The 53,995-nt window shown below is 36.4% G+C and overlaps 1 protein-coding gene across 5 annotated transcripts; it reads left to right on the top strand.

The window, feature by feature from the left end:
• The first annotated feature begins 233 nt into the window (after positions 1-233).
• Positions 234-52,126, top strand: LOC114361761 (eukaryotic translation initiation factor 2B subunit gamma). 5 transcript variants are annotated; one of them, XM_028316937.1, is made up of 21 exons: positions 275-292; positions 421-600; positions 869-1,695; positions 2,253-2,482; positions 3,196-3,366; positions 4,245-4,343; positions 28,718-28,766; positions 45,287-45,446; positions 45,765-45,885; positions 46,434-46,581; positions 47,696-47,848; positions 48,544-48,633; positions 48,732-48,867; positions 49,170-49,382; positions 49,477-49,552; positions 49,636-49,772; positions 49,847-49,908; positions 49,992-50,068; positions 50,168-50,237; positions 51,084-51,208; positions 51,747-52,126. In XM_028316937.1, the coding sequence occupies exons 8-21, from the start codon at positions 45,299-45,301 to the stop codon at positions 51,850-51,852; spliced, it is 1,662 nt and encodes a 553-aa protein (XP_028172738.1). In that variant the 5' UTR covers positions 275-292; positions 421-600; positions 869-1,695; positions 2,253-2,482; positions 3,196-3,366; positions 4,245-4,343; positions 28,718-28,766; positions 45,287-45,298; the 3' UTR covers positions 51,853-52,126. The 5 variants fall into 5 exon arrangements, with proteins under 5 accessions (XP_028172754.1, XP_028172738.1, XP_028172720.1 ...); XM_028316919.1 differs by having other exon boundaries at positions 49,152-49,382; XM_028316926.1 differs by lacking the exons at positions 275-292; positions 421-600; positions 869-1,695; ... (1 more) ...; positions 3,196-3,366; positions 4,245-4,343 and adding an exon at positions 10,353-10,645 and having other exon boundaries at positions 49,152-49,382.
• The last annotated feature ends 1,869 nt before the right edge of the window (positions 52,127-53,995 follow it).

Genomic DNA, 53,995 nt, shown 5'->3' with positions numbered 1-53,995 from the left:
ATTACATTCAAAGTGCCTTCGTTTTGCCGAACTTGCAAATGATTGGACGGACACAATCTTAAGACGCAATGCAGTTGAGGAATCGATTCCAGTTGTGTAATGGCCAAGTTGTAGGCCAAGTCACGTTTCAGAACCGACCGAGTTTAGCAAGTTACGGAACATGTCTACTGTCAACAAACGTCAAAATCAAACAAATGTCAATTCTGACGTTAGCTGTCAATGGAAGGAACGGATGGATTGCAAAGGAAGTAATTTGGTGTGTGTAAATGAAAGTAAATATTGAGAAATAAAAGTATGTAACATCTTAATATTACTGAGCTTTCAAAGAAAACAATTCACTGTCTGAATTATTTGTTTTATGCACATTGTGTCTTATGTTCATAACTTACGAAAACTAACCTACACTGTACGTGTCCACAGGGCGATAAAGCAAAGTGAAAATGCACAAACTGCTCGAATTCCAAGCTGTGGTGCTTGCAGCTGGCAGAGGATCGCGAATGCCAGATGTAGGTGGAGAAGTATCGAAATGCCTCTTACCTGTGGGACCATATCCAGTCTTGTGGTATTCCCTGAATATGCTTGAGAGGATTGGCTTTCAGGGTAAGCTTAAAACCTTTCAATAACATTAATAGCACATTCCCTATGTTATAATTTAGCATTTGACCTTACAGGAACTTATTACACAACTTTTCTTTATATGACACGGCCCTCTCTATATTTTTGGAATACAAATCTTACCTTTCCCTAAACACCTATAAAAACTAATTATCAATCTGTAATAATAATTGTAATATACCCAATTGTAAACATCGTTAAGTACCTACTTAAAATTGTGATAAAATAAAATGTGTTAATTTCTAATTTTCAGAAACAATGGTGGTAGTGCTTGATGAAGATAAATCAAATATTTTGAATGCATTAGAAAGATGCCCTCTTAAAATCAAACATGATCTAATAGTCATTCCATCGGAAGAAGACTGGGGCACAGCCAATTCCCTCAAACACATCAGCAGCCGAGTCACTACTGATCTTCTGGTAGTCTCTGGAGATCTGATATCAAGTATCAACCTCAATGAAGTACTGAATTTGTACAGAAAACATGATGCAGCACTCACTACTTTGTTCTTCAATAACGGCCCTGAAGAATGGATAGAGTTGCCCGGACTCAAGTCAAAAACAAAACCTGACAAGGACCTGGTTTGCATAGATAAAGAAACTCAAAGACTTGTCTTCCTAGCTAGTGCCAGTGACTTCGAAGAAAATGTTACAGTACCAAGACTGCTTGTAAAGAAGTTTGACTCAATTAGTATGTACAGTAGACTCTTAGATGCCCATGTTTATGTCATGAAAAAGTGGGTGCTCAATTACCTTGTAGAAACAGATAAATTTACATCTGTCAAAGGAGAACTCGTGCCCCATATAATAAAGAAGCAGCTCTCAAAACCTAAAAACCCAGCAGAGAAGAAGGGCACTTCAGAGAAAAATGTAGATATCACTAAAGAAATCTTTGATTTTGCCACAGAAAGTGGGTACGAATCTAAGATCAGGGAAATGTCTTCGTACAATGATCATAAGCTTGGAACTAAAGGAGTTTACTATAATGATTTAATCAGATGCTATGCTCACATACCTGATAAAAATACTTTTGGCATGAGAGTGAACACTCTTTCTTCATTCTATTTGTGTAATAGCAAGGTAATTTTTGCAATTTTTTTGTTGTTGTTCAATAAGGTTGTAAATGTAAGCTCCCTTGATCTTTTTAACAACAATTAAATACTCCAGTATTTATAGAGGAAGACTATGTCTCATGTAAAATGTTTGCCCAGGTGTGAGTGAGCTAAGTTATTTCTTTATAATATACAGGTAAATGTGAATATGTAAGTGGTTCCTTCACCTTGCAGCATAGTTCACACATTTTTATAGAATATGTAAGACAGCAGTCCTATAAACTTAAACCAAGTTTTGGTAACACTTCAAAGTCAAAGTAAACATTTCTTTATTTTGTATAGACATAGTATTGACAAATTACAAATCGTAAAATATTTTGCTCATGAAGCCTCTACATGTCTCATAATCTTTTTACCCTACCAGTGCTTCTAGACCAACATTTGGCAAGTGCTGAGAAGAAGCGCTGCAACAAACTCAGTCCCAAATGAATTAAGTTATAATCATTTGTGTTTAGTTTAAGTTCTTAGTTCAAATGATAAAGAAGAAGCTATGTAAATAAAGCTATAATTGTGTCTTTCTTTCAGATATGGTCAAAATGGGAAGAAATAACTGGGGCACCCCTTGTCGATAGATTCCATCCGAATAGTGAAGTGAAAACTAAACAAATAGATGAAACAAGTACTGTAGGAGAGAAGAGTGTAGTTAGTGAGAAAACCTCCATCAAGAATACATTTATTGGTGCCAATTGCACCATCGAAAATAAAGTCAGACTGACTAACTGCATTCTAATGAATAATGTTACAATTAAAGAAGGGTAAGCCTGTTTATCTGTTGAAATAATAAAGAAAGAATTTATTCACCTTTCAACAAAACAATATAATCATTTCTTCTAGTAAATATAAATTATAGTAAATCTGTTTAGTATAACACAAAGAGGTTTCTTGTATGATGATTGTTACAAAACATAATTATTATTATAATAATTTACCTAGAAGTTTATTTGCTAATACAATCGGAAAGGCCTTGTCGCCAATAAAAGTCAACACCGCACCAACCGCACCGACATCTTCAAAGCGCCTAAACTGCGTCGACAAAAATCTACTTTCAAATGTTCTGTATAATTTTTGCTATGTCTAATACGGGACTATTCCCACCTCTCGTTCACACCACTGCAACTCCTGTGTAGCCAGAATCTACAGCTTTTACCGGTAGTTGCTAATTGCTCATAAGATAGGCCCCCTTAATTCAATTAATTGTCCGTGGTGCATAATCAATCAATCAATGGTATTAAACCTTTGTTTGTCACCTGTCATCCGCTTTGCAATGGAGGGAAGTCGAACCTTAATTTCGAACTCCTCCTATGTTCTTCTGATTAATTTCGTTGCGGGTCCAATGACAGTTTAACTTTCTCCCGGGACAAACTTGACCTTCATTGGTTGGGTTTTTGTGGCGGTCAAGCTATGTCTAATAGCCAACTTTTTAGGTTTTTACTTCTAGAACATTAAACACATTGTCTTTTTTTTTCAGCTGCGTCCTCCAAGATAGCGTGATATACACCGGCGCAACCGTAGACACCGGTTGCTCCCTACAGCACTGCCTCGTCGGTCCCCACCACATAGTCGCCGCCTCCACCACTAGCAACCATCAGCTCCACGCGGAGACCACGGAAAATATGATAACACTCGGATAGTCGGACATGTAAATACTTGATTTAAATAATATATTTTATTACTCATCAACAGCCCTTTACAGTCCACTGCTGGACTATGAGCCTCCTCCACTATAGTGGAGGGTTTTGCCATAATCTCCACGCTTGGCAGGCGGGTTGGAGATCGCAGTTTAAAAGATTGATGTTTTTCAGAGAGCGCTGCTGCCCATTCTCTGTTTGATGTGTAGTCTCTAAGTCGCCTCTTACGACACCCGCGGGAAGAGTAGGGGTTGGTGACAAATGTATTCTACTCTGCCGTCACCACACGGCTTATTTTATTACTGCAAGCTCTCTTTGTCTTTTAGAAACTCCTACAACGATGTCAGGTGTAATCAGAGGGCAAAAGCTAAGCGTCCACATGTCGGTATCGTACGCATCGGACGTATCGCACGCAACGGATCGCAGTATTATTTATATGGAAACTCATACAAGTGCGTCCACCTGTCCGCATCGTTCGCATCGCACATCCGATACGATGCATCCGTTGCGTACGATACCGACAAGTGGACGCTTAGCTTTAGTGTGAGTTTACATTAAACGTCGTCACTAGTGACGCGTTAAAAAAAATACAAAAAATATATGAAGATTTTAGTTCTTGAAAGTTTCCGCTAGGGGCGCTGTATAATCCTTCATACATTTAATGTCACTTTTTTATGCAGTCGACATCGAATGCGTTTGACGTAAACTCACACTCACGCCCCCAGTTGGTAAAGTGATAGTCTTTAAATTAATTCATTTCCCTTGTTTACAGAGTACACAAGTGTTTAAACTATTAATTAGGATGTTTGCATGTATAGTGTAGGACTATAGCATGAATATAGTTATATCTCAAACTGATTTAAAATTTGAAAAAAATGGACTTGTTCAGGTGGAAATTGAACCCACGAACGCTGGCTTGCGGTGACTGCTCTGACCACCCAACTACAGCGATCAGTTAACCTGTCGAATGGTCCTTGGGTCGTGAAAGGTGGGTGCAATTTCTTCAAGTTACTCAATATTATATGAATTCGAGATACAGAATTGGTTCAAATATTGAAACTTGATCTATCACAGGCCTAAATCTAAATCCAATGCGAATCTAGTTTTGAGCTTAATTTCATAACACTACTCGCTACGAAACAAACAAAATAACCGCAAGTATNTAACGCCGCCATCTCTAGTTTTCCGTAGACCTCTCACGTGCAATTTCATTTCTTCGGGCTTAATTATTTTTTGCACTAGGGACTTGGTTTCCTCGCTTGACTTCATTTTATCATTCGGGTAAATCGCTACAGAACTGAAGTTTTTGGGCTGAATAAAATTGACAGGACTCTTTTTAACCATGTCAGCAAAGGAAAACGCTCCCGAGATAGGTTTTGAGGTCACTTCTATGCNTTATATGAATTCGAGATACAGAATTGGTTCAAATATTGAAACTTGATCTATCACAGGCCTAAATCTAAATCCAATGCGAATCTAGTTTTGAGCTTAATTTCATAACACTACTCGCTACGAAACAAACAAAATAACCGCAAGTATAACCAGCGTTGCGTAAGCTATAAAAAATAAATCATTTCGGTCGTTTATATGCAACACTGATCTGAGTGTTACTGATAAGTGTTCAACTCAAAACTTTAAACTTTAGTCACGCACATTGGAAGTACTTATTCATCATAAGTAGTATAATATAACGTCTTGTTACATAAGACCTAAAAATTTTACCGCCATTCATTCAGCGCTCGCGTGAACAAAGTAAAAAATCCATTGTTTCCCCTTTTTCTTTACGGACCTTATCTATGTCGAATTTGTTTTAGAAGATACATGGTACCTATTCCTATTAAAATGAGAAATTCGTTTTTTCAAGTGACACAGATACACAAAAATATTTTAAACTGTTGCACTTTTCTATAAAATTATCATTTCACGTTAATATCTAATTTACCGTTATAAAAGTTGTAAAATCCCGTGAAGTGATAATTTTACAGTACTAAAAGTTGAGTTATAAGGAAAAATAAGATGTGATATTAGTTTAGAGCTAACTACAAATATTGCCGTGTATGCCGTGTGGTGACGGCAGAGTAGAATACATTTGTCACCAACCCCTACTCTTCCCGCGGGTGTCGTAAGAGGCGACTTAGGGACCACACATCAAACAGAGAATGGGCAGCAGCGCTCTCTGAAAAACATCAATCTTTTAAACTGCGATCTCCAACCCGCCTGCCTAGCGTGGAGATTATGGCAAAACCCTCCACTATAGTGGAGGAGGCTCATAGTCCAGCAGTGGACTGTAAAGGGCTGTTGATGATGATGATGACAAATATTGCAGACCTTGACACCGACTTTTTAAGCTAATATTTAAGTCACACATAATACATGGCCTGCTCACCTGCTCAATAATATTCCATACCTAAGTACAATATCTATAAGAATATTGTATAGAAGTGTCAAGATAATAATTTAAATACAGGTCATCATCCTCACGTTTGACTCAATTGTCATGAAAAATATTTTTATTATAATGACTCTTGGACCCTTCTTAGTGATCATGGCCTGCGACCTCAGCTTTGAGAATCATCGTCATTTCAACTACAGGACGTCCACTGCTGAACATTGATGATTGATTCCCCCAATGATCTCCTTTTATGGCGAATGAAAACAAAATGTTTTTTCCTATTAAACTTTTCGACATGACTGTAATCAAAATAATGGTTCACGTCGTTAATCCTTACTTCTAGCTAACAATATCTAGAGCATTTGAATAAAAAATAAACATAATAATGTATGCAAACATATGCACACCCAAGTGAAGCAGTTTCGATAGAGGATTGCCTAACAGCAGATTGCGTGCAATGACAAACGATAGTGTGTTAGTACCAAAACATTTCGTCTACCCGCATTCCAAATCAATATTTGTTTTGTCTGTGTGTCGCAAGTCCTAACCATAGGTAGGTAAGAGGAAAAAGTTTTTAGTAATAGAAGAGGTAGGTATCGTTCATTTCAACCATTTGGTTCACTGCTGGACAGGCAAATGACGTTCACTGCTGGACAAATGCCCATTGTAGTAGGTATCTAGGTAATTTTCCAGAGGGGTGACTGTGGTGGTAATTGGCCCCTGACTTGCCATTGCCATGACCGAAGAGAGGAGAGGGGTCCCCCAGGTTGTTGTTACTTAAAAGATAAGTTATCTTTTAAGACCAACATCCTAAGGTGGGCACTACTTAGACCATTTTGGGCTGAGCACGGCCGACCCCCTGCTAAATACGCGCATGCAAAGGGCCGCTACCAATCGATCAACGTGGAAAGCATTAGGGGAGGCCTATGTTCAGCAGTGGACGTCCTATGGCTGAAATGATGATGATGATGATGAAGGGCCTCCCCCTAAGCCTATTTCCATAACAACCATTCTTACGCTGCCCGTATCAAGGTAATATGTACTTCCCGCGGATGGATTAAGTAGGTGTAGGAACCTAAAACCTATTATTCATCAATGTTAATTCAAGAACATTTTTTCAGTAATGGAATAGGTAGATATAGAAAACTGTTGTTAATCAGTTAATTCAAAAGAAAATATTTTCAGTAATGAATATGAAAAGTTAAATTCGTGGGATCTGTGTAAGTAGACACAGTTTTACACAACATTAGTCGCCATCGCAAAAGCTGCGAAGTTATAATCCAAGTCTAATTCTGAGAGAGATATGAAGACATGAACACAACTTAAAAGTAAATTAAGTTTCGCAACTAGAAATTGTGATGAATACCTACTTATAGTTAATCTGCGCAAGAGTGCAATGAAGTAATCTTGGAGTGTTGCTATTTTCTCTAAACACTATGAAGACATCCAACACAGCTTACGTACCTACCTAATCCCAGTAAAGTGCCAGAACTTTCATCATACCAAATCATATACTCACCACTATTAATCCTACTATAATATTATTATAAAAGCGAAAGGCTGTGAGTATTAATGATTGTTAGTCTTTCACGCAAAAACTACTGAACGGATTTTAATTAAACATACAGTATTGTTGTTTATACATCAGAATAATAAAAACCAAGTACCTAAAAAAAGACCCGATTTATTTTCTTTTTATTTGTTTTTATACAGAATAAGGACCGCAATAGTGGAACGCCTCACACTATCCACTTGAGAACAAAATTACCAACCATGGTTGTTCGACCAACTGCCTTACAAGACATGACATCATATGGGAAGTGGAGGGTTTAGTCATGCGAACATGAACCTAATTACTTATTAATGAGGGAGACATTCTCCGGACATTTCTCAAGTGTCTGTCGCAAACGCTTTCAATGGTTTAGAATGCGCTGGGTGATCTAAGGGTACCTAGGCGTTGCAGAGATTCCTAGATTGATTAGGGGTTACGTAATACGTAAGCAAAACGGAATGCAACTTCCCTATTCTATGTATTCGCAAAGAATACGACCAGAACCTATTCTGATTTTCTTCATCTCAATCTCTTCAAAGAATAAATCACACCCATTTACCAATGATAGTTTTAGTGATGCACCCCAGTCGATGTCTGACGCGACGGTGCCGCAATGGTTCAAATTCGTTCGTTTCAGCCTATACGGTTCACCAAATGATTTATGAACATGAGCAAATAATTTAAAATAAGGCTAAACCTCATAAATAAAGCTTCATACTCACTGCCGCATTGGAACTATCACAATAAACATACATGGAGCACATATTACATGTCGTAACACATTCGTTGGTATAGTGATATAATGCAGTATTGCAGACGACCGATCGCATTACAGAAATAAGATACAAATAGAGAAAAACCTAAATAAACCTGGGCCAGTAACCTGAATATTATGCTTGGTTGTGCATTCATGCAATTCACAGATAACTGGAAACCAGCGAACGAAACTGAAGGAGAGTTGCATACATTTCTACAATTTCAATATAATGTACCTACCTGCAGGCGCCTAGGCGTTTCTACATAGCTGGCAATATTAATTAAGTTCATTTTAAGCGCTATTATCTTACAAGATGTTGATTAGTAACGATAACAATTATAGGTATGTTAAAATCGGACACACATGTCCAGGAGATTGTTTTCAACTCAACGTAAGATGTCTTACATAAATCCAATTTATTACTTCAAACTTTGGACTGTATGTCCGACCTCACCCACTAACAATCGATGAAAGTATAATTTTGGGCGATTATTGAACTGCTAACCAGACATACCAAGGTCTCGATAACTATTATCGAGTGGTTAGAAAAAGAATTTTTCATAATCGAATTTAGCAACCTCATGTTTTGGCGCCATTGTAAAATTATTGCAGCAAGACCTATTGGTTGGATATTGCGTGTAGATTGAGCTAGGTCAGCGAGCTGTAGTAACATACGCTGTTATATAACCCTAAGTACTTAAAACTACTATCGCCACAAATCTAAACCACATAGACTTCGCTGTAAGTCTGCTATGCAACTGAAATAGAGATTGCATCGTCTACTACCCAAGCACTTATAATTGCCACAAATAATGGTAATAATGATAGATTGTAGGTACATAGCACATTCTTCATTTTCAGTTTTATTACATTACCGACCATATGATAAAAAATCACATGGATGTCCGTAGTAAATAGGGACCTTAAAGGGTCCCAAGTACTTAAACAGCGAGACGACGCCGCGACGCCTGGAGACGCATGATACGTAGGGCCGACCCCAAATAAAATGGGCATGGGACAGGCAAAGAAGAAGACCGACCATTTATGATAACAAAAGAAAACCACGCACTAAGTACATCGAATTTTAATCTGACACATTAGATCCTGATAGGATATAAGGGATAAGAGACGAAACAGGCCCTTGCAGACCTACAAGTTAATGTTTTTTGGTTTAACTTAAGATCATTCAAAACTTGACAATCCCTTAGGGCTTTGTCCGTAACACATTTTACAATCATAATCACACATTTCTGTGTCAAGGTAGCGAGCATCAGTTTGGATGGTTCACGCTCTGTTAACGTTCCCTTGCAGTGGCAAAAGAAAACAATGTCTGCGGTCATAATAGCAGACATTAAGCTCATTTCACCATCGTCTTCCAAATTCAAAAGAAGAATTCTGATGCACTGGCCGTGTAATGCCATAAAAAAAGATACAATTTATGCATTTTTTTCAGATGTAAAGGCATATCAGGGTGATTGCAACATGCATTTTTTAAATGCAAAGGCATTTATCGGTGTATGTCTTTGAGTTCTACCAAGCTTTACCTCAACTCAAGCTATTAAATTTAATTTGTTCTCAGCCGCTTACTTCAGTCGGTATCTTATCCTCACTTTTAAAAAGTGAATGTTACTTACTCCATCCATCATTTACTTTTCCAAAATTGAACCGATTTGCTGAATTACGCAAAACATCCTTATTGAGTTATTTATACTTCGGTACCCAATGATAACGATTAGAAACTGTAGCAGGTTGCTCTACAAACGAAAACTTATCTAACGTTTCTATTTAAATTAATTCATATTATTGTTCATTTCCTGCTACTTTCGAGTTGTTCAATCACTTATAATCAATAAAACAATAAAAATCAAACATCGCATCGCCTGTATACTTAAGTACAAACATTAATTGCTTATGTAAGTAATCAATTGAACAATCTACCTACCGATGATATACGTAGAAATAACCTTATGACTATTTATTAACACGAATAAATCAGCTTTAATGCAATACCTTTAAAACTTTATGTACCTACTGAAAAGAACGTATTTCCACGCGCTAGCCCAGCCTCTATTAGTGATTACAGATAAAGCGTTGCTTCATCTCTACATCGCAGCAAGAGCTTTAATCTAACGTTACACACTATTATGTATGTTACAAAATACCTTGGCTAACACAACATTATGTACCTACAAATCGTCTGCGGCTGCGGCTCATTAAAAAAACAAACTAATAACTTTTTAAAGACCGATCAGTAGAATGCACCTAGAGTGATGAAAGTGGCGCGCGTCTGCGAGCGGTCTGCGGCTTATGCGCCGGCGCAGTCCGCGCAGCACTTTCCCGCGCATCGCACGCGTTCGCGCACCAGTTACAACACTCGCAAAGATACCGAAATTACGTGAGCCCATTTAAACCCATTCCCATTCAAAGTATACAGTATACAACGCTACTCCCGCCCATTTAAAACTTTTCAAACTTCGCGTGTTTGTTTATGTGCGTGCACCGCTGCATACGACATTTTCAGAGGTGATTTAGCGGTTGAAGAAAGCAGAAGCTTAGGGGTGGCGTAAACAGCTGATCGCAAGTTCCTGGGTAAGTTCCATAATATTTCGCACTGTTAAATCATGCTGAAGCTGTACTGCAACTTCTAGAACTTTGAACCAGTTTACATCGCATGCACTTGCACACAACGTTTTTACACACGCTGTATACGTAACTATATATATTCATTGTTATGTAGGTATTTGATGCGTTCTTAGCACATTAAGCATATGAACGTTTTGTTTCAAAATTTTTGACTTAAATACCTTCGTTAAAACGTAAATGACCATACCACCTCTGTAACATTATGGATGCAATACATTATTGAGTATTAAGTAAGAGTTCCTAAATAAACAGGAAAAAATCGTGTATCTATGATGAATAAGGTTAAAACAAATCCAATATCAGCATTTTTATTTAAATTTTACAAATTGTAACTGTTTTTTTTTTGTCTTCGGCACTTTTGCGTTTTTGGTAGTACCTAATAATAATGTGCTCACAGTTGATTGAACTTCGGAAGTCCTGAGCTCAAGTAACTGTTACAAAAACCATAAAATTGCAAATGTTACAAACTGTAACTGTAATAAAAACTAAGTACTAATAACAAAGCAAGGAAGCAGTCGGAAGTCCTGTGATAGCCTGCGCGCGCGCTTGCCCACGTAACCGATAACCGATCGTTACGTTACGTGCGATACCTCCTTCAATTCAGCAGTAAACAGTGAAATGCTGAAAATTATAACAACAAGGCATGATTTATTATGTAGACTCTGGAAAACAGTGGCGCTTTGAAACGCTTTAACCGCTGAATTAAGCGTTTCTGAAAGGCGACAAAACTCAGCAATTTATTAAAAGCTATAATGTGACTGACAAACATGACATGTACTCATTATGTTAAAATCTGTTCATCATCGTCATCATCATCATCATTTCAGCCATAGGACGTTCACTGCAGAACATAGGTGTTAATGATTTTCACAACGGCCGGTTGGTGGTGGTAAAATCTGTTACGGTTTATCAAGTAGGTAGCTCAGATTTTTACTTGTTTACACATTTATTTCTAAATTGATTTTTCTCTTTTCTAAACTTATTTTTTGTTTTGTTTTCAATATTACCTAGATAATATATCCGATGGATCATCATCACTAACAATCTTGCTTAAAATATAAGTATTTTGCAAATATTTCATTAAAAATAAGTTGTCTTGTTTGGTGCTGCTGAAAGAAAACAACTTTCTCTATGGGACAACATCGACATTTCAAAAACAATGGTAGGGATGCCTGTTCCATAGTTGTTGGTACTTGGACCGGCGACGAAGGCTTGTTATTCAATAATAACTACATTACGTGTACTAACATAATGTATGACAATAGACAATTTACTGCTTCTGAAAATTAACTCTACAACGTGTATGGAACGCGACCTCTTTCAAAGAAACTCTTGTCACTTCCTAATAAATGTTTTGTTATGGGATGATAATCATTTTACCTTAATATACAGGGTGTCCCAGAATGGGTGAATCAAACTGATAGGAGAGGTAGCTCTACTAATGTACTATCCCAAAAAAATATGAAAAAAAAAATTTGCCAGCCAAAATAGCCAGATACTTGGGCAAAGCTGATTTATTTTCACTTTTTCAAAAAAATCTTTTTTGTTTCCTTATGCGTTTTATTTTTTTCATATTTTTTAGGGATAGTACATTAGTAGAGCTACCTCCCCTATCAGTTTGATTCACCCATTCTGGGACACCCTGTATACATATAATTGTCTCGTTAAATTTATAATAACACTTTGACAGCAGATAAACAGAACTTAAAGTTATCGATAACTTACTCAGATATTAATGGTTCAACATTGTTAGTAAAAGCCCCTGAAAAGTCGAAAGCTACGCCATATCATGTCCTGTCTATCTTAAATGAAGTAAAAACAATTACAAATAATACATCATAGGAACTACGATGTGTGTGTACGGTGGCTCTAATTACTTGGTTTTTCTCAATGTTCTTGTTTGTTTTGGTTGCTTTGTTATTGTTGAGTAAACCTATTAAATGTGATGTCCCATCGATATGTTTTTCAAGTTTCAAGTTTTTACTAGAATCCTGTTATTTTTAATAACTTTGACATATTTTAAATGTAATCTATTCTAAACTTCTTGCTATCTAGTCCAAAGCTCAAATAATACGCTCTGCAGTTAACTCATGCAGCATTACCTACTTACTGTCAACATATTTTCAAGATATGGCTGCCAAAGGTGCAGCAATATTTGTAGTGCCGTCTTGGACTCTTAAGAAATAACATGTTTCTACCCGACAGACTTGAAAGAACAACTTTTAGTTTTAACAAATCGTCAAGGAGTTTTAACGCTAATTATTTTAAATAATATCAACAATGTTCATTTTGTTTACACTTTTACATATATTAATATATATATGCAAAATAAAACTTTTGGGTCGAAAACCTTGTATCTCTATTCTGAAATTATTAATGAGACCTTCTTTCGAGGCTGGCTTATAGCAAGATAAGTGCATACCGAAAATTCGTCAAGTGTCTGCTACACCTTATGTAAAGACTTACATACTTACTTCATTTAATAATTTCCCGTTCTTCCTCACAGATATTGGTAACATTAGATTTCAAATATTATTGCTACTTAAATGAAGGTTAACTACCTACCAAAAATCATTACGTAATTAGCTCCTGAGTACATCTGTTGAAACTATTGAAATAATAACTTTATACCTAGCTAATCGTGCAAATAATGTAATGTAATATAACAAAAACATGTTATTTTCATCATTTAATTAGATAGTTAATGTGTATAATAAAATTAATAACTTTGATTTTTCAATAAGACATGTCTTGGAGCAAAAGGCATACATTATTTTCGTCATAATAATCGAAATCGAGCAAAAGCTCACAAAATACTTTACCAAAGCTAGTAGGCTAGTAGGTAGGTAAAAAGTCTGAAAAGAGTTTTAAAAAATCCATCGAGATAGAGCACTTATTGGTATGGAAAATGATAATTATTTGTAATATTAAAAAAATATATATTTCTTACTGTAGGTGCAATGCAAACAAAGGCTTGTAAACGTCTAAGAATGACATAGGAAGACCATACAAGCTCCGAGAAATAAACCAGTCTACACCAGTTAGAACAAACATCACGTATTGAATATTAATTGAATCCGCATCGCGATTCGCGAAATGTATGACTCGTACGTTTACAACTATTTTAGACTTTATAATAAAATAAGAGAATATGAAAGAAAATTAACAAAATAAATTGGTAGTCAGCGTCAAATACTCGTAGTTCGTAACACCCAAAGCGGCCAAAAAGTTCACAACACAACTTCATTCCAATTGTAACAAAGACGCGTTGCGAAGTTTTGGACTACTTTGAGTATCACGAACTATTGACGCTGACTGAATTATCGCTTCGTCTCTACAATACACGCTACTAAGCTGTTTATCTCTTTTTTATCGGATAACAAGGTGCTGCTTATGGTATCAAGGCTGAGGCGGACATTACAACTAATTCAAATTATATCAACAGATTATTACATAAGATACAAGACAACTTTCGGAAGGACAGTAAGCTACTCTTGTCGTACAGCTTTCTCTGAAATAATATTTGAAGTAGATACTAAATACGTCACAGTAAATAAACTCAATACCAATTATATTAATTAAGGGAACTTTAATAAAGCCTTAAAATAATGTGTAACCTACTTTAAAATTTACCTTCAATCCGTATGCTTTACCAGATTAAAAGCATTGAATTACAACTTTACGAGGCGCTTGACCATCATCATCATCATCATCATCATTTCAGCCACAGGACGTCCACTGCTGAACATAGGCCTCCCCCAATGACTTCCACATCGCACGGTTGGTAGCGGCCTGCATCCAGCGCCTTCCCGCTACCTTTATCAGGTCATCGGTCCACCTTGTGGGTGGACGTCCCACGCTGCGTTTTCCGGTACGTGGCTTGACCATATCAAGATAATATTAATAATTTCGTACATAGCGCGAAATGTAGGAAGAGCCTTGAAATAATGCATTTATTACTAACATTACCGACTGTCTGAAATTACAATCGCTGCTACGAAATTTGTGACGTTACCAACATTACGGGTACGTCGCTCCGCGCACGGAATACTCATTCAAGCATTAAGGAAATATGAAAACGAATACCTAATTGGAACTTCGGTGTCCGATAGAGAATACACAATCTGTAACATCGCTTCTAATTATCCTTTTTTGTTGCAATGACGGACATTTATTACCTACATTATTCTTTTATATTTATACCACGTCTTGGATCGCTGCACGCCCTCCAGTTTTGTTGGCAACGTTTATAGAAGAAAAGCTGTGTTGACTGAACACTTTGCACAACACAGCAACGTGTAAATTCCTACCATTACCACCATTACAACTACCTTAACTACCACTGTGGGATATTAACCCATTTAGACCTACCGTACCCTATATGGTACAGTATCTTTTTGAAAATATTTTGAAATACCAAACTGTCGTTAAGTTTTAAAAATGATGGTGACAGTAAGCTTAAAATGATTATTTTACATAAAAATATTTAAAAATACGTTTCAACAAGTGGTTTTGGAAATATTTATGAAATCCCTCGACAGAAAATAAAAAAAATATTTACAATGTGTTCAAGAAGGTATATTTCTTATTATTTATGGTAAATTATATATTTATCAATTTTATTTCATAAATACAGTACAATAGATATCATGAATACTAATAAAATATTATTGAGATTATTTTTATACGGTTTATTCCAGTCTAAAATAGGTGTACCGTATAAGGTACAGGAGGTCTATGCATGAGCAAATCATGCGAGAAAATATAATTTATTTTTTAATATTATTATTTATTTTAGGCTATTGATGCTTCACTATTGCCACAACTCATGAAAAAATTGGCAATTTCAGCAAACATAAAGCAATTTTAGTATTTTTCTACTGCTGTCTTGTCAGATAACCGCTAATGATGATCAGACTGACGAAGATTCAGGCGATAAAGATAGTTTCAATTTAATTAATTACCCTCAGAGTTTTCTTCGATGGATTTGCTGAATTTCCATCGTCGTGTTGCTAAATGCGATTACAAATAGCACTAAACGTAACAAGTCAGAAGAAGCCAGGTCTTCTTCAGCTATCCTCACTAACTTCGGAGATAGTAGGAAAAAAGAACCAAACGTGGTTAGTATCACAGAAAACGTCTTACAAGATATGCCAAGTATGATACTGGTGATTATGTGATTTTATTTTTAATTTATTTCATACATAAATCAATAAAAACTTTGTTTGAACAACGAGTATGTTTTGCATGCTTATAGACCTACTGTACCCTATATGGTACGGGCCCCCCACGGCCCCCTATTTATGGATTATTTTTTTAAATATTTTTTTCATGATTTTTATGCTTCCCTTTGAAAGTTTTTGCTGAAAAATCAAATTTTATTTACAAAAATAATTATCGGTCTAAATGGGTTAAGGGAGGATTAGGAATAAGACCAGGACTAAAAATGATAAGATAATGATGCAGTAATAAATACCTTTACAGTAATGTGACTCCCATAGTAGTAGATCGAGTTGACATGGTGATCAAAGCTCTCTTGTGCATCACTCCAACTAACTTGGAGACTCGAAGAGCTTCACTAGACAAGAGAGGCTCTTAACATCTATATTAACTCATCCACAGTTCTCGACCTCCTTTTATTTTGAATAACCAATTCACACTTCTTCGTTTAAGTTCTATCACCACGTAACTCATTTTTAGCAACTTTTCAGGAGATTGGACGAAACGACGCGTCTTTCGATTCTCTAGTCTAGCGAATGGCATACAAATGTCAAAACTGCCAAAAATGACTTTCGTGGTGATAAAACTTTACCGACGAATTGAATCCAGAACAAAGAGACCGTTAGGACAGATCGTTATCAGGGGTATTGCGTAAGCGTCGTCCTGGAACCTTCGCCGTGCTAGCGAGGCGAGGCACGTGCGCGTTAGGCAAGGCGCCCCGAGCCTCTTGCAAAACGCATCGCTTTCTAATCAACTACATTCTTCAATATGGGAAAATTTTGCAGTACCTTGAGCAAAATGCAGTTTACACACAAATAAATGATTAGGAGTAAAGCAGGTACTTGTGTTTAAAGTACCTACTTATCCTAAAGAAGGCAAGTGGATTAACATAATTATCATCATGCTTTAAAAGTCCTCAAAAAGCCTAAAAACTATTTCTACTGTCACACTCCATGAAATTATGAAGAAAAACAAACAGCTGTAATTATCTTCTGAAAAAGCAGACGATTATTTCCTATTTTATTACCATTTTCAGTCATTGTCTTTTAAATAGACTACGAGTAGATACGAAACTCTACTTCACAATGTAGCAAATAATAAAGTAAATTAAAACACTTTTGTGATAATAAATAACAAGTAATTGTAAATACCGAGTAACCATTCAAAATTCATAACAAGAGTAGGCAAGATTACTTTAAGCAAAGCATAACTAATTATTCCTGTGTAAGTTCTTATTACATCAGAAAATTTTGCAATCTAGAATATACCATTGAGATAATCCGCTTTCCTAACCACAAAAACCTAAACATTTCTGTGCTCATACACTTATAGGTGGTTTTTAGTGCTGATATAATTGCACTCGCTTCACACGCATTTGTTACATAAAACTCAACCACTAGTTTAACTTCCATTTTTCTCATCGTCCATCCACTGAATGGCAGGAAGAACCGTAGTCCGTTATTAACTACTTCCACATGATGAATGTGGGAGACGTCGAGAAACGGAGAAAGTGTGCCTAAAATCATTAATGTCTCAATCAATATTTTTGTAATTTATCGAAATGCTGGTCATGTCATATTACCTAATTCGATTGGAAAAGAAAATTAGATTTGACAAATGGGTTCCATCCGCCATTTTGCATTAGTTATTTAAATGAAGATTGTTTCTAGATATTTCGAAAAATCTTCTATTAAGCGTTTTCTTTCGAAACCCTCTTACCACAAGATAAAAGCAATTATTTATTCTATTCACGCACTCATAGAGACGCGTCGCATTTCCAAAGGTTCATAAACTTTCAAGCGAGTTCATAGTCCTGCATTTTACGAAGCTGGGGTAATCATACACCACTAAGTAGTGAAATAATCCGCACTTTCAAATTTCTTGTTAACTAATCAGAATGAGTTAATATCATGATGTCTAGATCATTAATAGCCTTCAGCATCGCTAATATCATTACCAGTTTTTGGGCATTAATAGTCACGACGCGCGTGATATTGCTGACCCATGACTTCACAAATCATCAGTCAAGACCACGCCGGAAATATGCAAGTAATGGTAACATATAATACAAGTATAGTAATTTTTGTCATCAAACAGAGAATGGGCAGCAGCGCTCTCTGAAAAACATCAATCTTTTAAACTGCGATCTCCAACCCGCCTGCCAAGCGTGGAGATTATGGCAAAACCCTCCACTATAGTGGAGGAGGCTCATAGTCCAGCAGTGGACTGTAAAGGGCTGTTGATGATGATGATGATAGTAATTTTTGTATGTATATGAATTTTAATCCGGAACACAAACACGAGGCCAGACGAGCGGTATATCTATACTTGCTGAAAAAAACAGTAATTTATCTTGTAAAGTGTCTGATAGCTATCTGGCAAATTAAGGTTACTGCATGATTAGTGATTATCATATCTCTATGTACAGAAACGAAAAGTTTTAGTTTATTTTTTAGAAGCTCCAGGCCAATAAGACGTTAATAAATAATATCCTGTGTAGCCTGGATCTACAGCTTTAATAAATAAGTAACGGGATTATTCCCACTTCTCTTTCCCACCGCTGCAACTCCTGTGTAGCCAGGATCTACAGCTTGACCGCCAATAAAACCCAACCAGTGAAGGTCAAGTTTGTCCTGGGGGAAAGTTAAACTGTCATTGCACCTGCAACGAAATAATTCAGAAGAACATAGGAGGAGTTCAAAGTTAAGGTTCGACTTCCCTCCATTGCAAAGCGGATGACAGCTGACAAATCACTTAACACCAGGTGCGATTGCTGTCAAATACCTGCCTTGTCTTGCATAAAAAAGTAGTGAAACAGATCCTAAGAATAGTAAAGATTCGTTTAAAACTTAGTCCACACATGTCCGTCATAGCTAGATGAATAGGTACCAACACCGGCTGCTTCCTGTCACGTTTCGCACATTACTTACAATTAACTTTTCCTGGGATGAGGATATGTCATTTTCTAACTGAAATAAACTGTACCTGCGTCTACTAATAACGAGTTGAGATTCTTACGTTACGGTAATAAACAACATGTGGTTTTTATTTTATTTTTAGATCCATTTAGATGAAAACATCAAACTGAATAGGACGAGGTTCTCATGTTTTATGAGAGCTTTTTAGAATTTTGCTCGTCAATTTGGTCATACTTCGATTTGTCATGAAATACATACCTAAATATAATGATTCGTAAATCATTATTTACTTACCTATTAAATCAAAGTAAGGAAGTAATTAATTGACAATTCCTTAAAGTAGGTAAACAACGTGCGTGCACTTTCCGTGGACCTGATATCGAAGATATTCTTCGAACACGTAACATCATTTAAGTTCCAAATACGCAAGTACAATGGCTGATTGATGTATTGTCCGAATAGCATTATGAAGACTATTCGCAGCAGCAGAACAAGCTCTTACCAGCTACTGTATTTATGCCTACAAGTAACCTGTTAAAACAAGTGCACTGATCACTTGTCTAGCCTAGTAGCTGACGTTACCGTGAACATGCAACCTGTAAAATTGATCATAACTCTAAGAAGGTGACAAACTCACAACAATCACAATCCAAACTTGTAGCTCGCTAATAACTCTATCTGGCTAATAAATAGCCATACTTTTAAATCTAATTTCAGTTAGCAACTTATGGCCGTTTTGTATTTAGAAGACTGATTTAATACTGCTTATAAATCATGGCCATCATCGTTACCATTGTGATGACAAGCATTCATTTTGTGTTAATACATTGTTGAGAGAGAATTCACGTCATTCACGTCATTGTCATGCATGATCGAAGTTTTAAGAGGCATGAAAACAAACCTCAGTGCATTCGATACTTTCCGCGTGGTGTGACTAACAATCGCAGACCTGTCACACGGGTGGTCAATCACTGTGTCACTGGTGACACCGTGTCACCTAGGAAGAGGCGATGAGTCAAAAGTTCACCGCAGTTGCACAAGCAGCTTATCATTTGATACGGCACTACAGCCACCAACGGGCAAATGTATACCGTTGCACAAGCATTGCAGAATATTACGTCCCTGGGCTTACTGCTATTACAGCATAAAATCGACCCATCACTGGATTTCGTTTATTTCACCACTGTGAGTGAGTAATTAATCGAATGTAGCGCCAACGGAAGATTTAAACTTTATAACACGTCTCTGAAAGTTGACTGAAAAAGTAAAACTGCTTTTCACCATTTAAGTATCTACTGTATTGCGTTTCTGCCGTTTCTTTCTACATGTTAAGATAGACTTCATAATGAACACTAAGTAAAAATTGATTGGTACAATTTTTATTATCATTCAATAAAGTTCTATTAAGAACTCTTACAAGCCTAAACCCTGTAATACAGCAAGAAATAAGCGTTACAACTTGTCATAAATCTTGATTGCGCCATAAAACTACTTTCAGGTATTACAGAGAAATATGTAGATTTAAAACAAGTTAGAAATTTTCTAGTCATAACTTCAGCTAAAGATTATTAAGTTAATTGTGTTTTGAAAGAAAACTGGACACCTGTAACACTTTTACGTAGTTTAGTCACTTACCTATGCAAGCTATGTTATTATTGTAAAATAATTACATTAAGTAGTTGTAATAGTTACTCGTAAAAGAACCACAGTGTTTTCGTTCATTTAATGTTACAAGTACTTATTTAAAGGCTACAACTTTTAGATATAGACATACATAAATTATGCAAAAGGCTAACAACTACGTCAGTGTGCAGAAGAGTATGGTCTGCACCAATAAAAATGGGGCAAGAGCAACTAACATTGACATTGATTGTCTATGACGTTAGTGATGAGTAAACTAGCTAAAATTGCAAGGTAAATAAGAGATCACTGATACAAATCAACGTCTCTTGAGAAGATTATTAGAATTATTTACAACATTGTAAAAATTTGGTAGCGTGGTTTGTTCGAAAGACTGCACATCAAAGTAACCACTTGAGCATCTTATACAGTTGTGATAAGAGCGAATTTGTAACAAATGCGCGAAGTTTTTAATGTGCTGTTGACTGTACTTTATGACGTATGCTCGATTTCCACACAATGTCAAGCTGCAGCCGGCAACTAAGGCAAATGTAAACAAAAAACGTACGCACAATCAGTCGGCGGTAGTGACCGCTCTGCATTTTATATAACCTCACGTTACTCGTTTTCCTGGGTTCGAGTCATATCATATGCTAACTAATGGAGCACGTCATTGGCTGATAACAAAGAGAAGGAATTTACCTACATCATACGTTTTGTAGAGCGTCGCTGCTTCCACAGATTAAAGAGAATATTATCTCTTCTGGCCATAAACAAAATAAGAAAGAGCGGAAGAAACGCAAACAAAATAAGAAGAGAAGAGTATGGTCTCTGTCATGGCGCCTGTCATTTTCCCCGCCTTTTTTGGATACAAAATATTCACTCCACCAGATGTCGCTCACTTGATTCTTGCACTTTTTTATTTTGAGGAAAGACGAAGGAAATTAACTAATGCTGTCTAGTTTTCCAGAGATCTATTCAGTCAATGCAATGACCCAAAGACCTACCCTGGTAAAATAAGAAATACTAGACGCCCTCAACCTTCATTTACTTCAACCTTTAACACATCGTGTTATATCATATAATGCAATAACAATAAATCATTTAACTCGAAAAATTGCAAAGGCCACTCGCCTGTTCACCCCATATGTTTGCCTAAATAATTTCGTTTAAAGCAAGCAGGATAATCTTTTAACCAAATACTTAAATGCTCGAACCGGACTTTTATAACCCACTAGTTAACAACTTGAGCACATGTTTGCTAAACTCAAATGAATAATTAATAGAATCCCTTCTAAATTCTCAGATGGTGACCTTGATCATTAAATACACATGATAAAAGTTTCTCGCACTTTAAAGATAGGTAACTGATACGGCCTTCTATTAAACAGATATTTAATAGCCTATATAAAATTCGCAATAACTGTATAGCTATCGAAACCGCACAATGAAAACAATGAGACATTAGATTTTATTCATCGTACTATTGCTCTTTGGAGTTACTATAATTTGTTTATAAATAAAGAGTTACGACACATTGAGTATCGCAGTTCCGTTTAGATAACTTATTTTATTTCAGTATTTTATCTTACGTTTTATGATTCGGTGTTGGTTAAGTCCCAAATCCTACTAAAGGCTGAGTAAGCTGAGTTGCACCAACTTACTTTGACCGTAACTTTAACAATAACCGGCGCTTTTTGTATGGAGTTTGACAAATATTTGACGTTTGTTAAAGTCAAAATAAGATGGTGCAACTCAGCCTAAGTATGTATTTCCAATAATAGTAACTCAAATTTCTCTAGATTCTAGGAATTAGATAGAATTAGGGCATTGGGTTACGTTTTACATAAGCGTGTGTAGGTACATATCTGTGTAAAAATCTGCAACAATTTACCTGCTATTGGATAAATTCCTTCTAAAAGCAATATTATTTGAACTTCATATTAATTAAATAAGTTTATTTTGGTAACTTCTAATGTTTGCATGCACTTGCACATACGTAACAGTTAAATACGACCCCAATAAATATAAACTTGTTATTTATATCAATAAATTGCTTTACTAAAAATGGATTAACAAAAACACTTATTCAAACAATTCATCAACAACTTAAACAATTTAATATAATGGAGACCTCGAAAATTGCGGCCTAATGACCGGCGCATTACCGACTNATAGTCTAAGAACGCCAAGCATATAGGCAAGTTAGACTCTTCGGTCTTCTGTATAACCTGCCGTAGCGTATAGATGCGGTATATGGTAGTGTAAACGTTTCGATAACTGGCTTCCTCGAGAGACTATAAGTCATCGAACCTACGCGCGAGACTATTTGTGATGGCTCTCAAAAACAGCTTGTAGACATGACTCAGAGTCAGAACCCAGATGGGTCTGTAATTCTCCTTTCTCCTTAATAAGGCTTTTACCCCTTTCTTAAAGAAAAACACCACCAAGCATTTGTTCCGTGCCTCTGGCATTATTCCCTGGAGTAAGACGGAGTTACAGTCTATGAAGGATTTTCAGTATCGGCTTATCACCTGCCGCGTTCAGAAGCTCCGAGGTTATTCCGTCATCACCCGGTGCCTTTTTGTTCTTTAGCTGTTTGAGAGCCATCCTAATCACGTAAGGGCTGATGTCCGGCTAATCTTCGGTATAGTGTCGAGTTAGCTTAGCTGTTGGAACTGTCCTGTGGCTGAGCTATTAACAGGTTTTACTCTATCATCCGCTCTCTTGAGCTGGCTTCGCCCATTAGAGTTGTCTCTAGCGAACATTTTGGAGCTTTGGTTTCGCCCTATTGCCTCTTTAATATTATTACTAATAAAGTTGCGAATACATATCTCAAGGACTTCCTTATCTAAGAACCTAACCTTTTGATACTTAAACGTTTTGAAAACTTAAAATAATTTATGTAAAATTTCGATCTATCTCATAAGATCCATTCACTAGATCCATTATGGATCTATTTCAATATCGGAATACGATATTGGCTTCAGTTCCGGAATTGAAATATCGGAAAAATGCATCCGAAATTCCGGAGTTACGAAATTCCGGAATTCCGGTATTCAAGCCCTATTACCGACCTCAATCCGAGTACACATCGTGACATAACACTATAGCAGTTACGTTACTGAGTTCTAGTTCGATGCTCCCAAAGTATAGTGTCTCACAATGTAGCCAAACAAAGGATTTAGTTTCCGCACGTTGCAAAAGACATTTTTCATAAACGAAAATGCNGAATCGCCCTCGTGTTCAGCCAGGCTCAAAGACCTTCTCATAGTCTAAGAACACCAAGCATATAGGCAAGTTAGACTCTTCGGTCTTCTGTATAACCTGCCGTAGCGTATAGATGCGGTATATGGTAGTGTAAACGTTTCGATAACTGGCTTCCTCGAGAGACTATAAGTCATCGAACCTACGCGCGAGACTATTCGTGATGGCTCTCAAAAACAGCTTGTAGACATGACTCAGAGTCAGAACCCAGATGGGTCTGTAATTCTCCTTTCTCCTTAATAAGGCTTTTACCCCTTTCTTAAAGAAAAACACCACCAAGCATTTGTTCCGTGCCTCTGGCATTATTCCCTGGAGTAAGACGGAGTTACAGTCTATGAAGGATTTTCAGTATCGGCTTATCACCTGCCGCGTTCAGAAGCTCCGAGGTTATTCCGTCATCACCCGGTGCCTTTTTGTTCTTTAGCTGTTTGAGAGCCATCCTAATCACGTAAGGGCTGATGTCCGGCTAATCTTCGGTATAGTGTCGAGTTAGCTTAGCTGTTGGAACTGTCCTGTGGCTGAGCTATTAACAGGTTTTACTCTATCATCCGCTCTCTTGAGCTGGCTTCGCCCATTAGAGTTGTCTCTAGCGAACATTTTGGAGCTTTGGTTTCGCCCTATTGCCTCTTTAATATTATTACTAATAAAGTTGCGAATACATATCTCAAGGACTTCCTTATCTAAGAACCTAACCTTTTGATACTTAAACGTTTTGAAAACTTAAAATAATTTATGTAAAATTTCGATCTATCTCATAAGATCCATTCACTAGATCCATTATGGATCTATTTCAATATCGGAATACGATATTGGCTTCAGTTCCGGAATTGAAATATCGGAAAAATGCATCCGAAATTCCGGAGTTACGAAATTCCGGAATTCCGGTATTCAAGCCCTATTACCGACCTCAATCCGAGTACACATCGTGACATAACACTATAGCAGTTACGTTACTGAGTTCTAGTTCGATGCTCCCAAAGTATAGTGTCTCACAATGTAGCCAAACAAAGGATTTAGTTTCCGCACGTTGCAAAAGACATTTTTCATAAACGAAAATGCAACTGTAAGAACTGTAACCCATCTTCATGCAAGGCTTCCCTTTGTTGGTCGATTTGCAACAATCCATTACGGAGATGGATTGCAATGTTGCCAAAGTAATGTCTAATGCATTTGACGCATTGTTGAATAGTGTTCTTTTTTTGAACAGCTGTTTCGTCAGATCTTGATAATGAGTGTTTGGCGCCGGCGCCGTTTACTGTAAAGGTGCTGTCTACTTATAATATGTACGGTTCTTACGCCCGTATTCACAAACGATGCTTGCTTAATTAAAGCAGCAAATCGAACGCACAGCGTTGAATAGAGTTCTGTGATTGATTCGTGTGTCACCCTGTGCGTCCACGCGTACTGTGAGACCTCATAGTAATGTTTGTGAATACGGGCGTTATTCTTACATTTCAAGCATAGTCCTTTGACATTTAAGATATTGTAAGACCTATTTATTGTTGTGTGACATTATCTGACGCATTACGTAATGCACTTCATGCCCACTCATGTTTCCAATCATACCTGCATGTACGACCAATTCTCTACATTATCAACTTAAAACTTCGTAGCCCTATTAAATAAAGTCATGGGCATACTTTTCAGATTTTTTTGCAAATTACCCCAACAAACTTTTTACATTTCGTTTAAAATAATACATTATAGACATGAAATATTTTCAATAACAATCAATATTACAAAACCACGTCAAGATTAACAACACATTTATGCTTTACTTAATAAAAGCTTGTAATAAATAGTCCATATCTACATCAATCAATGGTTTCTTGATGGATGAATGATAGCGTATGAATCGTTAACTAATTTAGCTGTAATGTAGCATACCTAATGCAATTAAAAAACTAGCATGAGAATACTAGAGCGAATAAAGCAGGCAAAAGGTGGTTTATTTGTAGTTCAATTAATACGACACAATTTAGTATACAAGGGCAATTTACAAGTTAACAAAATGCTTAATTAATACATAAATTCTTCAAGTTACTAAAATTGGAGCATTAAGAAATACTTAGTACTTTATTGCAAATCGCAATTTGAATATGAAAATAAAATATCTAAGTCATACAGTAGTACTTACGAGTATAATAAAATATTAACTGTTCTTTAGCTTTGGAGGAAAGTTGTTTTTAAAGTTTATTTATTAATGTAAGTGGTCAAAGTACTTCTTAGCACCAACCGAAATGTTGTTCCGAAGTGGTGATAGGGTAAGCTATATTTGGGCCTACATGTGATAAAAATTTTGAATTTTAATCCTGATCAATTTCTTATTAATTCTCACATATTTTTCGACAGATGTTTGTTATAAAACACTCGACACCTTCAACCTGAAAGCAATCGATTTTCTACTTTCATCAAGCTACTGGAAAAAGAAATTCAATACGGTCCGAACCAGACCTCGTCTCTAGAGAAAACAAATACTTTCGCTGCGGCTGACCCACTGGACTGCAGCTTGATGCACTGTTTGTTATTTAAATCAACCACTACAGTTTTACTAACAAACTAGCGGCCGCCCGCGACTTCGTACGCGTGGATCCTGTTTTACCCCCTTTTCCCGAATTTTCTTTGCTATAAACCTCACGGAGCCCGAGACCTTTCCAACGAATGCAAAACCGTGGAAATCGGTTCGTGCGTTCTGGAGTTATAGCGTCAGGGAGGAAAACCCGACTTATTTTTATATAGTAGATGATCTAACTAACCGATTCTAGTTATAATTAAGGTTTTCAGCAATAAAAAAAATTACATGACTGAATTCAATTAGAGCCTCATAAAATATCGAGAGCACACGAAAACTAGGACTTTTAATAAAGCCAGGTTTTGGTTTTATTACAAATCATCACTTTTTGTATTAGAATATTATGTTTCTTCGAGAAATGAGGTACTTGACCTCGGTCTTGCACTTGCTTTCTATGCTGATGGATTAAAGGAGAAGAAAACCACATTGGAAAATATCATGATATTACACACTACACTGACAGTTATCGTATATTACAAAGAGGAAAAATTTAACTGTTTGTGTGTATTGAATAGGCTCCAAAACTACTGGTTACTAATTAAAAAAAACTCAAATAAATTACTACACATGCTGACACAAACTAAATAATGTTAAATTCTAACTCTCATGTATGTGCATAATTGTGTTTTTGTTATTTTTGAGAGTCGTTATTTTCAAACCATGTCTTCTCATTAGGATTATCATCTTGTGACTTGTCATTTTATTACGTAATCTGTAAAATCAGATCACGAGATGTCTTTGTTGCTACGTTTATTTTTTCATTTATTTTTTTAAGCTACTGTTAAAGCACTCAAGATATCAGTGGCTCTTTTTGATAGAATCATAAATCGAATCCGTTGAAACTCCACCAAAAAAAAATAGCTTTTCGACCATCTTTCGACATAAAAACTGTCACATTTGGCATTTTATTTTTGGGGCAGATCACAAGATGTCTTTGCATGCAGCGTTTTTTTTCATGTTTTTCTTTTTTTTTCAAGGACGTTGAAGTTTGTTTTCCGCGTTGCACTCCGCTGGTTCAGACTCGCGACACAGTTTCCATCATTGCCTAATCAATGAGCGCGTTCGGATTGCTTTTTAAAATTCCACCTTTTTGTGTCTTGCAACGGTATCCGTACACCGTGGACTCATTCTCAGCTTCGGAAAATACTGGCATGTTCTATGCAAGTGGATCAAACTAAAGTGCTAATTAAGATTTAAATATTAATTTTGCGAATACCATGTCGTGAGACAAAAGTAAAACGTAAGATACGTGCATAAAGAAATACTACTATGTTGGTAACTTGGTAGATGCTTATAGAAGAAATGCATTTCAGGCTAATTTGGCACATTTTTTTTCCAATTGTAGTAACATTTTGTTGCTACTTATTTTTGTTGTAAAAAAGAGACATGTTCTTATTATACACACACATAAGTTTCACATTGTTTCAAATTCATTATTTATTACCCAGTCCAATAGAAACACTTAAAATGTACTTAAACACCTTGATTTAGTTAGATAAGAATCTAGACCTCCCACGAGGATCGTTTATTGAATTTTAAGTACGATCACCATACATTTGTATTGACATTCAATTATAATGAAATACATTTAACAGAAAAGAAATGAAGCGAAGAGATTACGTAACTAAATTATATTGGCGTCTATTACGCAAAAGAGGGCGTTGAAAATTTCTGTTAACAGAAAATTAATTTTAAACGGACCGTATTATAAAAAGTAAATGACCTTTACGCATACAAGTAGGTAGAGCTGCTTTTTCTTTAGTACCTTGCCTTAGTATTTTGTTTTAAAAAATACTTTTACAAACACAATTTTAACTTTCGTGAGCCATTTGGAACAATAACAATGTTGTTTAATCGATGTAAACATCATTTACTGGATCGTATTTACAAAGCCGATGTGATATCAATATACGAGTAATCGAACGCAAATTGCACTTGCTGTGATGATCTTAATTAAATTATGCAGTTGTGACATAACAATTTCACTGCGTATGTTACACATACATTATTATATTTATAACACAACTTTCACCGATAGGTACCGGGCGACTTTTTATCGGCACCCGAAACCTGACGTCGCAATTGATTTATATAATTAAAATATATGTAGAGACTCGGAAATCATTAACGTTTCCATCCTTGGTCTTCTTATAAATTGATATTGATAATACGTAACATATTTTTGATTAAATTGTAATACAATTATGAACGGGCAGCTAAGCTCCGTTGCAAAAGAAAGTAGTAACATTGCTAATCAATTTTAATTAATTTGATCCAAGTGGGGTTGCTCTTGAAAAAATATGGTAGAGTTCTGCTAGTGGCAGATTGATCGCATAGATGATGTTAATCTAACCTGTGGGATATCATCGATGGGATTATTGAAAATTTTACTCAATTAATATTTTATATCTTTTTTTACAGATAAGAAAGAAATATTTCACCAGATCAGCGGCATAACAACGCGTGAAATGTAAGTACGCTCCTATTTTCATCGTAAATGGTGGTACACCACTACTTATTCAAACCTTTTAAAAGTTAATTGGAATAACATAATAACACACACCTGTTACATAACTAACCCTACGTTCCGAAGTAGGAACCGTTAACACGGAAGAGAACCTATAGAACCGATCGATGCATGTTCATAATAACTGCTTGCAGCAAACCCGCGGACAATTCTAGTCATTACGTGCAATTTGTCTAGTGGCATTTCGTATTAACTTTGACATTTCATTACCACATGACGTTTATAATAACTGGCCATTTTGCCATGACCAAAGCATAGGAAGGACCGCTAACTCTAGCTATATTTATCGTCATCCTGTGCCATATGCAGTGAAGACTAGCTGCGGTAAAATACCTGGATGAAGGAAGACGAATAGTGGTAACGGAATTGTACAAAATATCATCGCACATACCTGTGGTACTCACAATTTAATGTTCATCGCCTATGGTATCACCACTATCCATACACTATCCATATACTATCTATACAGTATTCCAACTCGGCCATATTTTTGAAATAAATGTCAATAGCCGCGCACACAATCACAGACTACGAAATAAAAGTCTTTATGGCTAAGTTTTTATCATCAATTATTCCAGTTGCTCATACTCGTAACTAGCCAGAAATCATAAAAAATACTTCCTTTAACGCAGTGAGTGTAGTTGGGAATATCACAAGTTGGCTGCACTGTGTTCTGTTGCACAAAAGACCTTTTTATTAACAACATTTCTCTAGTTACTACGAGACTACCGATATCTACACCTTTAATACAATTAATTTGTACGGAACGAAGACGTTACCGTTGTGCCTAAGCTGCCTGCTGCTGACATTACTTGGTGTTATTATACTTATTATTCAACAATCCCGTAACTCTTAGTCGGTAATCTGATCATAGCGTGAGCTTAGTCCAGTCCAGAGCACATGGCGATGGCTATCGGATTAAATATACACATCTATTATCTAATCCACTTTAGAAAGTATTAAATGTAGCTGTTAAACTGCTTGCATTACGTTGGAAACATTAATTACGGCCATTTACGTTTTATCGGGCAATCAAAAATTGCGACAACGCTATGATATATGCTTTGGCTGGCTCTAATAGTGCGAATACTCGGAAATATAAACATAGTATAATAATTATAACGCTCATACTACTGGATTATACTGATTCCAACAGGAAGAAATAGTAGGTACAAAGTATTAATAGTCCCATTAACCCCTCGTGGTTCATACTGGTCCAGCGGACGACGGAGTCCGAACCCGCGTACCTCAGATCTCTGTCGGCCAGTCCGATCCGATACCGACACTGATGTGCTATTGTCGCCTATTGTACTCGTATCTTACTGAGAAACAAGGAGCTTTCTCCTGTGACCCCATTACCAACAGGTCTCATGCGTGCCCCTGGCTCACCCGACCCAAATTTCACCCGAAAGGCATCTGATAAAGCGTGGGAACCCTCACTTTCTACGGGTAATTTATTGCCTCTTCGATTTTACACTTCGTCAAACGACATAGGTGCAAGAAAGTGACACTCTCAGATGCATGCACTAAAGGCACTAAAGCCATTTACCTGATGTCTAGCATTTTCCTTTGAGCGGCAAGCGCTTTGAATCAACATGTGTTTTCTATTGGCTGTAGGTATTTTCTCAAGGCATCATTTTATTACGTAGACTTAGATATCAGTTGTTTGAATTAGAGCAGCTAAAGATGGTAATAATTCAATAGTACAATTAAAATTAATTTTATTGTTTGATCCGACGAAACGCTCTCTTATGATAGTTACTTAATAAAATCACTTACGCTATAGTTTACAAGTATTATCTAATCATCCCGAGAAGTTAATTATAATTCTAATTCACCGGTTGAGTTAGCTAGATAATTATAGTTCACAGGTTTATTACCAAATCGTGCGGAGAAAGCCAACATGGATATTGGAATTTCATCAAACAAAGTACTTGTGCGTGGTATAAATTAAATACAATAAAATACTGCCTCTACAATTACCAGTACAAAATTTGAATTGCAATTCTAACAAATGAAATAACACGTCCGTTGCGCCTGCGCCTTCGACTAGAAAGCAGTTCTACGACTGTCGTTTATATTAACTACCTAATATATCTAGTTCGATAGATTGAAATTGAGCATTGGTCTTATTTTATTATGCCTTACGAGTGTAAATAGCAAACTGTGTTTACAATACAAAGTGACTTTTCTATTTTTAATCGTCTTGAAACTGTTTACGAAGCACATTCATACCGAAATTGGTTTGAAATTGCACAGTATAAACAAGGTGCAAAACTTTGCACCTCACAAAAGAGACTAAAATAGGAGATAAGTTTATGGAAAAGAGACGAAAATACAAAATCTTTGTTCGAAACTTTTGACAAAACCCTAAAGTCATACAGAACTTCTTTTATAAGAGCCCTTAAAAGTTCGTATAATTTGCCACAATTCATATTGTTTATGACCAAGTACGAGTTATGTAAATGTTTGGCCCGAGTACTTGTAGTTGAGAGTCTTGACACAGATCCCTCTCTATTCACTCCGACGACTACTTATTACTAATATTCCATAACGACAAAGTTATTTGTAATTTGTCAATACCGTAGCAATTCAAGGTTTCCTCGTGAAAATTCTATTGTTAAAATATTAGAAACACCTACGCGTGTTGAAAATGAAATTCTGTGTTACATACATTTCCGTTCATGTACTTAGTTCACAAGTATTGCACATCAATTCATCAACACAACATACGGGTAATAAAAGCTTTTCCTAAGGTATCTACTCACTTACTTTTCGTCAAACGTTCTCTTAGTTCAGATAAGTAGATAAATCAATGTAAATTAATTCTATCCACGAGTTAAACGTCTAACTTTAGATCGTTGATCCACATATTTGGGTGCAATTTACAAGGTAAATAAAAGTTGGCTATATCTGTCTGCATATTGGTTTATACTAAAAACACACTTTTGCTAGATTAGTAGGTACAGTCGACAGCTTAAAAGACTACACGGTTTTGTTGCAAAATAGCAGCTATTACAGCTACGTAAGATGCAGCAATATTTAGCTTGTCATGCTGTCGTCATCATTATAATTCTTTGCGAGCACTTAGGTCAAACTTAAGCTTACTCAAGTTGTTGATTCAGGTCACACATCGCGGAAACAAGAGTATCGTCTCCCAGTTCGAAAAACATCGCAATAGTAATGTGAGTCCAAATATGAGCTCGTTTGTATGCACTTACGAGTAGGAATATAAAAAAGTGGCCAACCAATGTTAAATATAGAGTGTCACTATGCAATTGACATAGGGTGCCGATAGCTGACCTATAGTTATGAAGTCTTGGCAAAAAAATACTGGAATCCTGCTGGGTTATAAATTTTAATTCTAGAGCGTTGTGAGCCCAATGCTCTATTTGGGGCAAGTCTGCAACAGCCCATAAGGCCAATAATACACGAACTTTAAATTTTTGCGCAAAACCACGCCGGCATCAGGGCCTTACTCGTGCTTGATGATATAATTGTTTGTCCTTACCTCATCAATACAATGACAATGTTTAATTACACTGAGACGAAAGGTGAAGGCCGCGAAGTATTGACAACTTACATAATATAGCTACTTGTACTTTAAACACCTTGAAATTAAATGTTATATAAATATACCTACAATATAAATATACCACTAATAATTACCAAAATATATAACTTAGTTTTTAAAACAAAACATATAATAGAGAACGAGATATTACCATCAACCGAACTTGTTTACCGCACAAGAAAAGTAGCGGTAAACATTTTCAAAAGAACGGTAATCATTTATGCATTTTTGTAGTTGCACTACTGTAAGTACAGCGACAAGCTCTTACCAGCTCACAGTATCGGCCCAGCGACCGGTCGAGTGTGCTATATTCGCGACAGTGACCGCGTTGACAGGTGCAAGGGAAAGCTGCGCTTGCACTGTACCATACATGTCTTTATGCACATATCGTGCACCATGTCACACATATTTACTATAAAATATTGCGATCATGAGTGAGATTATATGCTAATCCATTCAAGTCAAGACTTGTAATGATCACAACTTTTCCATGTTCCATATCTGATGATTTCAAGAGATAATTTTGACACAGAAGAATACCTGTATCTAATAATCATTTCATTTACGATTTTTCCTTAATTATACAGTTTACAGTGATAAAATAAAAAGTTATACATTTTAAATGAAATGTAGCTGGTCTGCTGAATGTATAACGGTAATTTATTTACGAGTAATACACAATTTTTCACTTGAAACAATCTACTTTCATAATAATTTGGGATACAAAGTTACAAACCTTCCTTTCACTTGCCCGGCGACTGCTTTAACCATTGGGCTACCAGAATTGGATATTGATTCAGCTTTCAGTGACTTTTATGTGCTTTTACGCTGTGTACTAGAGTAGATATAGGTTGGTAGTGATTGTAAAATTACGAGTAGGTACTAATTTTGATATAGTATTTGTTGTTTATTTTAATTGCCAGTGATTTTACGTGGCTAATTGTTATTTATTTGACAAGAATAATCGACAAAAACATGGTCTAACAATAGCCATTTAGTAGCCTGTGAACTTTAAAATATTTTCAATAGAAAACCACTATAGGTACCGATTGTGATAAAATACCAACATATTATTAGACCTCCGAAGACAATATCTTTTCAATGATGAACACATTGCCCCTCGATGCCCAAGATAACATAGAAATTATGTTATTTTTGGGTTGTTTTCCATCGTAGCCATCAATGTCTATATTGTCTATGCATAACAAAGTATAATGTAGTACCTAGTAATCATTATAATTCTTATAAATATACCTATTACTATTACATTAGCTCTACATTTTTATTGTAGTATTATTTGGCTTTGACAGAAAAATTAAGTGTGAAAGTGATAATTTGAATACGTTTAAATCGCCTTATTTACGTACGTATATCGTGAAAAATGAATTTGATTATAAAGTCATTACTTATTGAATATTAATTAGAATAACCATTAAAAACAATAATTTCGTAAACATTGAACCGTGCGTGCTACAAGTGAAAAAAAATGTGTGTAAAAGCATTATCTATGCTAAAAACTAGAAAATTAAGATAATCAAATACTCGTTACTGACACACGATGAAAAAGAAACATTGTATGTTCTATAATTTACATGTCAAACTTCTAGAACTAGAAAATTACCCGATAAAGCAAACGATGCGAAAAGTGACGCGTGCGCACCGTAGCAGCTACAGTTCAATGTATTCGAGAATAGGGAGGTTGAATTCACCAATACCTAATACATAAAATTAATTCCAATGTAAATTAAGAAATTGAAAGAAGTGAAATTATAATATGAAGTGAAATCATTAAAAAAGAATGATGTTACATAACTTCATTATCATACTTACGGGCTATCAAAAGTCCTATCTTGTAAATAAGAAGACCTCAAATTACCAATTATCACTTTACAATCAAAGTAAGATTTATTCGCATTAGATACAGATAGTTATCTGTCAATGTTATTCAGCATTATTTGTTTACAAAATTGCCAATTTGCCTCTAATAGCGCGAACTACGCTTTGCGCACGCGAGCGCTAGCGCGTTGATGTCTCTTGTACGGAGCTGCGCGCGCGCAATGTCAATGCAACAATCACGAATGATTTATTTGGAAGGCCGCGGTTTCGTAGTGCACGTAATGGTGTAATTCAATAACCGTTACGAATATTACGACCCAATCGGAGGGTCAACGTTTCGTGAGAATAACGATTTGTATTTTATTTTATCTTATTTCATGTCATAAACTCATTTGGAATACTTGATTTTCACAGTAATAATATGTTCATATAATGTTTCGTTCGTTCGTTCGTTTCAGCCGAAAGACATCTACTGCTGGACAAAGGCTTCCCCCAAGGATTTCCACATACACTCATAGAATGTTTATTACCATATTTTTTCTCCTATTATTGGAAGTTTAATAAAAAAATATATAAATTGAAAATAGGTACCTACTAATCTTATTGCGAATTTTGGTAACTAAACCAACTGAAGTTTTGCAATGAAAACAATTTTATTATGCACGTAATTTTGTTTGAATGACGCCGGCAATTTCATTTTTACACCCAACGGTGTTTCATCACACGGAGTTATGTACCTACCTCAAGGTTATTTCCAAATGTTCGTTTTGGAATGAAGGAACAATCACTTCGTTCTAGAACACTCTGCTATCATCATAGTGTGCACGCTTTACCGATCACATAATACAGGGAAGAACGGTAAACGATCTAGCAAACAGAAGTACACGCAATATGGTAGCTGCTTACAACACGCGATTGAAAATTACTAACACTACTTATGCCCGTATTCACAAACGATGCTTGCTTGAATAGAGCTCTGTGATTGGTTCGTGTGTGACCCTGTGCGTCCACGCGAGACCGGCACTGTGAGACCTCATAGTAATGTTTGTGAATACAGGCGTAACACTATTTATTATATAGGTATTTTGTGTACATTTGTACGTACTATAGAGTTCTTTTAAAACCTATTATTTTTAGGTTTAGTGTTCAGTTGTTTAGATATGCTCAAATACAGGAAACTCAAAAAAACGGTAAAATAAATAATCTAAATAAATAAAACGCATTATTAACATAAATAGTAGTTAAAATGTTTTTGTTATTTGAGAAAAAATGTTTTTTCACTAATTTATTATTGTTGTGAATAAAAGAAAAGCAATAAAAGGTTACAATTTAGCCCATAAGTTTACGTGCTATACAATTTGTAAAATCTTACTTAATTTTAATCTGTTTTGCGTCTTTAGTAAATAATTAAATAAATCATAAATGTAGATAAGAGCAATCAGTCTACAGTTGCATAAAAATAATTGAAGATAAATATTCCACAAACCTATTGAAGCGCTATTATTGTGCAAACTTAATGTCACAACACGCATGGCTGATTCACGATGTGAACTTCCCATCCATATACATAAGTGCAGACGTGCTCGCATTAGTAATCATGCCAAAACTTCCAACGTTGATATTACGAATAGACAGTCAATATTATGATTTACTAGAAGCGTCTTGTTTCGAAATAAAAATACACAAAAAATCAATTAAGACTATTAGTTTTATTAGAAAACTTTGGCTCAATATTGCTTAATTTATAAAAATAGGTATTGAATGTGGTCCTGGGATCAAAATGAAATCAAATTATACATTAAGGCTTGAGTTGCACCATCTTATTTTGACTTTAACAAACGTCAAAAATCTGTCAAACTCCATTCAAAAAGCACCAGATAACGTTAAAATTCGGTCAAAGTAAGTTGGTGCAACTCAGCCTAATTCTACCAATATAAGAGCAAAACAATCAAACTGTAATTGTAGAGATTATCCATACACATACAAGAACAAAATAATCTTCTCCTTTTTATACTTTTCATATTATATCTACATGAGTAATGTAATATTAATTAATATTAATATGCTCTGTAGAGATAGTTTCTTCGTTCGTGAACCTTAATCGACGTACGTTGCGGCCGACTGGCGGCCCCGTTACCTCGATCGCTGACCTGACGCAACGCCGTATAAATAAAAACAATCGGACATAAAACAAACTTACATAAAAACGAATAAGGGCCATAGCTGACTTATCGACTCGGAAAGGGATCAACACCGTATCGCCTTTCGCGAGCTGTCATCGCTCGCGATCAAATCAATCAAATCAATCATCAATCGCGAGGCGTTTAGGTTACGGTGCGGATAAGACTAAGGCTGAGTTGCAAACTTGCACCATCTAACTTTAACTGTAACTTTAACGATAACGATGTTTTTTGTATGGAGTTTGACAGATTTTCGACGTCTGTTAAAGTTAAAATAAGATGGTGCAATCCAGCCTAAGCGAGCGTTGCAGTATGGAGTTCCATACAAAGAATACTGACCGGCTCGAGTTGTTACGGTTACGAGCCCTTTCCGGGTTGATAAGTGTGCGACGCCCTTAAAACATTATGACCTGATTTATTTTTATGACACTTCCATTCGTTCGTTCGTTCGTTTCAGCCGAAAGACGTCCACTGCTGGACAAAGGCCTCCCCCAAGGATTTCCACAAAGACCGGTCCTGCGCCGCTTGCATCCAGGTACCTCCCGCGACCTTCACCAGATCGTCGGTCCACCTAGTGGGAGGCCTGCCCACGCTACGTCTTCCAGCTCGTGGTCGTCACTCAAGAACTTTCCTGCCCCAGCGGCCATCAGCTCTTCGAGCTATGTGCCCCGCCCACTGCCACTTGATTTTAGCGATTCTGCGGGCTAAGTATGTCAGTCACTCTGGTTCTCCTACGGATCTCCTCATTTCTGATTCGATCTCGCAGGGAAACTCCGAGCATAGCATGCTCCATCGCTCTTTGGGTGACACCTTGAGCCTTCTTATGAGGCCCATAGTAAGCGACCACGTCTCAGATCCGTACACCATCACTGGCAACACACACTGGTCAAATACTTCATCCATCACTACTTACGGGACTATTCCCACCTCTCGTTCCCACCACTGCAACTCCTGTGTAGCCAGGATCTACAGCTTGACCGCCACAAAAACCCAACCAATGAAGGTCAAGTTTGTCCCGGGGGAAAGTTAAACTGTCATTGGACCCGCAACGAAACTAATCAGAAGAACATAGGAGTTCGAAATTAAGGTTCGACTTCCCTCCATTGCAAAGCGGATGACAGGTGACAAACNCAAATTAAACATTAAGGCTTGAGTTGCACCATCTTATTTTGACTTTAACAAACGTCAAAAATCTGTCAAACTCCATTCAAAAAGCACCAGATAACGTTAAAATTCGGTCAAAGTAAGTTGGTGCAACTCAGCCTAATTCTACCAATATAAGAGCAAAACAATCAAACTGTAATTGTAGAGATTATCCATACACATACAAGAACAAAATAATCTTCTCCTTTTTATACTTTTCATATTATATCTACATGAGTAATGTAATATTAATTAATATTAATATGCTCTGTAGAGATAGTTTCTTCGTTCGTGAACCTTAATCGACGTACGTTGCGGCCGACTGGCGGCCCCGTTACCTCGATCGCTGACCTGACGCAACGCCGTATAAATAAAAACAATCGGACATAAAACAAACTTACATAAAAACGAATAAAGGCCATAGCAGACTTATCAACTCGGAAAGGGATCAACACCGTATCGCCTTTCGCGAGCTGTCATAGCCTTTCGCGCGCTGTCAATCGCGAGACGAGGCGTTTAGGTTACGGTGCGGATAAAACTAAGGCTGAGTTGCACCACCTAACTTTGACTGTAACTTTAACGATAACGATGTTTTTTGTATGGAGTTTGACAGATTTTCGACATCTGTTAAAGTTAAAATAAGATGGTGCAATCCAGCCTAAGCGAGCGTTGCAGTATGGAGTAGCCCTTTCCGGATTGATATGTGTGCGACGCCCTTAAAACATTATGACCTGATTTATTTTTATGACACTTCCAGCGATCGTTGACTCACTTTAAATTGTGTTTTTAAGTGAATGTCAATGATTATGGCAGCGGTTTGGATGAGTTAATGAAAACAAACAAGCGATTATTATATAACGCATTTGATATACCTTACTTATGTGCCTCCAAAAGCGTAATATTTGGTCAATTCTATGTGACATCGGTTGGAAAAAAAACTTCTTTACACTACCTACTACACTCCTGATTTTAATTTTGGCCAACGGAATATAAAAACTGAATGCGGTGAAAAAGATCAACAAATAATGACATATTTTCCAATTAATTTTCTAATTAATGTTGTTACTTGCAATAGGTACAGTTTGTTGTAACTTGTAAACTACTTATAAACTTTTTTATTTATTTATTTGACAGACATAAAAAGGCGCAACATCCTTACTCGCGCATTACCGAATTTTCGCGTACTTATTGCTAATTATTTACAAACCAGTATTATTATTTACTATTAATTAACAGTAGAATCTGTATTGGTTTAGTAAGGCCTATACTTATTATTATTCTGTGCCTATACGAAAAACATAAACAAAAAAGTAAAACAAACGAAGAAGGTCATTATTAAGGTCCACGATACTAAGGGAAACTATTTAATGAGACGTGAGATCATGTTTTTAATTATTTTGTCCCTTCCTTATTTGCCCTTATGTAATTAACAAAACGTTGCTCGCATATGTTTAACAAATTAAAATGTTTCGAAATGCGCTCCTGTTTTTATGAGTACTAAGTCTGTTCTCTTCATGCCGAAGCCCAAAGATGAACCCGAACCTCAATTCCAACCAAACTCTACTATAGTATAGCTACAGAATGTAATAATAATCCTAGTAAGTCATCACTTTTAGGATCATTCGAGATCAGTCATTATAAACCACCTTCAACCTTCCTTTTTCAATTCTTATGATTGAAACTACACGAGTTTGACCATTAAAAATATGGTGTTATTATCTGACTTAACAGATATAATTGGTAAAACGCTATATTATGGCAAACAACCTAACTACTTTTGTCTACATCGATTGATTGATTGAGCTTTATTACTAAGGAATGTATTAAAGTTCAAAACTAAATGGAAAAATTCAAGATTTTATGGTAGGTTGATTTGCTGTCGACCGCAACTTACTGTAAATAAGTAACAAGTTGATGTAAATAAATCTTAGATCCTATGATCTAATGTAGATTCTATAAGCGTGTCAAGCCAAGTTTTTAAAATATACCTACCTAATTACATAACATTTACACACAGACCACCATGGGTATGGTATCATGGTGGTTATGGCATAACTCTCGCTTAATAGTGTTTTGTCATAAACCTCAACAATCACTCGGCAGTCGCACGCTAATGATTGATTATTCAGAAAGTACCTGGCTGTATTTATTATACATTATCCATGGGAAAACGGCTGTGAACACTCTTGTTAAGTATATTTTTACAAACAATGTAACTCGTTACATTGTATTGACCGTATAAGACTTGGAATCTCTAGAGTTTAATCGACTCACAAATTGGAACATTGTTATATTTGTTATGTCATACTTGAACTGTTTCGCGAGACTTTGGCTAGGTTTTAGAACCAAAAGCATCCTTAATACATCTAATTTGTGAACGTATTAAGTCCTTCCCTGGCTTATAAATTAATAATACTCATAGATAATTTCCAGGCTGCAATCTATATCCCTGCAAAATTTTATTGAAATTTTTTCAATGGTAAACGTAAAGATAAAGTGACAGACACTTTCGCATTATTAAATCTAGACTAAAATCTATGTAAAATATTTTAAAGTTTCGATCGACGCATTACAAACTACGGATTAAGCTATTATAACACCAACATAAGTATTTAAAAATGCCTGCTTAAAAAGAAGGCAAGAATAACGTTGCTTTCTACGTAGCTCGTTTTACGCCATAACCCTACCATAGCCAATGGTGCGTGAGACTAACCTGGTCCTGTTCTACGCGAGCACTCGTCTTAATGTCACTGTGGCATTAGTGCAGTTATATCAACGTTGCATCACCGCGGTCCACTTCCGTGCGACCAGGGAAGCCACTCGTTTTTGTCCCGAACAAACATTTTTTATCACCTTCTTATGATGTCTCCATCTTCCGCCATTTATCTCTCAATCGTTCCACTCTGTATCTTATTGATTAGTGAAAGCGTTCATCAAATTATGTCATAGATTTACTTATCGACGCTATGAATAGTTAATTTGTTATGATTATTGCTTTATTAACTATCAGATTTTAATTGTAACTCAACTCGTGACTATGTCTAATATAAACAAAGGAACGATGATTGAAACTGATTTCTTTTGCTTAATTCCAATTGACTATTGGGTACCGGACACTGTTTACAATTCATTCCGTCCAGTAGCATTAAATGATACTCGTACATGAAAAACTGCTTTGTTATTTTTATAAATGTTATATTTTGTTTTTATTTACTTTACATCAATAAACATTTTTCAATACTCTTTAAGTACCTACCTAAAAGTATCGTCATATGTACTTCTCGTAAATACCAAGTTAGATTTATGAAGATTGATTAAGTATTAAAGTAAATTAAGCATGAAAACGGCAATTCTAATCGACCTTCCAGTAATTTGTACCAAAACGTTTAACTATAATGTATCTACCATTAGAAGCAACTTTGTTATGTAACTCTAATTTTGTGCAATTTTCAGGTATTTCCTTCCTATCTGAAGTTACGCTTTTCATTATTACGATATAGCATAATATGCCTTATTGTTCAGTAATTCAGTACAATATTATCAATCAATTTAATTAACGGCAAGAAAATGCTAAGTACGACTTTAATTGCTTACGTGGCTCCTTGTTGTCGACAATAATCCAATTTACTGTTTCTGACAATTTGAGAAAATATAAATAATATTCTACGCTCTAATGAAAGATATGACTAATTTTACTTTATTAATGCTATTATGAAAAGTGAAATAATGAACGATAATTGAATTAACATTACGATAAGCATTATAATATAACATTATGCTATCCAGGTGTTTGTAACACACCAGTCAAGATTTTCCATATGCCCTGAAAGCAATTCCGGTCTTAGAAAAGTTTAATACCTTTCAGGCGTCTTTTTCCCGCTTGGTAACGAAGAGAATTTGATTTTATACTTCTCGCTCTACCAATATTCTTCTCCCTGATACCCCTCGGGTATCGATGACTGATTAGTCTTCTTCTCAAGTGTTTGGGTTTGATTGGTGGCTGGTTATACTGGAGTTGCAATGGTGGCAAAGAGAGGAGGGGTTAGTTGCGTATCGTTTAGTTTCTATCAGTTAAGGAAACTTACATGACAAACTTATACTATAGATAGTATGATATAATAGTCTGATATCACGTGAAGTAGGTATCTCTGTCTTCAGTAGGAAGTTTAAGCTTGCTTTAGATTATTTATACTTTAAAATCAGTACCATTGACCGATTTATCGAGTAAGTCTTCAAATAATTAGTCCACCCAGCCTTGGCACACTAGTATGAAGGTGTGTTCCATACAAGAGCAGCCACCATTACAACATACCCACGCGCGGGTGCGCAAAACGGCAGTCTTCTTAACATATTAATGTGTTTAGTATACATGAAATATATTAGAATGTCTGTCATGAACTTATTTTTAACTACAGAAATAGATATTACTGTCTTGACGTTGAATTAAAATAATCCTAAATTAGAGATAATTATGTAATTATCTGAAGCCTTCCAAATAAAGTTTCAACTATTTTTCATAATATTGATCAATATAAGTTGTACCAGCAAAAATTGAAACACAAATCTCTAAAGACCGAACGAGTAAGTCCATTATACTGTTATCCAGAAAAATTAAAGCTCAATTTTTCTTACTCCCGGTTTTGAGTTTTCCTTAAAATGAACAGACACATGTAATGTAGAGGCACCTTTCAGTCAAAGCTTTTGAGCGTGTTTTGAATTTAACTTTAAAGTCCGCAAACCTGTTCTATACCTACTCTGTCTCGTAAATTAAGAATCATAACCGAATAATCGATATAATATCGCTTGTCGCAGAGGCCGGCACGGCGTTGCCTTGGCGCACTTATCAATCCATGGAACCCAGCCTATTAGGACACGAAGGCGGTCACGACTCTTTGCAAATAAGCAGCTTTTAGAATAACAAATCAATGGTGCAATTAAATTAATGATACCCACGCTAAATTAAAATACTGAATACGTACAAAATACTGCATAGCATATTTATATCAATATTCCTATTAGACGTTCGAAGATTAACAGATGAAATGAAAGTTACCGTATAGGATTTCGACAAAACGTACGAAACTGAATGGTGAGATACGTTACAATAACTGTAATTTTAATAGCTACCCATGTTAAAAAGCCGTAACAACACGCCAAGGTCGATCTATCGAAATACCTACCTACCATAAAACAATAAGTGAAACTAATGGCAATAATTACTGTTACTATATGACTATTTGACCAACTGAATATATTTTTCAACTCTCTTGCTTACTCCAAGTGTTACGTTACAGGTTTTAAGCTCATATTACAAACGCACCTAGTATCTAACATAATGTCCATTGTTAATTTAACTCCAGTAAGAGCTGGAGCCATAGGATGCCCATGTCGGGCATCATGAATGACGCCAATGTCTTCTAAAAACGAAAGTTCCAACCCCTAAAACTCTCTTCAATTAAGTAAGTAATAACCAATTTTGCTTAGATATGTATATGTTACGGTAAATGTGATAAATGTGAAAATTATGAATAATCGCCGGTTATTATGAATAATTACCTCATGATTTGGTAAATGTGATTATTATGTGTGTATAAACTAAATAGGCGGCTTAGGGGTGGCCCAAGGGCCACCTTACCCTATTTTTTCACTTTAAATCAAAACAATGTGTTATAGGCATTATGGCAAAGTAATGTTATGCAAAAAACATTCCAAACTCATTTTGCCAAATTATATTAATATATGATATTAAAACGTTCAATGTGAGGCTGTAGCCTGTACATGAGCGCTGTACACGAGCCGGTGTTCTCTTTTATGGTATTTGTTAGTATTAAGGTTACATTATGAAATAATCACTGATAAATGTTATTAATTTATCACTTTTACCAAGCCTGTCGGTAATTATTCATAATAACCGGCGATTATTCATAATTTTCACATTTATCACTTTGACCGTAACACATACATACTTGTAAATGTAGGCACTATTATGTTAGAAGCTAGTTAGCTACGCAGCAGCTCGCATGAATATGAAGGCCTTTCAGTTTTTGTTTTAATGGAGAAAGTCCTGCATACAATTTGTGATGACAATGCCATTCTTACTCGTAGTACAATGTAGGCACGTTCACACACTGAACAGTAAAAATCTTATCTTTTTGCACAGATACGAGATTACTTTGTGTGATTGTCTAATAAAACATCATAATCAGCAAAGATGTTAGAATTACCTAACTACCATTTGTATTGCAAGGTCATTGTTTTTATAGGAATCTTTAAATTAAGTAAGTAATTAGTTATTATATGAAACTGCTGTTTACTAGTTTACATACTACAGAACTTTAAAAAAGAAGAAGAATCTCTCATCTAAAAATTCACTTCTTACTCCATATTAACAAAAACAAATGAGATGCAGACATGTTTCCTTATGATTTGGTTGGAAAACTTTCGAATTAAAAATCGTTATTATTTTATTATGTAAATTGTGACTATCTTCCGCATGGGACCGCGGAAATACCGCGGGTTAGAGGAAACTGCTAATTCTAGGTGGCAGGTATTTCTACGGAAAACTGCTCCCAATCACGATATGTAATGTAATGTCCCTACTTATCGCTAATCACAATCCAAGTAGCTTATATGTGTGTACCACTTCATTGCAACAAAGGATTTTAAGACTTATTATGCAGTGATACATAAATAGATATTGCTAACATAGACTTCCTTATTAACTTAGTCCATAATAGGAATTTAAATAGCAGAGCTCTTTGTCGGATGCTCTTCCATCCAGGCTGAATATTATAAAACAAATAGGTAAGTATTAGTTACTTGTCAATAATAGTATAGGTACTTTTTAGTTGCAAAAGTTATAAAGTTTCAGTAATATTTTCACATCTAGGTTATGGTCACTAAAGTGAACTTTGGGTCAAGACATTGTTACCTTTATGGTAGATTCGATTTCATGATCGCCTTTTTATCAAATTGAAATTGATAACTAAGCTTTATATTGTACTGCCTCAGAATTATGGAATAATTGAGCATTTGTCAAACTACAAAACGACGTAAATTGACCGAGTAGCCCATTTTCAGGTCAATAGAATCATAAAAGATACGAATCGAATACACTTTTATCACACTTTCAACAACTTGCAGCCTCGTTATAGCGCTATTGATGAAAGTTACGTAACAAGATGTATATCAGAAGCTTTATCAGTTAAGCAATCTTCTTTCTGAGTGGGATTAATAAAATAAAAATTAAACTTGTATGAGTGCAGTCAATTACTGTCCCAGTAGTTTATGTAATAACACAGTCATTCATTATTCGGAGCTAACGTATCAATTGAAATGATAACTTGATTAATCAAATCTAATTTGTCGTAATTACTAACTAGGCAGATAACTGTGGTGGTTTTATTGGCGACCATGATCTAGATCCTAGCTACACAGTAGTGCATTGGTGGAAAGAATGATAGCGAGAGCCCCAGAATGTATAAGCTATTAAATACAGAGTATGTAGAGTTTTTTCAAGATCATTATTTTTTATATTGACACGTTACATCAAATATTATACAGGTGAAAATGAAGATGGAAACATTATTCTCAACTTGACTGTTAACCCCATACTACCCTAAAATTCTGGGCTGACTCAAATATTGCAAGTTTTAAGGAATTAACTAGGTATACTCAACAAAAATTATACTGTTTCAGATATCTAAAATATCATTATTCTTTTGTTTCAGTGCATCCAGGGAATGCGACGCCTGCACCTGACTGACAGGCACCTACGGGTGATGCTGTGGTGCATACTGCTCGGTCTACAGCCTGCCTTCGGAGGCATCCTAGACCCCTTCAACTGGGCTCGATCTGACAGAATAGAGGTCAACATACCCTGGCTACCATGTGAGTGTTACACCTCTAAACTGGAGATAATTTGATACATAACTAGCTGCGAAAAACCCTTAAATAACCTAGGGGTATGAAAAATAGTTTGTCCTATTCTCAGACCTACCGACTGAATGTACACTTCGATACACACAACATATTTTCATAAGAATCAATAAAGCCATTTGTTATAAACAATGCGACACGAGAATTTGATACAGTTAAAATTAATTAACGCTAAACTTACAGCTTAACGATGTTTCCGTCTAATAACATTAAATCAGTCACAGTTGATGTATTTTTATTTCTACTTGGTTTATTATTATTTCGTTTCAGTTGAAAATGAAACAAGATGCTACGACGACCTCGGTTGCCTCAACATCACAAGGAGTTGGTACCACCTAATCCACCGGCCTTTCAACGTATTTCCTCTGCCCAGAGTTGTTATCAATACAAGGTATGTTTACACTATTCTTCCTTTGATTGTAATTTAGATAACACGCTAAGTACTTAATGTAGGTAGTAGTTAGTTAAGTGATTGAACTGCACAGCATTAGCAAAATAAGCCCCGAATCGAGACACACCTACATAAATCAATTGTTACGCGGTCAAATGCGACCGATTTGATGAGACAGAATCTACTTTATTCAACGAATTTAATCATTAAAATATAGTTAGGGAAAATAAATAAATAAATAAATCTTTGGACAATTTCACACAGCGCCAGCTAGCCCCAAAGTAAGCAACTTAATGCTTGTGTTATGGGTGCTAGCTTAACGGATATACTACTTATATACTTTTTTTTTAAATACATAAATATTATACATAGTCACACCCAGACCCGTCACAGAAATTAAAATTCATCATTTCAATTTCTGCCCGGCCGGGAATCGAACCCGGGACCTCTCGGCATAGTAGTCCGTTCTGAACCACTACACCAAACGGCCGACTAAAANAGGGAAATGCTTTTTAATAATTTAATCAGTTTATGAAATTCTTTTTCAGGTTCATTCTCTATACAAAGAAGAATCCCACAGACGGACAGTTGCTGAACGTGAATGTGAACAAGACCATCGTGAAGTCCAATTTTAATCCACAGCGTCTCACCAAGATGATCATACACGGGTTCATTGACACACCACTGTCCAACTGGGTAATTCTATTTGTTTAAACTGCAAAGACGCAGCGTAGATAAGTGTGTCCTACCATACAGTGGGCCGATGACCTAATAAAAATGGCAAGACGGCTTACTAACATGCAGGTGGCTTGCGACCGGTCCGCTAGTCTAGGGGGAGGCCTAGTTTGCTCAGTAACGGACTTACTACAGATGATCTTACGCTATTTTGAATTCCCAAAGTTTCGAGTTTCCCGTCTGATTATACTATTGCAGAATTTCATCCTTTGATGCTATTGACTTTATTTTGCCTCTGCGTGTATTATTTTCAAAAACTACTGAAAGGTGCAATCCTGGCTTCAACAAATACAAACACTTTTTTATAGGACCAATATCGAAAGCTCTATTAAAAAATCACTCCCATGTAAAAACTGACTGCTGTAGCACCAGAATCACCCACACTTTTTTCTACGTTAGATACCAATAGACTACGAGCTGGTGAACGCCAGACGTGATTTTATAAAAGTTGAAAGTTTGTCAACGTATGCTCCCAATATAGGTTAGAATGTTGGTGCATCATGAATTTTGAGTCATCGTGGCTTTGGCAGCTATCCTAAAAAGATTGTCTGGCAAGGAGTTGGAACTGTCAAAACTGTCTGGCTGATGAGAAAACTACTTACATTCTAACCTTTAATGGGAGAATAAATAAATAAAATAATAAACAAAAACTTTTTTAATTAAAAAGACGATAGCCTTTGGGGCAGAAAAGTTCTCGAGTGGCGACCACGGGCTGGAAGACGTAGCGTGGGCAGGCCTCCTACTAGGTGGACCGACGATCTGGTAAAGGTCGCGGGAAGAGCCTGGATGCGGGCAGCGCAGGACCGTGCATTGTGGAAAACCTTGGAGGAGGCCTTTGTCCAGCAGTGGACGTCATTTGGCTGAAACGAACGAACGAACGAAAAAGTTTTTATTTCGAACAACTCATAGTTCATAGTGTGGTTAGTAAACACACCTTAAATGCTAATGTTAGTAATCATTATCAAGGTGGCAAACTTTCAGCTTTTTTAAAATGACGTGGGTCTGGCGTTCACTAGCTCTTGTCAATTTAACACCAAAGTGGCTACCAAAGTTTTAACAAACCACAATATTACAGGTAAGCGAGATGAAAGACGAGTTGGTAAAGGCGGGCGACTTCAACGTGGTGGTGGTGGACTGGGCGGGCGGCAGTCTGCCGCTCTACACGCAGGCCACGGCCAACACCCGCCTCGTGGGGCTGGAGGTGGCGCATTTTATTAACACATTACAGGTAAGTCGTTAAAAAAAAATGTGGGCTAAGTGTGAGTAAACTCATCAATCGTCCTCACTAGTGAGCGCGTTAAAAATGTATGAAGATTTTAGTTCTTGAAAGTTTCCGCTAGGGGCGCTGTGCAATCCGTCATACATTTAGGCTGGGTTGCACCATCTTACTTTAACTTTGACAAACGTCAAAAAACTGTCAAACTCCATACAAAAAACACCGGTTATCGTTAAATTTACTGTCAAAGTTAGCTGATGCAACTACTCAGCCTTAATGTCACTTTTTTACGCAGTCGATATCGAATGCGTTTGACGTAAACTGACACTAAGTACGCCCCGTAATCTGTACAGAGGAGACCTCATAGGGCAATTTTCCGTTAGTTATAAATAGCATCTGCTATGGTAAACTACAAAATACTGTATAGCTATGCTGCATGATATGCTGTCGTTTCAATGTAGTCATAACGAAAGTTCATACATACCTACACCCTGAAACAATAAGGATCACGGTAGAGAAAATATACTTTTAGAGGCATATTTAAAATAAATTGTCAATAGGTACCTACTTTTGTTCCTGAAATTAAAATCACACGAAGCCTTGAGCAGATTGAGCACATTGAGATTCCGAAGTTTTTTTTTGCCTTTACATAAAGTTAAGAGATGTTATTGGTGTATTTACCTATACGATGCTACTTTTAATTGCAGAAAGAACATGGCCTGAATCCACTGGATGTCCACATCATAGGCCATTCATTAGGAGCGCACACAGCTGGCTACGCCGGAGAGAGAATACAAGTAAGTGGCCGCTTGAAACAGTTCCCAACTGTCTTGAAAATGGTAATTAGTTCATATTGAATTTCATATTGTCTTTGATTTAGCATTTGATTTGGTAGGGCTTAGGAAGAATAACAGGGCTAGACCCCGCCGAGCCATACTTCCAAGGAATGCCGACGCACGTTCGGTTGGACCCCACAGACGCGCAGTTTGTAGATGTTATACACACTGACGGAAAGAGCATCTTTCTATTAGGTAATCCTTTTAACGCAATACAATCGTAATTTACGAACACGAATGTTTCTTATAATCCATACCGCACCTCCATTACAATATGCATGCGTAATATATTAACTAAGCGAATGAACTTGTATTATAGATAGCTTAATCGCTCTCGTTGGATAATGTACTAACCCACTTTATGTATTTATGTAAATACGCTTTTCGCTTTGAGGTTCATCATTCATTGTATAGTTTTATATATATATCTATTTGCATCTCAACTAATTATCGACATGTTTATTCCGCGCGTGCGACAGATTTTGTGTTTATGGCAGGATATGGGATGTCGCAACCGGTTGGACATTTGGACTTTTACCCTAACAACGGCAAGGAGCAGCCTGGCTGTGACCTAACGGAGGGACCACTAGTGCCCCTGACCCTCGTCAAGCAAGGTCTCGAAGAGGCGTCTCGAGTACTGGTCGCTTGCAACCACGTAAGGGCTATCAAACTCTTCACCGAGTCAATAAACGGGAAATGCCCTTACATAGGTAATGAAACGGACAAAAATTTAGAGATAGAAAGTCTCCTGAAATTATTAATGTGTCCTGTATTTTTATGTTTCTAACCTATGAATATTTTTAGGACACCAATGTCCGTCATACCAGCACTTCTTAGATGGAAAATGTTTCCACTGCGGTCATGGTTGCGCTATAATGGGGTACGTACCTTTTGCTCTAAGAATAATAGCACTTAGTCTGAAACTAATAGCCAAGTTGATTACTTACGCAAAGGTTATTGCAGATTCCATGCTGACAGTTCTCCCGGCTTGATTACAAATAAAGATAATGAGACCGAGAACGAAGTGTACCCTTCAGAGGAGCACGACACCATTGGGGCCAAGTACTACCTAAGCACTGGCAAAGAACAACCATTTTGCCGTACGTAGTCTAAATAACAACTGTTAAGTACCTAGGACTATTCATACAATAAATAATCTAAATTATTCTTTCAGAACGGCACTACAAGGTGTCTATTCAGCTAGCAAACCCTAAAGGAGCAGAATCTTGGGTCCAGGTAATGGATTACATGAACAAGTAACGAAACTAAATTTTTTCAACTTAACTTTGAATTCTTGACTAATTGCTGTAATTTTTCAGGGCTTTTTAAAAGTGACTCTTCTGTCAGATCGCGGTGTTATCCGAGGGATGGACTTAACACCAAATAACTATGTTAAGTAAGTGCTATGTGAAAAGTAATTACGATTACCTACTTATATGACGATAAGCAAATTAACTTCGACTGTTAATTTAACTTTTATTTATTTATTTTTCAGATTAGAACATGGCACATCGTACACAATTGTAGTAACACATCCCATGGATATGGGAGGTAAAGTTAGGAAGGTAAATAAAGTGATAATTGTTTATTTATATTTTATGTAGAATGTCTAATAAAATAATGTTTCTCAGTGCCAAAAACTAACTAACAAAGAACTGGTAATGTTGGTGAACATTTTCACGTCTGTGACGTGGAAATTACATAACTTATTTGCATTATCAGTGTTTCAGTGCTTTGTTACTCGCCTGTATAAAAATATTGCTGTCCTATACCGACATCAACTATGACTGACTTTTTACTCGACAGCAGAAAGGTAACGTTTTTGAACGAGTTCAAGAATATAGCTATGTTTATTAATGGGTAAAATTCTTACATTGCAGCATTTGTAACTCTTTACAACTTCAACTTTCTTTGTTGAGTCAATGCCTTCAAGCTGAAGTAAAACGCGAAGTGACTGCGCCTATACGACTGATAGTTTGAGTTATTTAAAATATTATAGTTGCGGATTTACCATTCAAATCATAAAAGCCAATTAGTATCCTGGATACATAACTATAGATGTGTTGTTACCACCAACTTCGTAATCATGCTTTAAACATCGTTTCAGCCGAAAGACGTCCACTGCTGGACAAAGGCCTCCCCCAAGGATTTCCACAAAGACCGGTCCTGCGCCGCTTGCATCCAGGTACTTCCCGCGACCTTCACCAGATCGTCGGTCCACCTAGTGGGAGGCCTGCCCACGCTACGTCTTCCAGCTCGTGGTCGCCACTCAAGAACTTTTCTGCCCCAGCGGCCATCAGCTCTTAGAGCTTTAAACATACAAGCTACCTACTCAAGACCACAGCGAATACCACGTGACACACGTTACTGAAACGTTTTCTTACAAAATTGTGCATTTTCTGATTCTCCAGGTGGAGTTATCGTGGGAGTACGACATGAATGTACTGGAGCCGCGATCGCTCTGCATCCTGTGGTGCAATGACCGGCTCTACGTCAAGTCGGTAACCGTTGACCAAATGGAATTACCAAGTCGAGGGTAATAACCTTTTTAATTAATGTTTTAGTAAATAATGACGATCATAACTCACTTTCACAATAACTGAAGTGTGGAGAAAACGAGAAGCGTGTTGTGTGCAGTGGGTCCCAGGTTTGATTCCTGGTCTGATTTTTATGACTCATTCGCATCACCACACCCCTGACACGGTTATCAAGTCGTTGTAGGTTCAACCAACACAGACTAAAGCCGAACGTCCACCGCCGGCTAAACTAAGTTATTTTAGCTTAGCTCGCATAGTTGAGCCAGTTTTTCATTTCATTCATTTCATTTTGCGGTGGACGCACATGTATGAAAAGCTGGCTCAACTATGCGAGCTAAGCTAAACTAACTTATTTTAGCCGGCGGTGGACGTTCGGCTTAAGTATTCGTTGCAAAATCGCTACAATACGACCATCGTTGGAGTGAGGCATGTTTCACACACTTCTCCACTCCGCGCTCCGCCTTGGTGGATACCAGGCTTTAGGCATAAAATCGACTAGGTATTTATCATTACGTAACCGTAATTTATTCTTTTCAGGAAAAGAAACGTAGACTTCAGTAGCAAATTGTGTACGCCGAAACGTGAATTTGCTGAGATCCCCAACCGTGGCTCCGCCAGTTTCTACGACAACTGCGGCAGGTAGCTGTGCCATACAACCAACATTGGACTTGTTATTGTGTTAGGTCTAACATTTAGACCCGCCAAAAGCTTTAAATACGCCAGACGAGGGACACAAAGTGCCACCAGTCTGGTGACAAGTTGTTAAAGTGATCGTGACTGTCCTCAGTGATGTTGTTACAGGGAGAAGAAAGAAATATCTTTCTTTAAATTATAAAAAATTGTTGAATCTGTTATAGGACTAAGTGAGAGTTATTTTTATAGTATTGTATTTTATAATTACGATGTACTGATTGAAATACTCATAAAATGTATTTTTACTTTATATTTTATTTATAAACTGTGTAAATAAAAATTTCTTGTCTCGTACCTACTCTCATTCCTTATATTTGTACAGATTTTATTAAACAAAAAAATGCTAACGTTTGTTTTATTACATATTCAATTAGTTATAATAGTATTATTATACAGTTTCAAAATCAAATTAAAGTTTTGAATGAACCGATAAAAATATTTCGAATATTATTTAGTAGGTACTAGCGGCCGCCCGCGACTTCATACGCGTGGATCTCGTTTTACCCCCTTGGAGTTTCGTAAAATCCTTTCTTAGCGGATGCCTACGTCATAACATATACCTGCATGCCAAAGGAGAGTGCCAGCCAATCCATGTATGGAAGTTGGACCAAGTACTGCCCAGAATGAAACTATAGTGCATTTTGTTCCTAAGGCCAATACTAATGTGTAAACCGGAGCGCACTGAAATCTATCCCTGGAGTTAAGAGAAAAAAAGTTTTGTTTTCAATTATTCACATATATGTAATATCATCGATATACTGCACAAGTAGCGCAATCTTATGCGTAGTACGTAACTATAATTATATCGATGTTATATTGCATGTAAATAATTCAAACAAAACTCTTTTTTTCTCTCAACTCCAGGGATAGATTTCAGTGCGCTCCGGTTAGCACATTAGTATTGGCCTGAGGAACAAAATGTACTATGGGTTAATCAGGGCAGCACTTGGTCCAGACCCTGGCACCATCCTTTCAGCTCAATCGGTTGAGAACTGGTCTTAAATTCAGTTGCAAGATTTGTCCCACACATACTAACAAGTCAAGTCAATATAAAGCTTGTAAATAAATAAAAAATTGCATTTTTATATCGTTTCGTTCTGGTTACAAAAACTGTTGTTTTGGGTTCTGGAAGTTCTGGAAGCCCGAACGTACTTGTCAGAACGCGTTTTTCTAGTGTTTTTCAGCGTGCCTGCTGTATCTTTTTGGTAAATAGTAGGTATTGGATTAACGATTAACGGACTTAGGATAATTTTACGGACTTATTAACTTCCGTTATTTGAACCTTGCATACAATTACTTTTTTCGTTTTATTATCATGTGTTAACGGATTAACGATTAACGTTAACTTGCGTTAAATCATGATAAATGTGACGTTTTAACGTTTAACGAAGTTAATTTTTTTATTAAAGGTTTAACGATTAACGAAGTTAACTATTTGATTAACGGTGCCCAGCTATGGATCTAGCGTAACTTTTGTAAGTTGATAGAAATTCATTATTTCCAAAAATGAAGCAAGAAGTTTTAGTTCTAGATCATTGCAAAAAATCAATTTATTGGTGTATTACAATCGATTATTGGAGTTATTAAGCTAAAACTTCTTGCTCCATTTTGGAAATAATTAATTTCTGTCAAGTAAGTAAACTACTGCAACAGCGCTTGATCGTTTATAAAGAATTCACGCCAAATAATTTGTTGCAACGGTCTGTCTACGGCATCGACTTCTATGCATCTATACATTTTCTCTACGTCTGCTACAACCACATACTTATGCTGCCTAAATCGTAAAAGGATTGAAAGTAGGTCATCTTGAACTGTAGGCCCAATCATTTGAAGCTGATTAAATGAAACACCTGTAGTGGTTGGACTACTTGCATTAAATACGACGCGAAGTTTGGTCGTAGTGCTACTCTCACGAAGAACTCCATGATGAGGGATAAAGTAATGAGGGACCGATGTGATCGGTTCGCACTCGGTCATGTGACCTAACGATTCGTATTCTACCATGAAGTCATTATACATTTTACTAAATAACAAATCTTTTTTAAGTCGACGTTCTAATGATAACATACAATGTTTCGCTCGCTGATAAGAAT

Source organism: Ostrinia furnacalis, unplaced genomic scaffold (genome assembly GCF_004193835.3).
Source record: "Ostrinia furnacalis isolate ACB-3 unplaced genomic scaffold, ASM419383v2 OfSCF0375, whole genome shotgun sequence".
Taxonomy (NCBI): domain Eukaryota; kingdom Metazoa; phylum Arthropoda; class Insecta; order Lepidoptera; family Crambidae; genus Ostrinia; species Ostrinia furnacalis.
The sequence above is the reverse complement of the archived record's forward strand: the minus strand, read 5'-3'. Positions and strand labels throughout refer to the sequence as shown.

What these genes read in the sequence shown, in the direction of transcription:
- LOC114361761 (XM_028316919.1), top strand. Translation starts at nt 45,299, where the DNA reads ATGCGACGCCTGCACCTGACTGACAGGCACCTACGGGTGATGCTGTGG. An exon ending in AGAGTTGTTATCAATACAAG is followed by an intron (nt 45,886 to 46,433) that starts GTATGTTTACAC and finishes ATTCTTTTTCAG; the next exon opens with GTTCATTCTCTATACAAAGA. An exon ending in ACACCAAATAACTATGTTAA is followed by an intron (nt 50,069 to 50,167) that starts GTAAGTGCTATG and finishes TTTATTTTTCAG; the next exon opens with ATTAGAACATGGCACATCGT.